Below are 72,089 nucleotides of genomic sequence, written 5' to 3' on the forward strand. Positions count from 1 at the left end.
CCTTAGAGTACAAAACGTGGATTTTTAAAAAAATATTTGTTCAAGGACCCTCAGAGCACAAATCGTGGATTTTTAAAGAATATTTTTTCAAGTACCCTTTAGAGTACAAAACGTAGATTTTTAAAGAATATATTTTCAAGGACCCTTAGAGCACAAAACGTGGATTTTTTAGGAATGTTTTTTCAAGGACCCTTAGAGCACAAAACGTGGATTTTAAAGAATATTTTTCAAGGGCCATGAGGGCACAAACGAGTATTTTTAAAAAATATTTTTTCAAGGTGCCTTAGAGCATAAAACGCGGATTTTTAAAGAATATTTTTTCAAAGGCCCTGAGAGCAGAAAACGTGGGTTTTGAAATAACTTTTTTTCAAGCAATCATGTTGTTGTTGTAACAGTGTTTATTATTATGTTTGTATGTTCGTTCTTCTGTTCAATTTGGTTCTGGGTCTATCTCCAGTTCCAGGAAAGTGGCTGCTTCGATGGCTGGGCTGTTGAAAAGGTGTTTTGTGTCGTGCGGGCCCATGTCACATACTGGGCAGATGTCTTGCACGGCGCGGTCGATTTCCGCCCAATAACTACTAGTTTGTCGTGGCAGCTGACGCTCCTCAGCTGCAATAGATGGGGGATGTATTTCGAGGACTTGGCAACTGCATAAGTGTGAATACTATTTACACCTGCTTGATATGCTTGTTGATCTAGGGGATCTCCCCTTTATCGTTGGACCTCTCCCTCTAGAGCATGGATATCCTTCCTGATCTGCCTGAATGTGTCGGGCCTACCCACAAGATGGTAACATCCAAGCAGGTACTGCAACGAAAGCATCTCATTGTGCTACTTTACTGGAAGAATCTTTGCCGCCTCATGTAGATGGTCCACTGAAGATTTGAGGAGGCACCCTGTTGCTGTTCTCAGGGCGGCATTCTGGCAAGTTTGAATCTTTTTCCAATTCGTACCACAAATTCTCGGGGACCAGACTGGCGCCGCATAGCTTACCATAGACCGACCTAACAATGTTACTTTATCTGCACCTCAAGTGCAGCCGGCTAGGGACTTGAGGACCTTGTTCCTACTTTTCAGTTTGTCGCAGATAGCTGTGGCGTGCGCGCACGACGTGAAAGTAGTGTCGAATGTGACCCCTAAAATTTTGGGGCAGTTTGTGGTGGGAATTCTGCTACCGTCAACAATGACATTCAATTCTCTGTCCATGTGGTGAACAGAGTGGCTGTTGATTTTGTGGCGGAAATCTGCATATTCCTCGAAAGGAAAAAGGTGGTAAGATCGGTTAAATAGTTGTTCAGTATCTCACAGATGTCATCAGGATAGGTACCCGTCGCCAGGATCGAACCGCATACGTTACGATCTCGATGCCGTCTGGAGGGGGCGGAATACAGCAGAGGTAGAGGTTAAACAGTTCCGGAGATATCACCCCACCTTGGGGAACTACCTGTTTCACTCTACGGGGTTTGGACTTCTTGTTCCTGAATTCCACGTACGACTGACGTCCACACATATAATTGACTATCCAACGTTTCAAGCTTGGCCGGAGGGTTGTCTGCTCAATGTCCTCAAACAGCGTGGAGTGCCTGACTGTATCAAAGGCTTTTGATAAGTCAAACGCCACCGTCACTGTTCTATCGCACGGCCGTCTCTGGTTGAGTCCTTGACAAATATGTGTGGTAATGGCGTGCAGCGCAGTTGTCGTGCTGTGCTGCTTACGGAATCCATGCTGATGATCGGCAACTTGATAGCTATTTCTGATACTGGGGAGGACTAAGGCCTCAAAGGTCTTTGCTACGGGCGACAAAAGTGAAATCGGCCTGTACCATTCACTTTTGCTGGCATCCTTGCCGGGCTTCCGTAGTGGGACCACCCTGCCCATTTTCCAGACTTCGGAAACAATGAGGAGGGTGGATAGCGACAAGTTGAGAACTTTAGTGAGATACTCCACTCCCGGCTCATCCAGCTGCTTCAGAATTACCATGGAGATTCCATCAGGGCCCAACGCTTTGGATGATTTAGCGTTCCTGATGGCATTCGCAACATCATCCATTGTAAACTGTGGTGGTTCCTCCTTGGCAGGAAGAGATCTGATGCGACGTAATACTCTTCTCTTCGCCCTGTCACTCTCGGGGTGCTCGACAAAGTGTCGATTGAAATAACTTGCGCACCTCTTCGGGTCCGTCAACGTAACGTCGCCAAACGGGATTGAGGTCCTATCTTCCCTTCTTCGAGCGTTCGAGACTGACTTAACCGTTGCCCACAATTCACCTATACCGGCGCCAATGTTGCAACTCTTCAGATGATTTAACCACTTGTTCCGCTTATGCTCGCCGACCAGCCGGTTAACTTCCAGTGTCAGCACCCTGACTCTGGGGTCATTGGGGTTGGTTCGGCGAAGCTCATCAAGCTCATTTGCTAATCCCGTCGCCTCTGCTGGGAAGTTTGGTCTTACTTCGGGTATTCGACCAGCAGGGATATGGCGAGCGGCTGCAGCAGTGATGATGTCTCGGAACGTCCTTTCCGCTACCCGAACATCAGAAGGATTTGGCAGTTCTCTGAAGCGGTGGTTGGTGAACTCTCTGAAACCAGGCCAATCAGCTTTCTTATGATTGACGAATGTGCAGCGTTCAGAGGTAATGAAATCGGGTGGTCTGCTAATGGAGACAATTATGGAGAGATGGTCTGATCCAAGGGAAATGACGGGTTGCCAGGCAACGTCATTTGTCAGACCAGGTGACACGATGGCTATGTCTGACGAGCTGTGACACTCTCCTCTAATTCTGGCAGGGGCGTCCTCATTGACCGTGCAAAATGTAGAGCTGTCAATCTGCCTCTCTGGTCGTTTCCGAGGGCCGAATGCCACATCTCATGATGTGCATTAAAGTCCCCCAGGACCAGACAATTATGACCTTCCAAAAGCGGGCTAATGTTAGGCACGTAATCTGACATACAGCTATTTCTCGGCGGGATGTATACGTTCAGCAATTCTATCTCGGCAGTTCCATACCTGACTGCTACCCCCATACATTCCATGTACGGGTCATTAGAGACAGACTCAAGCGAGATAAGTCTGTATTGGACAGACTGGTGCAATAGGAAAGCTAATCCCCCACCTCCACTTCTGGTGCGATCCTTCCTTAGCACGTTGTAACCATCGCAACGTTGTAAGCTACAGTTGTTGATGAGCTTAGTTTCTTGCACCGCAGTGACCTTGATATTCCTCCGACTCATGAAATCTACTATTTCCTCGATCTTACCTCGAAGTCCATTGCAATTAAATTGCAAAAAGGATGTATTTTCCGGGATTGGGACAACAAGGGCTGGTGTTAAATGCTGCATGTGCGGTTGCTGTCGAAGGGACTGCGGGGGAGATTCGTAATCTGACGACGAGGGAGTTTCGTATTCCGATGACGACTCACTGGGGACTGTATTCACGCAGCATGCAGCAACATAGTCCCTGTCGTAGTCCCTCACGTGGACAAGTCCAGAGCAACCCCTTAAATGCACCCACTCCTGACATCTATTACATCTCACCGAAGGTTGGATGTGGGTGAAGATGCGGATGTGACAAACTGAGCACAAATAAATTGGTCCTGGTTTTCCTCTGTCCCGGCATGGACCAAAAGAATTTGGAGCAGGCATTCCGGGATATGCTGCTCCCAACACAGAAAAACGAAACAAATACAAACATATGTACACTGAGGTGGCAGTCGCTGGCCGGAACAATGATGTTGTGTAGTTCCGGGTCAATCCGGTACAAAGAACCCGCTGCCGTGAAATTGTGGGAAGCAATCATAAACCACAAAACGTGGATTTTTAAAGAATATTATTTCAAGGACCTTTGGAGCACAAAACTTTGGTTTTTAAAGAACTTTTTTTTCAAGCAATTATAGACCACAAAACGTGGATAAAGAATATTTTTCAAGGACCCATAAATCAGAAAACCTTGATTTTTAAAGAATATTTTTTCAAGGACCCATAGACCACAAAACTGGATTTCTAAAGACTATTTCTTCAAGGACCCATTGTCCACAAAACTTGGATTTTTAAAGAATATTCTTTCAATGACCCTTAGAGCACAAAACTTGTATTTTTAAAATTTTTTTTAAGGACCCTTAGAGCACAAAACTTGGATTTTTAAAGAATATTTTTTCAAGGACACTCAGAGCACAAAACTTGAATTTTTAAAGAATATTTTTTCAAACGCCCTTAGAGCACAAAACTTGGAAACGTTGAGTTTTTAGTAGTCTTTGTGGTCGTTGTTGTTCTATCCTCCATATTTCATAAATGGATTCACTATTGATTGAAGAAGGAAGGATTTACCAATCTGTGAATATGTGTGGAATCCGTTAAAGGCCTATGGACGCAATATGAGTCCAAAAATTTAATATTTACCGCTTTTCTTAAGAAAATAAATAAACCTACCAATAAAATAAACAAAATACACCAACAAATATCAGTAACGGACATGTTGTGGCTTATTTTCCTTGCACAATCCAAATGCCAACAACAGCAAAAGAAAAAAAAAATACAAAAACAAGTTGTTTGCTTAATATTTTTGTTACACATCCTTTTTAATATTTTCTGTGTGTTCGAGCGATTTTTCTTCCTTTTGGCTTTATTTTTGTCTATTTGTGCTAACGTGGCCAATTCATTGTGTGGTGATAGCAACTAATACAAACAAGCAACTGACAGCAGATTCTCCTTCCGCCGGTCAATGTTTTTTTTCTTGCTTTCCTACTTCTTGTGGTTTTTTTGGTAGTGTTGTGTTGTTGTATGGCATATCTTTCGCTCTTGTAGGTCTTCAAAGATTTCTGGTTTCCTTTTCCTTCAAAAACCATAATTGAATTTATCAAAAGCGGAAATGCCTGCTGTGTGTGAATTGAGCTTGTCAAGCTTTTGACTCAGGATACTACATCCAAACTTATATGGAAGGATAAGAGTACGTCAGGGTGAGTGTGTGTGTGTGTGTTTGTGAAGACACTCATACGTGTCTATGCCATATTGGTTTGTATAACTTAACATGTCAGAGGCTAAACTGTTATGTGGCATAAAACTGCTGCATCAATATTAAGAACAAGAAATATTCCCCTCATACCCCTCAAATACTAGGAAACCTTGGTTTAATATATAACTGGTACCTCTTGATAGCTTAAACACAGGAAACAATATTCGTTGTTTAAATGTAACTTTCAGTGACAAAAAAGAGCTTCGTCTCTTCAATAATAACCGAAATCAAACAAAAGTTTTTTTTTTTGAAAGGTAATAAGAGGAGCAATTGAAGACTTTGGAGTGGGAGGTGGCGGATTCATGTCATTTGCAGCATTTTCAAAATGACATTTGTTTTCACAATTGTAAACCATAAAACATGTGGATTACTTTGAACAACCATTCACCACCATCAACAAAGGATTTAAAGTTTTCTTTTTCGAATAGAATGTGTGGTAACAATAACGAATTGAACGGGGGAAACTTATTAAAGAAAACTTTTTAGGGAATACGAGCAATAAAACCACGGAAATAAACTTAGACGAACCAGAAATAAAAGTAACCAAAAGCAAATAATGCTAGTGTTGAAAAAAGCGTAAAATATCTAAGATTTATAAGCTATAGATAATGTTACAAGCGGGGGCGGAATGAGAATTGAAAAAATACTAACAAGTCATTGAATTGGGAAGGATTGAAATTCGCACCACAAACCGTGGATTTTTAAAGCCAAGGATTTCAGACCACAAAACGTGGATTTTTAAAAAATATTTTTAAGGAATAACAGATAACAAATCTTGGATTTTTAAAGGATATATTTTCAAGTATCTTTCACCACAAACCGTGGATTTTTAAAGAATATTTTTTCAACAATCGTCTGACCAGAAAACGTGGATTTTTAAAGAATATTTTTTCAACAATCTTCACACCACAAAACGTGGATTTTTAAAGAATATTTTCTCAAGGATCTTCAGACCACAAAACCTGGATTTTTAAAGAATATTTTCTCAAGGATCTTCAGACCACAAAACGTGGATTTTTAAAGAATATTTTCTCAAGGATCTTCAGACCACAAAACCTGGATTTTTAAAGAATATTTTCTCAAGGATCTTCAGACCACAAAACGTGGATTTTTAAAGAATATTTTCTCAAGGATCTTCAGACCGCAAAACGTGGATTTTTAAAGAATATTTTCTCAAGGATATTCAGACCACAAAACGTGGATTTTTAAAGAATATTTTCTCAAGGATCTTCACAGCACAAAACGTGGATTTTTAAAGAATATTTTCTCAAGGATATTCAGACCACAAAACGTGGATTTTTAAAGAATATTTTCTCAAGGATCTTCAGACCGCAAAACGTGGATTTTTAAAGAATATTTTCTCAAGGATATTCAGACCACAAAACGTGGATTTTTAAAGAATATTTTCTCAAGGATCTTCAGACCGCAAAACGTGGATTTTTAAAGAATATTTTCTCAAGGATCTTCAGACCACAAAACGTGGATTTTTAAAGAATATTTTCTCAAGGATCTTCAGACCACAAAACGTGGATTTTTAAAGAATATTTTCTCAAGGATCTTCAGACCACAAAACGTGGATTTTTAAAGAATATTTTCTCAAGGATCTTCAGACCGCAAAACGTGGATTTTTAAAGAATATTTTCTCAAGGATCTTCAGACCACAAAACGTGGATTTTTAAAGAATATTTTTTCAACAATCTTCAGACCACAAAACATGGATTTTTAAAGAATATTTACTCAAGGATCTTCAAACCACAAAACGTGGATTTTTAAAGAATATTTTTTCAACAATCTTCAGACCACAAAACATGGATTTTTAAAGAATATTTACTCAAGGATCTTCAAACCACAAAACGTGGATTTTTAAAGAATATTTTCTCAAGGATCTTCAAACCACAAAACGTGGATTTTTAAAGAATATTTTCTCAAGGATCTTCAAACCACAAAACGTGGATTTTTAAAGAATATTTTCTCAAGGATCTTCAGACCACAAAACGTGGATTTTTAAAGAATATTTTTTCAAGGATCTTCACACCACAAAACGTGGATTTTAAATGAATATTTTTCAAGGATCTTCACACCACGAAACGTGGATTTTAAAAGAATATTTTTTCAAGGATCTTCACACCACAAAACGTGGATTTTAAAAGAATATTTTTTCAAGGATCTTCACACCACAAAACGTGGATTTTAAAAGAATATTTTTTCAAGGATCTTCACACCACAAAACGTGGATTTTAAAAGAATATTTTTTCAAGGATCTTCACACCACAAAACGTGGATTTTAAAAGAATATTTTTTCAAGGATCTTCACACCACGAAACGTGGATTTTAAAAGAATATTTTTTTCAAGGATCTTCACACCACAAAACGTGGATTTTAAATGAATATTTTTCAAGGATCTTCACACCACGAAACGTGGATTTTAAAAGAATATTTTTTCAAGGATCTTCACACCACAAAACGTGGATTTTAAAAGAATATTTTTTCAAGGATCTTCACACCACAAAACGTGGATTTTAAAAGAATATTTTTTCAAGGATCTTCACACCACAAAACGTGGATTTTAAAAGAATATTTTTTCAAGGATCTTCACACCACAAAACGTGGATTTTAAAAGAATATTTTTTCAAGGATCTTCACACCACAAAACGTGGATTTTAAAAGAATATTTTTTCAAGGATCTTCAGACCACAAAACGTGGATTTTTAAAGAATATTTTCTCAAGGATCTTCAGACCACAAAACGTGGATTTTTAAAGAATATTTTCTCAAGGATCTTCAGACCACAAAACGTGGATTTTTAAAGAATATTTTCTCAAGGATCTTCAGACCACAAAACGTGGATTTTTAAAGAATATTTTTTCAACAATCTTTACCCCACAAAACGTGGATTTTTAAAGAATATTTTTTCAACAATCTTTACCCCACAAAACGTGGATTTTTAAAGAATATTTTTTCAACAATCTTTACCCCACAAAACGTGGATTTTTTAAAGAATATTTTTCAAGGACCTATACAACACAAAACGTGGATTTTTTAAAGAATATTTTTTCATGGACCTATACAACACAAAATGTGGATTTTTAAAGAATATTTTTTCATGGACCTATACAACACAAAACGTGGATTTTTAAAGAATATTTTCTCAAGGACCCATTAACCACAAAACGTGGACTTTTAAAGAATATTTGCTCAAGGACCCATTAACCACAAAACGTGGACTTTTAAAGAATATTTTTCAAGGACCAATTGACAAAACTTGGATTTTTAAAGAATATTTTTTTCAAGGACCCATTGACCACAAAACGTGGATTTTTAAAGAATATTAAAACAACCAGTGGAATAGTTAGACCCACTGCTTATAATACCTACCCCACAAATGTCTAAACGCCGGGATCATCCACAGCATATTTTATCAATTACGAATATTTATTAAGTCTTAAATTTGTGGAATCCATTCAGGTCCACATGTTTTTATTTATTAAAATTGTAACAATTCTTAAAGTCATTAGAATCTTCTTGTTTCCCCGCTGCCATTTATTCCTACCACGGTGCATTCTCACATTTTTCCAAATACTCTTTTAATAGCTCATCAAATTTATCATCCATATGTTTGTAGTATTCCTCCTTATCTTCACTGGGATGATGTTTTTTACGATGTTTTGGTATTTTAGTGACCGCATCAAATGTTTTCTCACAACTGGGACAGGTGTACAAATCTATTTTGCGATGTTTTGCGGCAATGTGTTCGATGATTTCACGTTCAGATTGCAAAATGCGATCACATTCGCTGCAATGAAAGAAGACATAATTTGTATTCGATGATGATGATGAGGTAGATGACTTCGCCTGCAATTTTTTTGGGGGTCCTGGACAAAGATGGCGGTTTTTTGAATATAATTGACAGCATACCGTACAATTATATACCGGTTTAACATTTTTGTGTACTATCCAGTAATGATTAAAGTACGATATAATATTGCCCGAAGTATAATCACACAACGAACATGGAATCTTATTGTCAATTATTGAAGGTAATGGCTGGCCGTTAGAATGCTTTTCTAAATAATGTTTACATTTATCGTCATACTTTATTATCTTTTGGCCGCATAATAGACAATGAAATAGTACACTGGTATATCTTCTTTCGTATGGTCTTACGAGCGAATCGTTTGTCTTTCTTTTGCGATACAATTGATTTTCGCCAGAAGAATGTGGATCTATGGTATAAATTTGTGTTTCTTTTTCTCTGGATGGTTGGGTAGTTGGTGTTGCCCCACTGCTTGTTGACGTACCCGCTGCTGCTGCTGTTTGGGGCTGTTGTGGAAGGTGTCCCAAAGTCTTTGGCTGACTTCCCTCGTTGTCATTTGAAGATTGGACAATTGTGGTTGTAAATTGAGACTCCTCTATGTGTATCATTAAACCGTCCACCTCGACTACACTCGGCAAATTATCGTCTGGGATATCCATTGCAGAACTTGATGATTGAGCGATTTCATTGACAGTTGTTGACATAGTTTCTCTTGAACTATCTTTTAATTGTGTAATATTTTCCTTTGTTGTGATATTCATTTGATCCTGAACTGTTGCTCCACACCTGGATATATCTTCCACCGATTGTTGGTCATCCCTCATCGAATCTTTTTCAGGCTTTGGTGGCGTAACTATATCCATCAGTTTTAGTTGGGCCAATTGTATGTCAGTCTCAAAGCTGTGAAATTCTGAGATTTTCTGCCAACATTGGGAACACATGTTGCTTAAGAATTTAGCCTCGTATATGTTAATGATCTGCAAAGAGAAGAATAGAGAGGTATGTGATTAGGCGGAATTTTGATATTTTACAAGGTTAAGCAAAGGAGAGAGTAACATTTTCATAGAATAGTGAGTGGACTTCTTATGGTAGCCAAGTAGTCTTCTCATAGAAAACCCATGTGGTCTTCTCAGAGAAGACCTTTTACCCTCTTCAACTGGATCTAAATAAATGCTATTAAAAATAAATTTAAATCAAAAGACCTTTGAAATTAATATTTAAATTAACGACGCAATATCATACTCTAGGGCCAGCTGGTATAACTACAGAATGTTCACCGCCCTCTAGCGGAAAAAATATGAAACAAGAACAATGTTTATATTGAAGTTGGCCGCATGAGGCTGTTCATCCATTATCGACAGTGCCGACACTCAGGACAGTTGTCTGCCTCCGAAAGAAATGATGTTTCTATAGACCCTCTCTGAACAAAGGTTGGTTCTACAGAACATTTCTGAATGTATAGATCCTTACTGAAAGAAAGTGTGCATCTATAGACCCTTTCTGAAAGAGAGTGCTTCTATAGACCCTTATTGAAAGGAAGGGTGCTTCTACAGGCCCTTACTGAAAGAAAGGGTGCTTCTACAGGCCCTTATTGAAAGAAAGGGTGTTTCTTTAGACACTTATTAAAAGAAAGGGTGCTTCTTGAGAAACTTACTGAAAGAAAGGGTGCTCCTATAGTCCCTTTCTGAATGAAAGAGTGCTCCTATAGTCCCTTTCTGAATGAAAGGGTGCTTCTACAGACCCTTACTGAAAGAAAGGGTGCTTCTGTAGACCTTTACTGAAAGAAAGGGTGCTTCTATAGACCCTTACTAAAAGAAAGGGTGCTCCTACAGGCCCTTATTGAAAGAAAGGGTGCTTCTACAGGCCCTTATTGAAAGAAAGGGTGCTTCTTTAGACACTTATTGAAAGAAAAGGGTGCTCCTATAGTCCCTTTCTGAATAAAAGGGTGCTTCTACAGACCCTTACTGAAAGAAAGGGTGTTTCTACAGACCTTAACTGAAAGAAAGGGTGCTTCTATGGACACTTATTGAAAGAAAGGGTGATTCTAAAGACCCTTACTGAAAGAAAGGGTGCTTCTACAGACCCTTACTGAAAGAAAGGGTGCCTCTATAGACCCTTACTGAAAAAAAGCGTGCTTCTATAGACCCTTACTGAAAGAAAGGGTGCTTCTATAGACACTTATTGAAAGAAAGGGTACTTCTACAGACCCTTACTGAAAGAAAGGGTGCTTCTATAGACACTTATTGAAAGAAAGGGTACTTCTACAGACCCTTACTGAAAGAAAGGGTGCTTCTACAGACCCTTACTGAAAGAAAGGGTGCTTCAATAGACTCTTACTGAAAGAAAGGGTGCTTCTATAGACCCTTACTAAAAGAAAGGGTTCTTCTACAGACCTTTACTAAAAGAAAGGGTGCTTCTTTAGACACTTATTGAAAGAAAGGGTGCTTCTACAGACCCTTACTGGAAGAAAGGGTGCTTCTACAGACCTTTACTAAAAGAAAGGGTGCTTCTTTAGACCCTTACTGACAGAAAGGGTGCTTCTACAGACCCTTACTGAAAGAAAGGGTGCTTCTACAGGCCCTTACTAAAAGAAAGGGTGCTTCTTTAGACACTTATTGAAAGAAAGAGTGCTCCTATAGCACCATTCTAAAAGAAATGGTGCTTCTTTAAACACTTTCTGAAAGAAAGGGTGCTTCTTTAGACACTTTCTGAAAGAAAGGGTGCTTCTACAGACCCTTACTGAAAAAAAGGGTGTTTCTACAGACACTTACTGAAAGAAAGGGTGCTTGTACAGACCCTTACTGAAAGACAAGGTGGTTCTACAGACCCTTACTGAAAGACAAGGTGGTTCTACAGACCCTTACTGAAAGAAAGGTTGCTTCTATACACACTTACTGAAAGAAAGGGTGCTTCTACAGACCCTTACTGAATGAAAGGGTGCTTCTACAGACCCTTACTGAATGAAAGGGTGCTTCTACAGACCCTTACTGAATGAAAGGGTGCTTTTACAGACCCTCACTGAAGGAAAGGGAGCTTCTAGAGGCACTTACTGAAAGAAAGGGTGCTTCTACAGACCCTTACTGAATGAAAGGGTGCTTTTACAGACCCTCATTGAAGGAAAGGGAGCTTCTAGAGAAACTTACTGAATGAAAGGGTACTTCAATAGACTCTTACTGAAAAAAGGGTGCTTCTGCAGCCCTTTCTGAAAGAAAGGGTGCTTCTACAGACCCTTACTGAAAGAAAGGGTGCTTCTACAGACCCCTACTGAAAGAAAGGGTGCTTCTACAGACCCTTACTGAAAGAAAGGGTGCTTCTACAGACCCTTACTGAAAGAAAGGGTGCTTCTATAGACCCTTATTGAAAGAAAGGGTGCTTTTTCAGACACTTATTGAAAGAAAGGGTGCTTCAATAGACCCTTAATGAAAGAAAGGGTGCTTCTTTACACCCTTAATGAAAGAAAGGGTGCTTCTATAAACCCTTAATGAAAGAAAGGGTGCTTCTTTACACCCTTAATGAAAGAAAGGGTGCTTCTATAAACCCTTAATGAAAGAAAGGGTGCTTCTACAGACCCTTACTGAAAGAAAGGGTGCTTCTACAGACCCTTACTAAAAGAAAGGATGGTTCTACAGACCCTTACTGAAAGAAAGGGTGCTTCTACAGACCCTTACTGAAAGAAAGGGTGCTTCTACAGACCCTTACTGAAAGAAAGGGTGCTTCTACAGACCCTTACTGAGAGAAATGGTGCTTCTATAAACCCTTACTGAAAGAAAGGTTGCTTCTATAAACCCTTACTGAAAGAAAGGGTGCTTCTATAGACACTTATTGAAAGAAAGGGTGCTTCTACAGACCCATACTGAAAGAAAGGGTGCTTCTACATACCCTTACAGAAAGAAAGGGTGATTCTACATACCCTTACAGAAAGAAAGGGTGATTCTACATACCCTTACAGAAAGAAAGGGTGATCCTACAGACTCTTACTAAAAGAAAGGTGTCATGCGTAAGAACGGTCCCTATTGCTGTTTTCAAGGTTTGCAGTGGGGTACCTTTAAACTGTATTTGAAAGGAGACTCATTGATAGCTGGGCGACTCAACGAGTAGCTAAGCCATTGATGTGGCAAGGAGGCAATGCCACGGTCGACCTCTTCCCGCACCAGTAAAGCAATGCTGCATGGATATCAGAACTAAAAAAAACCAAAAGAGAAAACTTTGAATGATGTTGGATTGGATGTCTTGGCACGCTCAATTTTTATATCAACAAGGGCTGGTTCCGAATCGTCAGTTGCTTTGTATTCGTGCATGAAACTGGGGATTCTTAGTAATTATGTAATTAGCAATTTTATGAAATTGCAGTAGTGGGGAACTCGATCTAATAACCTCTAGTTTCATGCACGAATACAAAGCAACTGACGATTCGGAAGTCACCCCAAGTGTTACAACCTCCCTGTCGTTGAAAATCAGGAACATGGACTTGGACATATCGTCGCAACGTACTCAAAATATGTGCAGAGACGACAGCACGGGACTCAATACGATTAACGACAGCACGAGCACAGTAGAGAGCTGCTCGAAAAAAAATTGTGGAACAATTTTCCCCAAGCAGCAGGGTGGAACGCAAACAAGTTGACAGCGTGGACGACTTAACTTCGACCAAATGAGGAAGAAGCAATGGACGCAACCTCCCCCAGTCGTGCTAAGTTGCCACATATGATCGAAAAGGCTGCAGTCCCTGTTCAGAAGGAGATACATTTACAAAACGGAAGAGCTTGTCGAAGAGTGTAGCGCAGCCATCGATAAAATAGATGACTCCCAAAACCATTACCGAGAGGGAATTTAAGCCAATCCGTACGAAACTAATGTTTCTGAGGAAGTTCGAGAGAAAATATACTCACTTAGCGATAAGAAATCTTCCCGTTAGCGAAATTCCTACGTCGAGTGAGAGAGGGAACCCTGCCGAATCTCCTATGGAGATTAACACAGAAGGTTCATCCTCCCCTCCTTCAACAAATTTGGTTAAATCACAGTCCAAAAAGACTGTGAAGAAAACTAAACGAAACGAAAACTATACTTAAAAAACCGCCACCCACCTTTCGTTTTGAGTAGGATTCTATTTCCATTGTAAACATAAAATTCGAGGTCAGACCTCAAGTTTAAAAAAAATGTGTACCATTTCAAATCTAAATATCAAATTTATTAAATAAATCTTATAAAACACGACTTATGACATTAAAAGGGGTGGGTGTTTAGTCTCTATGTGAGATACAGGCACAAAACAAATACATATGTACTAGGCCGGGGCGATTTGTATGGAAGGAAAAAAGTGATAGTGGGCGCCTGGAGTTTCTGATTCTTGGGATTGTACTGAGCAAAAAAGTCCACTAGACCATATGTCAACGGTGAAAATCGAGCCCCCGGATTTTGACTTGCAATTTTTTTCAAGGATATTTTGGCCAAACCATATCTCAGAAACTTGACCTGTCCTGATAATTTCCTTTTGCGTTCTTAGTACACTCACCAAGGGCTTTCATCTCCAAAAGGAAATTTCCAACCACTGACTTTGAGTCAAATTTTGTAGCACAGTGTAATTTATCGATATTTTCCGAAAAATGTGCACATTCTCGGGGCCATAACTGCCTGAAGGAGCGTTCCAATGCTTTTGCTGTGTACTAGAGAGTTCTTAATTATTGTCTTGGCTCAATTTTTTGTCTTTGTGTTGGATCGAAAATCTCAGTGGTTTGACTGTTACATATACGCCAAAATATCCAAAAAACCTTGAAAAAAAACTTCAAGTCTAAATCCGGGGGCTCGATTTTCACCGTAGACATATGGTCTAGTGGACTTTTTTGCTCAGTACAATCCCAAGAATCAGAAAATCCAGGCGCCCGTGCTGGTGTTCAAATCGCCCCACTCTAATATGTACACTTCCAATACAACATTTAGTTTAATTCATAAAAAAAAAATTCAAATATTCCACAAGGATATCTTTGGTGTGTTTTGTTTTCACATGCAGGTGTTTCTTCTTGGCCTATTTATAGGTAAATATGGCAACATTTCATTTATTTTTGTTCTTGAGCGTGTCTGGTACGAGTATATTGGAACAAATTGGATTTTATATGGTGGATCTTGATTTTTCAAGGAATTTGAAGTTCGTTCTTGTGGTTTTTGTATAACTCGATCCTGTTGTCTGGGTCTTTTTGGCTTTTCATTCCTTTTCGAGGAATTTGGAGCTTTTTGTGGAGATTTTTGTACAACTTGAGGATGTTGTCGCCTGGATCTTTTAGATTTTGGCTCCCCAGAACAAGTCTCCATATCATTCCTCTTCGAGGAATTTGAAGTTCGTTCTTGTAGCTTTTGTACAATTCGAGAATGCTGCCTCCTGGGTCGTTTAGTTTTTGGCTCCCCAGAAGAAGTCTCCTTCTCATTAGGGACTATTATGTTAACTTCTTGTTCAGTCATTGAATTTCTTGATCTTCCTTGATTTGACTTTTCTTGATTTGTTTCAAATCCATTCATATGCCTAACGTTGGTTTCGCATTCTATGCAATTTGTAGACGAAAGAGTTGCCTTTTCAATAACATCCAATGTGGATGAAGGGTTATTCTTGGTGGGATCATCGTCATCCACTTTTATACATTTTGCGGCAATTGCACAGTTTTCAGATTTTTCTTCTTTTGGTAAATTTAACTCCAAGAGTTTTAATTGTGCCAATTGTATGGATAGTTGAAAGCTATGAATTTCGAAAAGTTTACTGCAGCATTTTAGACATATGTTCTTCAAAACATTTGCTTCATACATATTGACTATCTGAAAGAGACGGAGAGAGAGAACGATATTGTTAGAGAATATTAACCAACAAATACATATTTACATTCTGAAATTGGAGCTTCGCAGACTTCAAATGAGACCTACATTTTGTACTCTGTTACGAACGATTCAGAAGCTTTTCGTTTCCATATGAGGAAGACAACTTTAACATTTTTGAGAAGACCACTTGGTTGTCCTTGAAAGATGTTACTTTCTGAAAGAAAAGGTGCTTCGGTATAAATTTTTCTGAAAAAAATGCTGCTTCCATAGAGCCTTTCTGAAAGAGAGGGTGCTTTTATAGACTCTTTCCGGTAGAAATGGTGATTCTATAGAGCCTTTTCGGAGGAAAGGGGGCTTCCATAGAGCCTTTCCGGAAGAAAAGGTGCTTCTTTAGTACTTTTCCGGAAGAGAGGATGCTGCTTTGCTGCCTTTCCTGTAGAAAGGCTGCTTTTTTAGAGCCTTTCCGGAAGAAATGGTGCTTCTATAGAGCCTTTCCGGTAGAATGGGTGTTTCTATAGACCCTTTCCGGAAGAAAGGGTACTTCTTTAGAATCTTTCCGAAAGAGCCTTTCCAGAAGAAAGAGAATTTCTTTAGAGCATTTCCGGAAGAAAGGTTGCTAATTTGGAGCCTTTCCGGAGGAAAGGGTGCTTCTTTAGAGCCTTTCCGGAAGAAAGTTTGTTTATTAAGAACCTTTCCGGAAGAAAGGGTGCTTCTTTAGAGTATTTCCGGAAGAAAGGGTGCTTCTTTAGAGCCTTTCCGGAAGAAAGTGTGTTTATTTAGAGCCTTTCCGGAAGGAAAGAAAGAAAGAAAGAAAGATAGAAAGAAAGGGTGCTTTTATAGAGCCTTTCCGGTAGAAAGGGTGCTTTTATAGAGCCTTACCGGTAGAAAGGGTGCTTCTTTAGAGCATTTCCGGTAGAAAGAGTGCTTCTTTAGAGCCTTTCCGGTAGAAAGAGTGCTTCTTTAGAGCCTTTCCGGAAGAAAGTGTATTTCTTTAGAGCGTTTCCGGAAGAAGTGGTGCTTATTTAGAGCCTTTCTGGAATAAAGGGTGCATCTTTACAGCCTTTTCGGTAGAAAGGGTGCTTCTTTAGAGCATTTCCGGAAGAAAGGTTGCTTCTTTAGAGCATTTCCGGAAGTAAGGGTGCTCCTTTAGACCCTTTCCGGAAGAAATGTTTCTTTTTTAGAGCATTTCCGGTAGAAAGGGTGCTTCTTTAGAGACTTTCCGGAAAAAAGGGTATTCCTTTAGAGCGTTTGCGGAAGAAAGGGTGCTTCTTTAGAGCCTTTCCGGAAGAAAGAGTGCTTCTTTAGGGCGTTTCCGGAAAAAAGGGTGCTCCTTTAGAGCCTTTTCGCAGGAAAGGGTGCTTCTGTAGAGCCTTTTCAGTAGAATGGATGCTTCTTTAGAGCATCTCCTTTAGAGCCTTTCCGGAAGAAATGCTGCTTATTCAGAGCCTTTCCGGAAAAAAGGTGATTCTATAGAGCCTTTTCGGTAGAATGAATGCTTCTTTAGAGCATTTCCGGAAGAAAGGGTGCTCCTTTAGAGCCTTTCCAGAAGAAATAGTTCTTTTTAGAGCATTTCCGGTAGAAAGGGTGCTTCTTTAGAGACTTTCCGGAAGAATGGGTATTTCTTTAGAGCGTTTCCGGAAGAAAGGGTGCTTCTTTAGAGTCTTTCCGGTAGAAAGGGTGGTTCTTTAGATCCTTTCCGGTAGAAAGGGTGCTTCTTTAGAGCATTTCCGGAAGAAAGGGTGCTTCTTTAGAGCCTTTCCGGAAGAAAGGGTGCATCTTTAGAGCCTTTTCGGTAAAAAGGGTGCTTCTTTAGAGCATTTCCGGAAGAAAGGGTGCTTCTTTAGAGTCTTTCCGGAAGAAAGGGTGCTTCTTTAGAGCATTTCCGGAAGAAAGGGTGCTTCTTTAAAGCCTTTCCGGAAGAAAGGGTGCTTCTATAGACCATTTCTAAAAAATGTGCTTCTATACACCATTTCTGTAAGAAAGGGTGCTTCTATACACCATTTCTGTAAGAAAGGGTGCTTATATACACCATTTCTGTAAGAAAGGGTGCTTCTATACACCATTTCTGTAAGAAAGGGTGCTTCTATACACCATTTCTGTAAGAAAGGGTGCTTCTATAGACCCTTTTGAAAAAAATGTCTTCTTTTAGGTCTTTCGTGAGAAGAATTTCCTCTGTATTCTAGACTTCCTTGAGACTTTTTTTTGGCTTCCCATGGTTTTTGTATCGAGAGTAATACAGGGAGACAGACCCGTTTTGAGAACTACTTTTTTCAAATGTGTCGAAATTTGTTTCTACAAAAATAATAACCAATATATCAAAAGTCATTTATAGTTTAATAAGGTAATTCAAGTAATCAACATAAACTTAAAAACTATTTCTTAAAAAAACATTTTGTTTAATAATACAAACATAATTGGTTCGGTTTTTACTTTTTTAATTTTAGCGCTTAGCACTACTTTTTTAATTACTTTCCACTTTTCTTCAAATATTCTTTTAGTAATTCTTGAAATCTATCATCCATATGCATGTAATATTTCGATTTCTCCACGCTCGGATGATGCTTCTTACGATGCTTTGGTATTTTCGTGACAGCATCAAATGTTTCCTCACAGCAAGGGCACGAATACAAATCGACTTTGCGATGTTCCACTGCCAAATGTTCAATAACTTGACGTTCATTACCAAAGCGTCGCCTACAATCCGTACAATGATATATTGGATTTTTATGCCGCATTGGGCAGAGATGTTGAGCTGTACCATATTTTCTGCCGCACTTATCGCAATTGTATACAGGTTTTAGATTTTTGTGTTCCAACCAATGATGATGATAATATTCGGAAACGAGTCTTGAAACATGAACACACATACTGCATGGGTATCTAGAGGAACCTGCGTTGTTTTTTACAACATTTAATGGCTTGTCGAGAGGATGCTTTGCGGGCAAATGTTTCAACAGTTCATCGGCAGTTTTATTCTTTTGGCCGCATATTCTACAAGAAAAATCACGGGGTAATTTATTTCGGATTTTTTTCATTGGCATTGTGCCGCTGGTTGTGGGCTCTGCATCATCTGAATCTAGTTCTATGGTCTCAATTGTTGTTTCGTTTCCGTTAGATGTTGATTCTTGCTGTTGTGGCACATCTAATGTTCCTACAGAAAATATAGCTTTATTCTGGTCTGTATCCATGACTGTGGTGGTGTTGTTATTTAAAATTCGAGGCCTTGTTTCCTCATTGTCATCTGTTTCCATTGGAGAATTTGATGTTTGTCCTGCATGAGGTGAAACTTCTTTGTTGTTCTGAATAGCTCCATTGGAGGCAGCATTGTCGATTCCATTCGACTTAAGACCACCGCCTGTGGATGTTCTATCAATTTCGAATGTTTCTTTAGTTATATTTAAGATCGTTTGTGCCACTTGTACGGATGTCTCGAAGGCGTGAAAATCTGAAATCTTTTGCCAGCATTCACAACATACGTTACATAAATGTTTTGCTTCGTACATATTGACAATCTGTAAGGAAGTTGAGATAGTGTTAGAAAGAATATTGCCTGGATGAATTGCATTAATGTATTACTTATTAAAACCGGAATAAGGAATTGTGTTCCTTGGGCGGAATTACGACAGAAAATTTCTATGAGAGAATCACATGGTCCTTTATGAGAATGTCATTAGACCCTTTCTGAAGGACCTTTTCTGGAAGAAATGAAAGGAAGGGTGTTTCTATAGACCCTTTCTGAAAGAAAGCGAGCTTCTACAGACCCTTTCTCAAAGAAAGAGTGCTTCTCCAGACCCCTTCTCGAAGAATGGTTGCTTCTAAAGACCCTCTCTCAAGGAAAGGCTGCTTCTACAGACCCATTCTCAAAGAAATGGTGCTTCTAAATACTCTTTCTCAAAGAATGGGTGCTTCTAAATACTCTTTCTCAAAGAATGGGTGCTTCTAAAGACCCCTTCTTAAAGAAAGGGTGCTTTTACAGCTTCTAAATACTCTTTCTCAAAGAATGGGTGCTTCTACAGACCCTTCCGAAAGAAATGGTGCTTCTAAATACCCCTTCTCAAAGAATGGGTGCTTCTGAAGACCCCTTCTGAAAGAAAGGTTGCGTCTATAGACCACTCCTCAAAGAAATAGTGCTTCTACACACCTCTTCTCCAAGACAGGGTACTTCTACAGACCCTTTCTCAAAGACAGGGTGTTTCTACAGACCCCTTCCAAATGAAAGGTTGCTTCTAAAGACCCCTTCTCAAAGAAAGGTTGCTTCTAAAGACCCCCTCTCAAGGAAAGGCTGCTTCTACAGACCCCTTCTCAAAGAAAGGGGTGCTTCTAAATACTCTTTCTCAAAGAATGGGTGCTTCTAAAGACCCCTTCTTAAAGAATGGTTGCTTCTAAAGACCCCTTCTTAAAGAATGAGTGCTTCTAAAGACCACTTCTTAAAGAATGGGTGCTTCTAAAGACCCCTTCTTAAAGAATGGGTGCTTCTAAAGACCCCTTCTTAATGAAAGGGTGCTTTTACAGCTTCTAAATACTCTTTCTCAAAAAATGGGTGGAAAGGACGCTTCTAAATACCCCTTCTCAAAGAAAGGGTGCTTCTACAGACCCCTCCTCAAAGAAAGGTTGCGTCTATAGACCACTCCTCAAAGAAAGAGTGATTCTACACACCTCTTCTACAAGACAGGGTACTTCTACAGACCCCTTCTCAATGAAAGGTTGCTTCTAAAGATCCCTTCTCAAAGAAATGGTGCTTCTATAGACTCCTTCTCAAAGAAAGGGTGCTTCTACAGATGTCTTCTCAAAGAAATGGTCCTTCTACAAACCCCTTCTCAAAAAAAGGGTGGTTGTACAGAACCATTCTCAAAGAAATGGTGCTTCTACAGACCCCTTCTCAAAGAAAGGGTGCTTCTACAGACCCCTTCTAAAAGAAATGGGGCTTCTACAGAAAAGGGTGATTCTATAGACTCTTTCTAAAAGAAATTCTGCTTCTATAGACTCTTTCTCAAAGAAATGGTGCTTTTACAGACCCCTTCTCAAAGAAAGGTTGCTTCTATAGATTCTTTCTGAAAGAAAGTATGCTTCTATAGACTCTTTCCGAAAGAAAGTGTGCTTCTATAGACTCTTTCTGAAATAAAGGGTGCTTCTATAGAGCCTTTCTAAAAGAAAGGGTGTTTCAATAGAGCCTTTCTAAAAGAAAGGGCGATTTTATAGAGCCTTTGTAAAAGAAAGTGTGCTTCTATAGAGCCTTTCTAAAAGAAAGGGTGCTTCTATAGACCTTTCTAAAAGAAAAAATGCTTTTAGAGACCCTTTCTAAAAGAAAGGGTGCTTCAATAGACCCTTTGTGAAAGATATCGTGCTTCTATAGACCATTTGTGCCAAAAACTCTAAAAAAAAACTCCCTTGAGAAAAATTATTAAAAAAATCCATGCCCTTAAAAAAAGTTCTTTAAAAAATCCACGCCCTTGAAAAAAATATTAAAAAAATCACGCCCTTAAAAAATTTATTAAAAAATCCACGCCCTTGAAAAATTCTTTAAAAATCTTCTTCCACGTCTTTGAAAAAATTCTTTTAAAAACATCCACGCCCTTGAAAAAATGCATTAAAATAATCCATGACATTCAAAAAATTCACGCCCTTGAAAAAATTCTTAAATTCCTTCCAAGCCCTTGAAAAAAATTCATCAAACAATTCCACGCTCTTGAACAAAATCTTAAAAAACCCACGCCCTTGGAAAAATTCAATAAAAAATTAACGCCCTTGAAAAAAATTCTTTAAAAAATGCACGCCCTTGGAAAAATTCTTTAAAAAATCCACCCCCTTGGAAAAATTTTTAAAAAATCCACGCCCTTGAAAAAAAATTTTTAAAAAATTCACACCCTTGAAAGAAATTTTTAAAAAATTCCACGCCTTTGAAAAAGTTCTTTAAAAAAATCCACGCCCTTGAAAAAATGCTTTAAAACAATCCATGACCTGCAAAAAATTCTTAAAAAAATTCACGCACTTGAAAAAAATTACCTAAAAAGTTCACGCCCTTGAAAAAAAAATTCTTTAAAAAATCACGCCCTTGAAAACAAATTCTTTCAAACAAAATTAAATACAGAAGATTCTTAAAATAGGTTTTAACAAACAACAACAGATTAAGACACAAGTTTCTAAGGAGCAGTGGAACACACAACGTGAATTTTTGTTTGACAGATTTTTTCAAGGACCACCAGGCCACAAATCTTAGTTATTATAAGGGATATTTCATCATGAACCAGCAAGCCTAGAATTTCTTGATTTTTTATTAATCCGTTTTTTTATCGAGGTCAAACAGTCAATATACTGCGCATCGGTTTGAATTAAATTTTTGTTTATCATGTATTTACCATTAATATTGAACTTATGAACTAGGAGCTGCATCATGCATTGTCATATCACTATCATTAGAATTATCTTTTTGCTGTAGCATTGCACTTGTATTATGAACTGAGGTATTATTTTGTTGTACAATTCGACTTGTTTGATCATTTGATGTTTCTGCTGCTGTTCCCCGAAATCTTCTGCGATCTCTTATTCTAATCAGATTACCAACATATTCTCGGTAGGTACTTTTACGCTTTGCCAAATATTCTTGTAACAACATATTGAATCGATCATCCATGTTTTTATAATATTCCATTTTTGGTTCGTTGGGATGAAGTTTCTTACGATGTTTTGGTATTTTGGTAACGGCATTAAATGTCTCTGGGCAACAAGGACAATTGTATAAATTAATCTGGCGATGTTCGAAAGCTAAATGTTCAACAATTTCACGTTCTGTATCATAGCTATTTGCACAATCATGACAGTCAAATTCCTTCACAGTAGAAGATGGCGTTTGTTTAACATTTAAGGCTGCAGGACAGGAGTGTTTTAGGCTGGAGTACTGTCTATCACATGCATTGCAGTAATATAGGCGTCCATGTTTAAACCAATAATGATGATAGTACGCCAATTCACTTGCCGCCATGTTGTCACACAAATGGCATGGATACTTTGTACGTCCGTTGGTATGTTTAACGTTCTCTACTGGTTTGCCGGTAGAATGCTTTTTAGAATAATGATTTAGTTGCTCCTTGTATGATGTATTCTTGTGACCACATAACTTACAATGGTATTGTATATGTTCCGGGTGAACTTTGGCAACGTGTAACTTTAAGCTGCCTGCTCCGCCATAGCGTTTATGACACATATTACATCTAAATGTATTGGGATTCTTGTGCAATAAGGCATGTTCCCTTGCCATGCGCAGTGAGATTAGACGAGAACAACATACGATATAAATGGCCTTATCAGGATGATGAACTTCAAAGTGTTTTTCTAATGTTTCTATGTTTGGGCATGCTGTTTGGCATATTCCGCATTTAATTTTGGGCAGCCATTTCTCGACAAACTGCATTACAGTTTCGTTTGACTTGGTTTTCCAATTTTGAGGATTAGCAATTGCTGGTGAAACGTCAATTTGTTGAGATCCTTTAAATCTTTTTGCTCTTTTTGAATGCTTTCCAACGTTGTAGGTAAAATCCGGCTCCTCATTGTCAGAATCTATAGTTATCACCTCAATTGGCTGTTCTGAAGGTTTAGTAGATGATGCGGATGTTGTTGTATGGGTTGTGGTGGTATTTGTTACCGCCATTGGTTCTTTGTGTTGTATATTGATATCAGCAGATGATCCAATATTCTCTTTGCTAATATCGGTTGTTGTTGTTAACATTCTCTCAATTCTTTTAGACGTGTCTCTTTCCGAATTGTTACCATCGGTTCTTTGAAGTAAAGTTTCATGCGCCTGAAAACTGTTTGGTATTTGTTTCATAGATTCATGGTTAATATTTACGGCTTCGTTTTCCAACTTTGGTGTCACCAGATCAAGCAGTTTCAGTTGCGCCAATTGTACGGCAGCCTCAAAGCTGTGAAATTCTGAAATCGTTCGCCAGCATTGTGAACATATGCTGCTTAGGTATCGGGCTTCAAACATATTGGCAATCTAAAAGAAAAGTGGCATTGTTATTTATTGTTATTGTAGCCATTCCAGCTTATGCAGGGAGGATTGAATAATTTGTAGCACACATTAATGAATTACCATAAAAAGCATAATGCTTTTTATTTGTATTTGAAATTCATATTTGAAAGTAAAAATAGCAAGTGAATATGAATTTGCCGACAGCTGTATACCCTCTCTTCCCCTCCTATCCTCCCTATAAAGGGGGAAAACGAGTAGCAAGAGTAGTGGAAGCAGCGATGCGCACCGATTCCTAATTCTAATTTATATTTTGGTTATAAATTAGTATTAGTAATCGGAAGCATTTGGTAATAATACAAATTTCGGAACGAACCATAACCAAAAACTCAAAATTGCGTCTGTTGTTCGGTAACTTCACAATTTTTATGAAAGGAAAAAATGTATACATATGTCGCCTTTGCCGACGGAGGTATATCCTCAGCCTGGGTGAATTGAGATTTTCAATTATGGTAGATCAAACCAAAAACCTTTTCCCAAAAATTATGTAATTAAGGGCTTTGCCTTAAAAATTCATTATTTAAGGGAGATGCCTTCAAAAAATTCATTAAAAAATCTACGGCCTTAAAAAAATTCTATTAAAAAACTCTTGGAAAAATTCATTAAAAATTGTATTATTTAAAGGATATGCCTTGAAAAAATGCGTTAAAAAATCTACGCCCTTGAAAAAACTCATTGAAAACCCAGTCTTGGAAAAATGCATTAAAAATCTACGCCCTTGAAAAAATTCTTTAAAAAAATCCACGCCCTTGAAAAAATTCTTTAAAAAATCCACGCCCTTGGAAAAATTATTTAAAAAATCCACGCCCTTGGAAAAATTATTTAAAAAATCCACGCGCTTGAAAAAAATCTTTAAAAAAATCCAAGCCTTTGAAAAAATTCTATAAAAAAATCTACGCCCTTGAAAAAATTCTTTAAAAAAATCCACACCCTTGAAAAATTTTTTTTTTTAAAAATCCACACCCTAGAAAAAATTTTTTAAAAAAATCTACGCCCTTGAAAAATTCTTTAAAAAAATCCAAGCCTTTGAAAAAATTCTATAAAAAAATCTAGTCCTTGAAAAATTCTTAAAAAAAAAATGCAAGCCTTTGAAAAAAAATCCACGCCCTTGAAAAAATGCCTTAAAAACTCCACGCCCTTGATAAAATTCTTTAAAAACTCTACGCCCTTGAAAATATTCTTTAAAAAGTCCACGCCCTTGAAAACATTCTTTAAAAAGACCACGCTCTTGAAAAAATTCTTTAAAAAAATCAACGCCCTGAAAAAATTCTATGAAAAATCCAAGCCCTTGAAAAATTCTCGAACTTAAGAAAATTCTTTAAAAACGTGAAAAAATTCTTTAAAAAATCCACGAGCTTGAAAAAATATTTAAAAAAATCCTAGTTCTTGAAAAAAAAAATCTTTAAAAAATGAGTTAAAAAATCTACGCCCTTGCAAAAACTCATTAAAAACTCAGTCTTGGAAAAATGTATTAAATATGTACGCCCTTGAAAAAATTCCTTTAAAAAACCCACTCTTGGAAAAATGTATTAAAAATCTACGCCCTTGAAAAAATTCCTTTAAAAACCAACTCTTGAAAAAATTCTTTAAAAAACCCACGCCCTTGGAAAAATTATTTAAAAAATCCACGCGCTTGAAAAAAATCTTTAAAAAATCCAAGCCTTTGAAATTTTTTTAAAAAAATCCACGCCCTTGAAAAAATTCTTTAAAAAAATCCACACCCTTGAAAAATTCTTTAAAAAATCCACACCCTTGAAAAATTCTTTAAAAAATCCACACCCTTGAAAAAATTATTTGAAAATCCACGCCCTTGAAAATTCTTTAAAAAATCTACGACCTTGCAAAAAATCTTTAAAAAGTCCAGGCCTTTGAAAATTTCTTTAAAAAAATCACGCCCTTGGAAAAAATCTTTAAAAAGTCCACGCCTTTGAAAAAATTCTTTAAAATGTCCACGCCTTTGAAAAAATTCTTTAAAATGTCCACGCCCTTGAAAAATTTCTTTAAAATGTCCACGCCCTTGAAAAAATTCTTTAAAAAATCCACGCCCTTAAAAAATATATTAAAAGGGCCACGCTCTTAAAAAAAAATTATTTAAAAAAATCAACGCCCTTAAAAAAATTCTTTAGAATAATCAAGGCACTTGAAAAAAATCTTTAAAAAATCCAAGCCCTTGAAAAGAATCGTTAAAAAATTACACACCCTGCAATTTATTTTTTTAAACAAATCCAAGCCCTTGAAAAAATTCTTTAAAGAAAATCCAAACACTTGAAAAAATTCTTTAAAACAATCCACGCCCTTGAAAAAATTCTTTAAAAAATCCACACCCTTGAAAAATTCTTTAAAAAATACACGCACTTGAAAAAATGCTTTAAAAAATCCAAGCCTTTGAAAAAATTCTTCAAAAACTCCACGCCCTTGAAAAAAAATCTTTAAAAAAATCCAAGCCTTTGAAAAAATTCTTTAAAAAATCCACGCCCTTAAAAAATCTTAAAAAAGGTCCACGCTCTTGAAAAAAAAATCCTTAAAAAAATCAACGCCCTTAAAAAAATTCTTTAAAAAAATCACCGCCCTTAAAAAAATTCTTTAAAAATCCACGCCCTTAAAAAATTCTTTAAAAACGTGAAAAAATTCTTTAAAAAATCAACGCCCTTGAAAAAATATTTCAAAAAATCCTAGTTCTTGGAAAAAAATCTTTAAAAAAATCCACTCCCTGGAAAAATTCTTTACAAATCCACGCACTTAAAAAATCTTTAGAAACGTGAAAAAATTCGTTAAAAAATATTCGACCTTGAAAAATTCTTTAAAAAAATCAAAACTCTTAAAAAAATCTACACCCTTAAAAAAATTCTTTAAAAAATCCACGTCTTTGAAAAAATTCTTTAAAAACTCCACGCCCTTGAAAAAATTCTTAAAAACTCCACGCCCTTGAAAAAAACTTTTCAAAAATTCCACGAATTTTAAAAAATTCTTTAAAAAATACACGCCCTTAAAAAAATCTTTATAAAAGTCCACGCTCTTGAAAAAATTCTTTAAAAAAATCAACGCCCTTAAAAAATATTTAAAAAAATTCTAGCCCTTGAAAAATTCTTCAAAAAATCCACGCCCTTGAAAATTCTTTAAAAAATCCACGCTCGTAAAAATATCTCTAAAAATCCACTCCCTGGAAAAATTCTTTAAAAATCAACGCCCTTAAAAAAATTATTTAAAAACGTGTAAATTTCTTCAAAAAATCCACGCCCTTGAAAATTCTTTAAAAAATTCACGCTCTTAAAAAAATCTCTAAAAATCCACTCCCTGGAAAAATTCTTTAAAAATCCACGCCCTTAAGAAATTCTTTAAAAACGTGTAAAATTCTTTAAAATATCCACGCCCTTGAAAAAAAATATTTAAAAAATCCTAGTTCTTGAAAAAAATAAACTTTAAACCTGGAAAATTTCTTTAAAAATCCACACCCTTATAAAAGTTCTTCAAAAACGTGAAAAAAAAATCTTTAAAAAATCCACGCTCTTGAAAAAAATCCTTAAAAATCCACGCCCTTGAAAAATTGTTTAAAAAAATCCTTGCCCTTAAAAAAAATTCTTTAAAAAAGCCCTTGAAAAAAAAAAATCATCAAAAAATCCAAGCCTTTAAAAAAATTCCTTAAAAAAATCCACGCTTTTGAAAAAATTCTTTAAAAAAATGCACGCCCTTGAATAACTCTCGAACGGATCAAAATGCCTCAGATTGAGAATTTGTTAACAGTTTTGTTTTTAAGAACGCCAGGCCAAAAATCTTGATAACAATGAATATTTTATCAGGAACCAACAGAGCACAGTCCATGATTTTTTTAAAGATTTTTAGCAGAGTAAAAATAGTGAATATTAAAAAAAGTAAATAAAATGTTGTCAAAAGGTCCAGGATATCGAAAATCGTTGATTTTAAACAAAAAACGGCTGATCACAAATCTGGAAATATAGTTTTTTCAAGGACCAGACCGATATTGGTTGATATTGTGAGATTTTCTTATACATTTTTTTACACAATTTTCATCAAACAAAATTATTTATTTATTGAATTTATCATATATTGAATATATAATAAATATGGAAAACAATTATAGCATTAGCAGCAAAGGCCATCAGCTATAATACTTTAACTAAGTTACATGTTTCTTTATAATAGGTGGGTATTAAATAGCTAATTTGTAATAAGATATGAATTTGTATACTGCTTCGACATTCTCCGTGGTAGGTGTTTTTAAAATATCCAGTCCTTTGCCATGAAGTATGTTGATATGCAAACAAAATTAAACACAGGAGATTCTCAAAATATGATTTAACGAACATCAACAGATCAAGACACAAGTTTCTAAGGAGCAGTGGAGTACACAAAGTGAATATTTGTTTACCAAATTTTCCAAGGGCCCAAATCTTAGTCATTATAAGAAATATTTTGTCAGGAACCAGCAAACGCAGAATTTCCTGAATTCTTTATGAATCCGTTTTTTTTTTTTTTTTTTTTTTTTTGAGGTCAAAAAGACAATATACGGCGTATTGGTTTGAATTATATTGAACTTATGAACTAAGAGCAGCATCATGCATTGTCGTATCACTATCATTGGAATTATCTGTTTGTTGTAATATTGGGCTTCTGCTATGATCTGATGTGTTATTTTGTTGTACAATACGACTTGTATTATCGTCTGATGTTTCCGATGTTTTGCGCAATCTTTTGCGATCTCTTATTCTAATCACATTACCAACATATTCGCGGTAAGTATTTTTACGCTTTTCCAAATATTCCTGTAATAACTCATTGAATCGATCATCCATGTGTTTATAATATTCCACCTTTGGTACTTTGGAATGATGCTTCTTACGATGTTTTGGTATTATGGTAACCGCATTAAATGTCTGTGGACAACAAGGACAGGTATATAAATTAACCTCTCGATGTACGAAAGCCAAATGTTCAATTATTTCACGTTCTGTATCGTAGCCATGTGCACAATCAAGACAATCGAATTCCTTCGTTTTAGGAGGAGATGGCAGCGTTTGTTCTTGTTTAGCATTTAAAGAACCTGGACACTTATGTCTTACACTGGAGTACTGTTGTTGGCATGCATTACAGTAATATCGGCGTCCATGTTTGAACCAATAATGATGATAGTACGCCGATACACTTGCCGCCATATTGTCACACAAATGGCAAGGATACTTTGTACGTCCGTTGGTATCTTTAACTGGCTCTAATGGTTGGCCGGTAGAATGTTTTTTAGAATAATGATTTATTTGATTCTTGTAAGATGTATTCTTGTGGCCACACAACTTGCAATTGTATTGTATATACTCCGGATGAGATGTGGAAACGTGTTTCCTTAGGCCGGAATATCCGCCGTAGCGTTTATAGCACAAATTGCATCTAAATGTATTGGGATTCTTGTGCAATAAGGCATGTTCCCTGGCCATGTGCAGTGAGATTAGGAGAGAACAGCATACGATATAAATGGCCTTATCAGGATGATGAGCTTCAAAGTGTTTTTCTAATGTTTCTATGTTTGGACATACGGATTGGCATATTGCGCATTTAATTTTGGGTAACCATTTTTCGATAAACTGGTTTCGAGTTTCGTTCGACTCGGTTTTCCACATTACAGGATTAGCAATTGCGGGTGAAACGTCAATTTGTGGAACTCTTGCATATCTTTTATATGTTCTTGGCCTCTTTCCAATTAGGTGCGCAAACTCCTGCTCTTCATTGTCAGAATCTAAATTTATCATTTCAATTGGAACTTCTGGAGTTCTAGAAGATGATGGTGATGTTGTTGCATCCGATATTGTGGAATTGTTTCGTGACATTGGCTCTTCTTGCTGCATATTGATATCAGCAGATGGTGCAATGTTCTCTTTATTAATATCTGCTGTTGTTAACATTCGTTCAGTTGAAAAGGAAATATCTTTTCCTTTAGCCGTGTCTCTTGCTGAATTGTTATCATCGGGTATTGGGACTAAAGTTTCATGCTCCAGAAAACTGTTTGGTATTTGTTTCATAGATTCATGGTTGATATTTACTGCTTCATTTTCCAATTTTGGTGTCACCAGGTCAAGCAGTTTCAGTTGAGCCAATTGTATGGCAGCCTCAAAGCTGTGAAATTCTGAAATCATGCGCCAGCATTGTGTACATATGCTGCTTAGGTGTCGGGCTTCAAACATATTGGCAATCTAAAAGAAAGGGGGCAGTGTTATTTATTGTAATTGTAGCCATTTCAGCTATACAAGGATATTGTAGCACAGATTTTTTTTTAATTTAATTAATATAGCACTATGGTCATTAGATCACTTAGTTATACACAAAACAACATTAATTTTTTTGAAGCAACCATAGGCCACAAATCGTGCAATCGTGCAATCCCACGGTAGCGGGTTCTTACGTACCGGATTGACCCGAAACCAAAAGTGTTTCGGCCAGCGGCTGCCAACCCAGCATTATATGCTGCTACAACAACAACAACAAATCGTAGCCACGGCAGCCGGTTCTTTCGTAACGGATTGACCCGGAACAACACAAAATCATCGTTCCGGCCAGCGGCTGCCATCTCAGTGTACATATGTTTGTATTTGTTTCGTTTTTCTGTGTTAGGAGCAGCATATCCCGGAATGCCTGCTCCGAATTCTTTTGGTCCGTGCCGGGACGGAGGAAAACCCAGGACCAATATATCTGTGCTCAGTTTGTCACAACCACATCTTCACCCACATCCTACCTTCGGTGAGATGCAATAGATGTCAGGAGTGGGTGCATCTAAGGGGTTGCTCTGGACTTGTCCACGTGAGGGACTACGACAGGGACTATGTTGATGCATGCTGCGTCGTCGTCGGATTACGAAATTCCCTCGTCGTCTGACTACGAAACTCCCCCGCAGTCCCCTCGACAACAAACGCACACGCAGCCTTTAACACCAGCCGTTGTTGTCCCTATCCCAGAAATGCATCCTTTTTGCAATTTAATTGCAATGGACTCCGAGGTAAGATCGAGAAAATAGTAGTTTTCAACTGTAACTTAGAACATTGTGATGGTTACAATGTGCTAAGGAAAGATCGCACCAGAAGTGGAGGTGGGGGATTAGCTTTCCTATTGCACCAGTCTGTCCAATACAGACCTATCTCGCTTGAGCCTTTCTCTAATGACCCGTACATGGAATGTATGGGGGAAAGCAGTCAGGTGTGGAACTGCCGAGATTGAGTTGCTGAACGTATACATCCCGCCGAGAAATAGCTGTATCTCAGATTACGTGCCTAACATTAGCCCGCTTTTCGAAGGTCATAATCGTCTGGTCCTGGAGGAATTTAATGCGCATCATGAGATGTGACATTCGGCCCTCGGAAACGACCAGAGAGGTACAGCGCTAGCTGAGCAGATTGACAGCGCTACGTTTTGTACAGTCAATGAGGAGAGTGTCAAAGCTCGCCAGACATAACCATCGTGTACCTGGTCTGACAAATGACGTTACCTGGCAACCCGCCATTTCCCTTGGATCAGACCATCTCCCCATAATTGTCTCCAATAGCAGACCATCCGATTTTATTACCTCTGAACGCAGCACATTCGTCAATCATAAGAAAGCTGATTGGTCGGGTTTCAGAAAGTTCACCAATCACCGCTTCAGAAAACTGCCCAATCCTTCTGATGTTCGGGTAGCGGAAAGGACGTTCCGAGACATCATCACTGCTGCAGCCGCTCGCCATATCCCTGCTGGTCGAATACCCGAAGTAAGACTAAACTTCCCAGCAAATGAGCTGATGTGTTTCATCGAACCAACCCCAATTACCCCAGAGTCAGGGAGCTGACACTGGAAGTTAACAGGCTGGTCGGCGAGCATAAGCGGAACAAGTGGTTAAATCATTTGAAGAGTTGCAAAATTGGAGCCGGTATAGGTGAATTGTGGGCAACGGTTAAGTCACTCTCGGACCCTGGAAGAAGGGAAGATAGGACCTCAGTCACGTTTGGAGACATTACGTTGACTGACCCGAATAGGTGCGCAAGTTATTTCAATCGACAGTTTGTCGAGCACCCGGAGAGTGACAGGGCGAAGAGAAGAGTATTACGTCGCATCAGATCTCTTCCTGCCGTGGAGGAACCACCACAGTTTACAATGGATGAAGTTGCCAATGACATCAGGAACGCTAAATCATCCAAAGCGTTGGGCCCTGATGGAATCTACATGGTAATGTTGAAGCAGCTGGATGAGCCGGGAGTGGAGTATCTCACTAAAGTTCTCAACTTGTCGCTATCCACCCTCATTGTTCCCGAAGTCTGGAAAATGGGCAGGGTGGTCCCACTACGGAAGCCCGGCAAGGATGCCAGCAAAAGTGAATCGTACAGGCCGATTTCGCTTTTGCCGCCCGTAGGCCCTTGAGGCCTAAGTCCTCCCCAGTATCAGAAATAGCTATAAAGTTGCCGATCATCAGCATGGATTCCGTAAGCAGGACAGCACGACAACTGCGCTGCACGCCATTACCACACATATTTGTCAAGGACTCAACCAGAGACGGCCGTGCGATAGAACAGTGATGGTGGCGCTTGACTTATCAAAAGCCTTTGATACAGTCAGGCACTCCACGCTGTTTGGGGACATTGAGCAGGCAACCCTCCGACCAAGCTTGAAACGTTGGATAGTCAGTTATATGTGTGGACGCCAGTCGTACGTCCTGATAACATCTGTGAGAGACTGAACAACTATTTAACCGATCTTACCACCTTTTTCCATTAGAGGAATATTCAGATTTCCGCCACAAAATCAACAGCCACTCTGTTCCACATGGACTGCGCAGTTTGGAAGAGAATTGAATGTCGTGGTAGCATAATTCCGACCACAAACTGCGCCAAAATTTTAGGGGTCACATTCGACACTACTTTCACATCTTGCGCGCACACCACAGCTATCTGCGACAAACTGAAAAGTAGAAACAAGGTCCTCAAGTCCCTAGCCGGCAGCACATGGGGTGCAGATAAAGAAACCTTGTTGACCACATATAACGCGATAGGTCCGTCTGTGGTAAGCTATGCAGCGCCAGTCTAGTCCCCGAGATGATGTGATACGAATTGGAAAAGGATTCAAACTTGCCAGAATGCCGCCCTGAGAACAGCAACAGGGTGCCTCCTCAAATCTTCAGTGGACCATCTACATGAGGAGGCACAGATTCTTCCAGTAAAGCAACACAATGAGATGCTTTCGTTGCAGTACTTGCTTGGATGTTACCGTGTGAGCCATCCCAATCACCATCTTGTGGGTAGGACCGACACATACAGGCAGATCAGGAAGGATATCCATGCTCTAGAGGTCCAACGATACAGGAGAAAACCCCTAGATCAACAAGCGTATCAAGCAGGTTTAACTAGTATTCACACAGATGCAGTTGCCAGGGCCTTAAGCAATTATAGAATGAATAAAGTCCTCGAAATACATCCACCTATCTATTGCAGCTGATGAGCGTCAGCTGCCACGACAAACTAGAGTAGTTTTGGCTCAACTACGCTCGGGATATTGCAGTCGCCTAAATTCTTATTGGGCGGAAATCGACCGCGCCGTGCAAGACATGGGCCCGCACGACACAAAACACCTTTTCAACTGCCCAGCCAAACCTACTCATCTACCTCCAGTGGATCTGTGGTTTCATCCCATCGAAGCAGTCACTTTCCTAGAACTGCAGATAGACCCAGAGCCAAATTGAACAGTTACAACAACAACATCGTGGATTTTAAAGGAAAGGGGTTTTAAAGAATATTTTTTCAAGCAACCATAGGCGGCAAAGCATGGATTTTTAAAGAATATTTTTTCCAGCAACCATAGACCACAAAACGCGGATTTTTAAAGAATATTTTTTTTCGCAACCATAGGCCACAGAACTTGGATTTTTAAAGAATATTTTTTCCAGCAACCATAGACCACAAAACGTGGATTTTTAAAGAATATTTTTTTTTCGCAACCATAGGCCACAAAACTAGGATTTTTAGAGAATATTTTTTTCAAGCTACCATAGGCCTGAAAACGTGGGTTTTTAAAGAATATTTTTTCAAAGCTGTCCGTTAAAAAAATTCAAAATTTATACGCTTGAGTTTCTTTTTCTTTCTAGGGAAGACCGTATCCCAAAGAATAAAATTTCTTCTAAAAATGCCTTCGGTAAAAATAGCCGATAGGCGCTCAAATTTTTAACTTTTGTACGGAAGGTATCGGAAGTAGTGTTACTAAATGTTCGATTATAATATCCAACAGCTGCTAGGCGATTTAAACCACCTTCCAATATATTTAACTTCAGACATTTTAGAGAATTTCCTTTCGCCTTCTTTTGATGACCTTATCGAAGACTTAGATCTATCGAAATACCTAAAATTACTTCATTTGTATGTAATTGATGCCACAACATTCATTACATCTGCCAAAATTGTACGCCCAATTATAAAAGGCTCTTTTATTTTTCTACGAAAAATGCAAAAATCAACTTACCTGTGGATGAAAATATTTACAGGTAATTTCATGTCTTATATTGGCCTGACCATTTTCATCGTAAAGTGGTTTACCTTCTTCAAAGGTATTCACACAAAGACGACAGACTTTAGTGTAGTCCATGGTGCTGCTGGTGGCACTAAAAATAAATGAAATAAACAGAAAAAAATTAGTTTCACTTATAGGTAGCAACAAACTAAAAGTTTTATTACAGTCTCAATATCTATCCCTTTTACTGTTTCCTTGTGATCTCCTCAATAATACATTACACATTCTATCTGTGTAAGCAGTTATCGAAGTGTCTGTCTTCTTGCTAAAACACAGACTGACTGAATGACTGGGTATGGCGGTAAGCAGCATGTGTTGATTTTATGTGAAGTTTTTTCCATTTTGTTGATGTGTGCAAGTGTTTGATCAAATGTGTGTGCCTGCGTGTATTTGTAGTTCATGAAAATCGCATTACTTCCGTTAATGTTTTGGCAAGTTTCTACTGCAAAAGTATGCGCATAAATCAGACGACAAACTCAACTCAAACTTAACTGATGCGAACATAAGCCTTCATATGGTTACATTAGCCCAAGTTCGACAAAAAAAAAAAAACTCCCAACACATCAAGGCTTACATTCATTCATTCATCCATACATTATCGAAGAGCATCAAGTAACCGTTATTGGTAGAACAAACTTCGATAGTTTTATAGTTGTGGGTTTTAAAGTGGAAAAAGTGACGGCAAGATAGGAATGCAAAAGGATAGGAAGTCAAGTTTTAACAGCTGTGTTCAACACAATGTTGCACTTCTCTCCATTGTCTTGCCATGTTATATTTGAACACACAATTTTACTTATCTTTTTTCCGAATTGACTTGTGTGGGTTTCTTGTTTTTTTTTTCATTTATGTAGAGCCTATATTTGGGCTTTTCTTTCACAATTCTGTTCACTGCTTAACAAAAGAAGTAAGGTGTTGATATTCCTGCAACGTCCACAAATGCAGTATTGAATGTTATTCTTCTACTACTTCGGATTGGTGTTTTTTGCTGCATTGCTTTTTTGGCCAACAATGCACATGACGTTCCTTGCAAGAAGTTACAACACAATTGTCATGTTTGTCAGGCATTTGCAGTTGTAGCAGCAGAAGCAGCATGTGGAAAACAGTTTGGTTTAAAGCACACTTAAGCTATTGGTTATCATATTTTTATTCTTTGGAAAATAAGAAGGCAAGGATCATGCCATTATTTCAGCGGATAGAATACCATCGGTGGTTTACCAAAACGCATTCCTTGCCACATTTCAGGTTCATTAGGAGAGATCCGCATGATACAAAGTGACATGTCTAAAGGTACATACGCCAATAGGTGGATCAAGGAACTTATGAAGCAAGGCTTAAGATAGATGTTTAAGCGCTCTCCCGATTTAATTGAAAATTTTACCACAGGTAGATCTCATTGGCCTGAATACAACAAACAGTATATGTTTTATCTATGCGAAGTACATACTTCCCGTGATATAGGCCTTTCAAGTTCCCTTAAAGGCACAAGGAGCACTTCCGGAAGAAATCCTTTAATGATCCTCCAACAAGCCTTAAACTGCACTGCGAACATTTGTGTGAGGAAAGTACCCGAAGAAGTTTACCAATATAGCTTATTGGATACTGATGGATATTCAAGCGTTCTCCCGATTTAATTGAAAATTTTACCACAGGTAGATCTCATTGACCTGAATACAACAATATATGTTTTATCTATGGGAAGTACATACTTCCCGCGATATAGGCCTTTCAATTTCGATAAAGGGCACAAGGAGCACTTCCGGAAGAAATCCTTTTATGATCCTCCAACAAGCCTTAAACTGCACCTAAGCGAAAATTTGTGTGAGGGAAGTACCCGAAGAAGTTTACCAATATAGTTTCTTGGATACCGATGTACATTTACAAGACGTTTTTAAGATATGCAAAATTTCAGTCGTATAGGTTACTTAGTTCTTAAGTTTTCGTGCTCAGCAGTTATTTGAGTTGATGACTACAGCTGTTTTTAGGGCATTTTGTATTGAATTGCCGCAGAAAAAATTGTACCGTCGTAATTGGAGCTGCAAACTCCATTCTTCGAGGGAAGTACCCGAAGGAGTGATTTACCATAGTCTATATTAGAACCTGATCTATGCCTGGTAGAAATATTACGATGTGCAAAGTATGGAAAAAATTCGTTATACTCGAGAAAAATTTTAACTTTACTGGGGGAGGTACCCGATAGATTGGGACGATACGCCCAATTTTCGAACTTAAAGTTTGGTAAAAATTTAAGCTTGGTGAAAAACTTATAATATACAAAATTTTGAACCAATCGGGTACTCCGTTCGAAGGTTGTCGTACGCTCCAACAAGCCGGACAGCTCTTAAAGGAGTCTCTTTGGGAGAGATCTTTTGTTATATACAAAGTATACCCCTAAAAAATTTTCCATGCAAATAAGATCTTCTAGAGTCGTCTACTGTGAATAAAATACTTTCTAAAGGGACCTGCTACAAATAATATACCCATTAAAGAGGCATTCTATACATTGCGTACATTGTAAAGGGGTATAGGAGACCCAGGAGACCCATAGCCTTCTTCTTTACATAAAATATATCATATAGGGTTGTTCTACACAATAAAAACACCCTAAAAAAGTGTTCTATGCAAAACAGACCTCCTAGAGGTGTCCTTTGTGAATAAGAGTCCTAAAGGGATCTTTTATAAATAATGTACTTCCTACATAGCAGACATCCTAAAGACATCTTCTATATAGAAGCCCTCCTTCTACACATTGGAAACCTCTTAAAGGGGTCTCCTAAAGAGATATTCTATACATAGGAGACATCCGCAGGGGGTTCTTTATACATGTAAGTTATACCAAAGAGGTTTCCTATACATAGCAAACCTCATAAAGGGGTATTCTGTACTTAGGAAGTCCTCCCAAAAGGGTCTTCTGATACATTAGGATAAGAAAATTTTGGACGAATTAATTATTCGCATCATAAGTTATAGTGCTAACTATAGCTCCGTTCCTTTACGTTCAAGGATCCTCAAGTTTTACTACTTTTTACTCGAAAAGCGTTTCTTTACTTCAGACACAACACAATTTTTATGGGAGCAGTTTACAACTTTTACTACTTTTGCCGGTTTTACCATTTTCAGAAGTAAAGGAACAGATCATATTTTAGCAAAAAAAAATTTAACTGTTGTAGAGAAAATTACCAATATGCATCTTCGAACTTGATCTAAGTTTGGACAAAATATTACGGTATCCAAATAAAGGAACAAATCTATTGATCTATTAGAGACAGTCTGATTTACAGACTGACGGACTGGGCTAAATCGACTCCAAATTATCTAAAACGGATTTCGTCCAAACATACTTAGGGTCTATGGGCCTGTGTTTCTCTACGACAATTCAAATTCGCTCGAATACCACAAAACTTTTGTCTTTTTTGGAAAATATTTGCTTTGATTGTGTTTTCATTCAGACAATAATTTTCACAATAACAGGAGTTTGGTAGTACACAATTCGAAAGAATTTGAATTCGAATAGTCTTATGCCATGTTCAGACTAGCGGTAATTCGCTCTCTATTCGTTGTTCGACCCCAAATTACGATACAATTACTTCATTTCCCATACAAAATTTTGAGAACGAACAACGATTTTTGTACATTGTTCAATTTAAATTACTCTCAGAACGACGATAAAATGTGTACCATCTCTAACAAATGAGAGAATTTATCGAAATAAATTAATTATGACAGGAAAAATAAAAAATTAAAAATGTATTAAAAATCCAAAACTTTTTAGAAAAACTGCAAAATAAGAATGAAAAGTAAACAGTTTAACGACTAGTATACATTCAAATCATAGAAAATTTTGTCTTCTCTTCCATTGCAGTTGCATTTCTTGTCCATCGTTTCAAATTCGCGTACAAATTTAGAAACAAAAAATGGTAAACATGAATGAAAAAAAGAATTTAATATTAAATAGATATCTGAAAGAAGGATAAATATTTTTTTCAGTTCATATAAAATAATTTTACCCGTATTTTGGTTGAAACTTTCTTTAAAATCAGAAAACAAAAACTATGAAAATATGAATCATGTTGCTATGAATTGTGTACCATGTCGTATGAACGGGTTAATTCGTGCACGTAATTATGAGAACGAACGACGTGATTCAAATGCTGGTATGAACATGACATTAGAGAAAAATGCCTTAAAACCATCGTACCATCGTATCAAAGAGACACATGTTCATCATATCAAAGGGGAACTTCTTTTCTTTACCGATCCATCGCAGACAATTGTGAAAATAAAAAATTACCAGAGATAGTGATTTTCATACCGATTTCAACGAAGTATTATTCTTGTTGTGGAATCTATACTCTAAGAAATATAGGACTCCAAAGTTGCACAAACGCCCTCACAAAATGTTCTTCCAAATTATGATTTTTCGGAACAAGTTGACTTGACGCACTATGCTCAAAAGAATATTTTTTTTAAATTGTATTTTTTTAAGTAACCGGCCTTCGGCCGGAGATTTAAAACTTTCTCCTAAGGACAGGTGCAAATCTAGGGCACGGGAACATTTTTTTTTTTTTAAATTTAAAATTTTTTTCTTATCAGCTGGCCTTTAACAAAGGAATTTTTGGAACTTCAAAGGCCCATATCTCGGGAAGTATGGACTTTCGCAACAAATGTCAAATGTCTAGATCTACCTGAGATAAAAATTTCATTTCGATCCGAGCATAGTTGGACAGCTCGTCTTATGCCTTTTTCTCTAAATAGGCGGCCTTGGGCGGATGATTTGATTTAAGGATTTCTTATATGAATTTTCTCCTCTAAGTGGCCTTTGCGGAACTTTGGGTGGCCGCCTATATCACGGGTCTGTTACTTTTCTTTTAAAAATGGTAAAAGTGGCAAAAGTAGAAAGAGTTGTGAACCGCTCTCATAAGAATTGTATGGTATATGAAGTAAGGGAACGTTTTTTCGAATAATAAAGTGGTAAAACTTGAAGGATTGGAGCATATGATTCACAAAAATTAACTTCAAAACATTTATCCAAACCCGAGTAGTGGAGTGGCTTTACTAAAACACATTTTCAAAACACACGCGCAACACGCACCATCCGTCATCACCCCAGCATCTTCTATCAAAATAACAACCTGTTGATGGTGTGGTTATTAACTATAAATTATGCTTATAATTTTTGTTATACATACCTGTTCCTTCAACGCTTTAGACAAAATTGTGTAAATGCAGGATTTTTTAATTACTATACACAAATAAAAATTAAAAACTAGCGCCACTTCTTTTGCACCAAACAAAAAATCTCTATTCTTACACATTCACTGAACATACCCAATGGGCATGAATGCTTTGAAAAGCAATGAACAGCTGTTTGTGAAACAAACACACAGTCACACACAGTGCCACAATAACCCGAAACACTACTCAATTGTAAACAATTGGGCTGTTCCCGTACTTTATAAAGTGGTAAAAATCGTAAAAGTTGCAAAAGTCGTAAACGATTTTCATATAAATTTTGTGTACGGGAACGTAAAATGTGTAAAAGTGGGAAAAATTGTAAAAACTTTTTAGTTCTGGAACAGAGCTAATATTTTAATATTTTACAGAAATGTGATGCTATAGTATGAGTATTATAAACTTTTGTTCACAAACACAACACTAAATAAATTAATTTTATTAATATCTTTTATTATTATGTTATTTCTACATTTCGCGACGAAACATTTTACGAAAAACGCCGACAAAATGAAACAAACGAATAAATGAATTCATTGTTTACTTTTTTCCATTTTTCATTTTTTATTCTCTTCTCCCACCGATACCAAACTGGGAACACAATGAAAATTGAACACACAAGTTGAGAACACATGAAATGCTCTCACGACACAATTATTCAGGTAGCCGTATCAGAGCAGAATTTTGTAATATAAGAAAGTATAAAACAAATGAATAATATTGAATATTAATATTGCGTAATTGCAGATATTAGTGCTAAATTTCTGTGCAAGATCAAGCATGATTTATAGTGTTTTAGTGCTTCATAAACTCAAAAAACTTTCGTGTTGAATTATGCGAAACTCATAGTAAATGAGCTGTAACTCGTCGAGTTTTAGAGATATCAATATGAAACTTTGACACAAGATAAGCTAGAAGTCGTAGAAAAAATAGATATGCAGGGTAATCATGAATAAAAATTCCGTGCGGATATTTTCCCTTTCCCCAATTTTACAATTGTTTATTTCCATATTTATGTGCCAAAAGGGAATATTTTTGTCGATTCGACGAGAATATTGCATAATTAAGTGATTCTAGTAGTTTTCAACATTTTAAAATAAAGATTTTAAAAGAATTTCACTTTTCAAAATTATTTTCCGTGCGGAAAATCCGCGGGAAATATTCATGATAGCCCTGATTACTAACTCAGAAAACGCATTTTTTGAGTTGTGCCACTCTTTGAGTAAATGAGCGATATGATTTTATTTTTGTATGCGAAATCATGGTAAATTTTGGCAGATTTCGTACGAAATCATGAATCGATGCCGAATCTAAACAAATGCTTGGTTTACATTTACGAAATCCACTCGATTTCAACTGTCAATTCCTTTGCGTATACGTCAAATGAAAACTCATCAGAAATCCATTGGATTTGATTTGACGTTTAAGCAATGGAGTTGACAGTTGAAATCGAGTGGATTTCGTAAATGTAAACTTAGCATAAGCATAAGGTACATATCTAAAATAAATTATGAAAATATTAACAACAGAAAATTATTTTAATATTGCCGAAAGAAGAATGAAACACGCCAGAAATTAAGTTTTCGACATTATTTTACCTTTGCTTTTGCTTCAAAACAAATTTGAAAAACACACAAGAGTTTGGAAGTGTTTCTTTCGCACACATTCTTCTTTCGACAAACAGAAACAGGCTGTGAATAATTCTATTAATTAAGTTCTTTTGCAGCCTGTTTCGCTATGTCGAACGAAAATAAAAACGAAAGAAAATCAACTAAACACGCGTATGATTTTTAAATTTTGTATTTGTTTTAATGCAAACACAAAGTCAATATTGCCATGAAAACCAAAGTTTAGGTGTTTTTCGTTCGCAATCATTTTCTTTCGACATAGTGAAACAGGCCCTTACTCTTTAGGAGCTCATTTATACCATTGAAAAAGTTGAATTAACTTTAATTTTTGTACTTATACCCCCATCATTACAATACTATGTTTACATATACGAAATCCACCCGACTTCAACTGTCAATTCCATTGCTCAAACGTCAAATGAAATCGAATCGATTTCAGATGAGTTTTCATTTGACGTATACGCAAAGGAATTGACAGTTGAAATCGAGTGGATTTCGTAAATGTAAACATAGTTTAATAAAAGTTGTGTTCCAGAAACTGCAAAATAGTACTACTTGCACAATTTTGTCCATTTGTGATGGAAATGCGTTCCCGTACTTAGAAAACTAGTAAAACTTGGGCTAATCTATAAACAAAAAATAATAATACCCTCTTCTCCTATTTGCTGATATGTCTTATGCCAGACTATGAAAATTTTCATTAGAAAATTCTTTGTTATTCATATGAACATTTTGATATTTTCATTGGTTTGAAAGTTACAAATTTAAACACAAAGAATAATTTCAGATTACAGAACCTTGTGTACAGAGTTTCACACCTCTTCCCTAAAAACTCATTTTCATGTTAATGAAAATTTTCATAGTCTGGCATAGGGCTATAACTTTAACTTTTGCTAACTTTAACATTAAAAATACGGGAACACAATGAAAAATACCAAAGCGAATTTTTCTCACTTTGCTTACAAATTTTGATATTAAAACTTCGTTGTTGCAGCAATTTTATTGTACTACGTGAAAAGTGTCGCAACTATTGGTACATTTTCATGCAAAAACGGGGTTGTATATCATGAGTACTGTGATTTCGATGTTGTTTTCCCTGAAATGATATGATTTCATTTTTGTATGCGAAATCATGGTAAATTTTGGCAGATTTCGTACGAAATCACGAAACGATGCCGAATCTAAACTGAGCATAAGGTACATAACTAAAATAAATTATGAAAATATTAGCAACAAAAACATATTTTAAGTCCCAATTTACATTAGGCGAGTTTAGTTGCGGCAATTGTCAGTTTGATGGAGAGAGAGGTGAGGCATATGGTAACCCTTTGCCTCTCAGCCCCCTCTCTCACCAACAAACTGACAATTGCCGCAAGTAAACTCGCCTAATGTAAATTGGGACTAATATTGAATAGTTCTATTAATTAACAGCCTGTTTCTGTATGTCGAAAGAGAATGTGTGCGAAAGAAACACGTCCAAACTCTTGTGTGTTTTTCAAATTTGTTTTTTGTTTTGAAGCAAAAGCAAAGGTAAAACTATTTTGGAAACTGGGGGCCAGTTTCACTATGTCGAAAGAAAATGATTGCGAACGAAAAACACCTAAACTTTGGTTTTCATGGCAATATTGACTTTGTGTTTGCATTAAAACAAATACAAAATTTAAAAATCATACGCGTGTTTAGTTGATTTTCTTTCGTTTTTATTTTCGTTCGACATAGCGAAACAGGCTGCAAAAGAACTTAATTAATAGAATTATTCACAGCCTGTTTCTGTTTGTCGAAAGAAGAATGTGTGCATTAAAACAAATACAAAATTTACAATTTTTTTTCTTTCGTTTTCGTTTTCGTTCGACACAGGATGTAAAGTTCGGGCGTGTTGCATTCGTACACATTCTTCTTTCAAAAAAAGTAACTAGTTGTAAGTTCTTTTGCAGAATGTTTTGCTATGTCGAACGAAAATGAAAACGAAAGAAAGACAACTAAAGGCCTGTTTCACTATGTCGAAAGAAAATGATTGCGAACGAAAAACACAGAAACTTTCGTTTTCATGGCAATATTGACTTTGTGTTTGTTTTAAAACAAATACAAAATTTAAAAATCATACACGAGTTTAGTTGTTTTTCTTTTGTTTTCCTTCTCGTTCGACATAGTGAAACAGGCTGTAAATTTTATAAATTTTTAAATTTAGTATCTGTTTATGTGTTTTTCGTTCGCAATCATTTTCTTTCGACATAGTGAAACAGGCCCTTACTCTTTAGGAGCTCATTTATACGATTGCAAAAGTTGAATTAACTTTAATTATAACCTCAGCATTAACGAGGGTATATACACTTTCATACGGGCAAAGTGTGCCTTATCGAAATAATGGTTTTAGACCATTATGTATGTATGTTTGGACGAAATGTGTTTTAGAAAATTTGGAGTCGATTGAGCAATGTCCGTTCGTCCGTCTGTCAGGAGCGCACGATAACTCTCGATCGGAATAACCGATTCGGTTAAAATTTTGACTTTCGTAATATTTTGCCCAAACTTAGTTTAGATTCGAAGATGGGCTCTATCGGTCCACTCCTTCCGGTACCTCCTACACGAAAGTTCGGAAAATTTGTGCGCACGATAACTCTTGAAGGGAGTAACCGATTTGGTCCATACTTTGCACATCCTGAAGACTTAGATAAGGCTTTAATATGGACTTAATCGGTCCACTCCTTCGGGCACCTCCCACACAAAATTTCGGAAAAATTCAGTTTAGGGTCATCTCTCGAATCGCTTTGATTTTTGTTTTAGCGACATGTATTCACTGCCCCCCATACGACGGTACAAGTTTCATTAGGGGCAAGTCCATACTTCTTGAGAAGATAGCATGAAAGTTGCCAAAAACACCTATGACACCGTGTGAGGTGGTTGGAGAGTAAGATAACTTTCGAACGGATCTGCGTTTCGGTCGAAAATGTGGCCTTCGTAATATTTTGTCCAAACATAGTTTAAGTTCGAAGATAAGCCATATCGGTCCACTCCTCCAGGTACCTGACCGAATTGGTCCACATCCTAATATATCTACCAGATATAGATCAGGTTCAAATATGGACTATATTTGTGTTCTCCTTCCGGTAACTCCCACACAAAATTTCGCATAAGTTCACTTTAAGAGCTGATATCGAATCAGTTTTCAGGGGCAAGTCCATACTTCTTGAGCAAACAGCCCGAAGGGTGTAAAAACCATGTGTAGAGGCTGGAGATCCACTTCCATAATGGTCAATGTCGATCCATTCCTTTTAGTATTTCCTCCGCAAATTTTGATCTTCAATCCTAATCAACAATTTTGTCGGTTCAAACGCCCAAAATTTTTAAAAACCCCTAAATACATACGTTTTTTGGGGAAAAATTGTTTCAATATAAACAGGCTGAGATATATATCTGTCGGCAAAGCCGACTGATACTTTTTTACTTGTTTTTGTACTTATACCACCATTATTACAAGTCTTCTTTTGTTAATTTTTTGATTTTACGAACAGATTTATAGATTTATAGCGTTCCCATTAACTTAAACTAAAAAGTGATAACTATATTACACGGAGGAAGTTTTAAATTTTAATGCGAAAAATACATTTTTAATGCCTCCAAATTGGTTTATTTTGCGTTTTAAAATCCGTCCTATAGTAAAAGAAAACATATAATAATGCCCAATAGAGAAATATTGTAAGAATGGGATTTTTTGTCACAAACACGTACGATTTTTTACAATGTTGTTTTTTTTTTCTTAAGAATAATTTTTTGTATTTAACAACCGTAACCATGGTTCAATTATTACCTATTACCTAAAGGTGACACACTGTATTACAGCAACCATTATAATAAAGCCTAAGTTTGGTTAGGGATTTGTTGTTGGTCGGAGGTAAAAGGGTCTGGTATCCGGCTTCATTCCAGTGGTTGAAAGACTTGCTACAATTCGTACAGAAGCTAAATTTTTCAGCATCAGTTTTATTTGTGCTCATGCACCCACAGAAGACAAGGACGAATATACCAAATACATATACATATATTATATGACCGCTTAGAAGAAAGGAATGTGGCTGGTAGACTTCGCAGCGGCCAAAGCATGGTAGTTTACAGTACTAGATTTAAGTACCTCGACATTCATCGTTCTGAGGAACAAACATGGATCACCCTCTTGTTGAAAATACGTATCCACATAAAGTACGAACAGACACAAAACGGAAGTTGGACATCGGCAAGCTGCAATCACAACACACATCTACAGCATTTCCACTCATCTGGCCAAATTGCTCAACGAAAGTATCCCTCGACAATGTTGAAGTTATTTCTGTTTTCAAATATATATGAATGTCTTTTTTTTATTTATCAATGCCCTTTGATTTTAAATAAATTTGTTTGTCAACTTTGTCAAAACTGTTTTGACATAATAGGAGGACCTCAAGAAAAAATTGTAATCAGATGTTTGCTCTGTCCTACCTTGTAATGATTGTACCATGACCGTAACAGTAAACAAAATTATTATTGTGAAAAAAAGGATTGAAACAGGTACTAAGTATTTAGGTAAAATTTCTCTATAAATTTAAATAATAAACATAACAAAAGAGTTTACAGGTAATAGAAGTAATACCTAAGCGAAAATTTCAAACTCAGTTGATTTTTTTCGATGGGATATGTACAGGTAATAAACTAATACATAATTTTGCAACATAATGCTTGGTTTATATTTGCGAAATCCAATCGATTTCAACTGTCAATTCCTCTGGGTATACGTCAAATGAAACTCATCGGAAATCCATTGGATTTCATTTGACGTTTAAGCAATGGAATTAATAGTTGAAATCGAGTTGATTTCGTAATTGTCAACTTATTTAAGAAATAAGTTCCATTTCAAGCGATATTTGGCAACAGCAAATGAGATGCTTTGACTAGGCGTTTACACCAGACAATTTGTCTTCAAATATAACTCTGATTTACTAACACATACATACATTTGTCGTGTGTCTCTCAGCTGTCCATCTCTACGCGGCTGAATGTGTGCTGAAACACGATTTTCATATGCTTCGACTTTTGACTTAAAGCCGGTAGAACATGCAACTTAATGAATTAAGCCAGAAATCCTCTTATTTGACGAGGCCTTAAGTCTGTCGAACAATCCAACAAATTTTTCAAATGGCGCCTGGCAATACGCGGTGTTGCTTAGGGCAGGTAGTTTTCGTGCAGCCCTAGTACATAAATTATTTTTGCATATGATGGTTACATATTCTGAAAATAGACACCACTAGCTTTCATTTGTAACAGGTTTTTTCTTGTAATTTCATGATGAAGGCGAAGCAGCATTAAATCACTTTGTCTTTTATTCATCTACCAGCAATGACACAAAACTTTACTCAAACGTTGGATGTGTTTTCAGCTTAATTCCTTTAATTTGCTGCGCCATTGTTTTGTCTAAATATTTAGCATACTTTTAGGCAATCACAGGATTATGATGTTAATGGACAAAAATTGTCACTTGGAATTTTTCGGGGTGTTTTCACATTAAATCTATCAATCTTTCAATAGAAATTCAATTTAACTTTAAACCAATGACAAGTTAATGGCATCAAGATGCCAAGTTATCGTCGTTTTGTTTTTGGCAGCTAGGAATTTGATAAAGAATTTAAATAATAATCAAATTATTTGTGAAATGTGGTTAGTAGTGACTTGAGGTTTATCAATATTGTAAATTAAATTACAATTTTGATGTTTAACAAATGTCCGTTATCCTGTTATCCTGCACACAAGTCCACCACCTACCATGACATGTGTAAACATCCGCCACAATTTGTGTTTTGTGGGAGGAAATTTGTTTGTATTTGAGTTATGGCCCATAAATATGCAACATATTTGCCACTAACCCGGAAAATGTCAGTTATTGAAGGAAGCAGAAAAAGAAGAAAGCAACAATAAGTTAACCACATAAATATTTATAAAAATATAAATAAATTGCTGTTGTTGTTGTAGTTTTTATCGATGACTAAGTTGTCGTTCAACGTTATTTACAATCAATCATAAAAACCAAATACTCCAGCCGAAGGACGATATTTACATTGTTGCTCTATGTGTGTTGAGTGGCCTAACAAGCTCCTGTCAGTTACTAGTAGGTTGTAGCTGCCGCTGTTACTTGTCTTGCTGCCATGCTAAAGTTGTCAAGTATGGCATGGTGTACGGAGCCGGGCAGGATATGCTCATAAAATCATAGTTTCTAGGAGAGAAAAAAAGGAAAGAAGGAAAACATGGAAACTATGTTGAAGAAAAATACAAACCCATCAAGTTATGATGACTATCGACATTCCACCATCAATAACGATTGGGGATGATGATGGGAAATGTTGACGATGCTGTTGCTTGTTGCCATTATGGGGCTAGAAGTAGTTGTTATGACCTTTTTCTTGAGCAAAACTTGCAACACATGCAAACACTTGTTTTTATTTAAACTTTGCCATTTGGGATGTTTTGTTTTCCTTTCTGAAGTTCTTTCTTGAAATGTTTTTCTTTCCTGCAAGGCCAGAACCATGCGTTCAATACATTACTTTTTATGTTGCAACAACATTTGCCACTGTTACTGCTGCTATAGTTGACGTTGTTGTTGTTTTTGAAAATCATTGTAAATGTCATCAAGTGAATGTAATAAAATTTTGTGGCAAGCCTTATTGCGGTTAAATGTTTATGTCACAAATACTGCGCCAACTATTACTCAAAGAACAACGCCTTCATCGACATGGACTTTGACGCGTGTCGATGGTCGTATAGTCGACATTGTTTGCTGGGATCATATAGAACATTTTGCGCCACTATTACCTTTTTGTCAGCAACATTGTCACAGGTTTTTATTGGATTTTAAAGCTAAGAAGAACTGCTCCTTAAATGCATTCACTGTAAACATTTGATAAAGCAATAAAAAAGAAGAAAATAATGGTAGCAAAGCTTGACGGAGAGGTAAATATTTCAACCACATTAAAGCCACTAAATTGATTAATTTGTTATTAATTTTAAAAAATGTATTTTTAAGTAGCTATGCCCGCCATACTTTTATATTGCATACATTTTCATGCATTTTCAATTAATTGAAATGTGTGTGTGGAGAGAGAAACGTTAACTGGGAGTCCATGGGTGCTGTCTTGGGCATCGATGTTTTAAATCAGGTATCGGCACAAATACAAACGCATTGTTTGCGGCCTCATACGATTCTCTCTCGCTCTCCCCACAAACAGCGAGTGCGTTAATGCATTGCTAAAATTAAAAATTATTGAAACAGGCGACAGCAGATCCTTCTTCATTGACTTCTGAACGAAGACTGAATGGTGGTTGTTCTGTTGTTACTCTCATTAAGGGCACATGTGCCCCTTTTTGCCGGATGCTGTTTTAAATCATACATTTACAAATATTAAAGCATACATTTAGGCATCTTTTTGCTAATAATTTTTTATTTTGTTGTCATTACTATAATAAACTAGTTCGACTAACTTTACTTTTTCCTCCATAGTTGACAGCATCAAAGAGGATTTATTTAATTTACCGTTGTGTCATTTTTTCTCCTTCTATTTGTTATTCTCCAACATTTCCTTTTTGCTATATAAGAGAAACAACCGACTATAGGGAGAATGCTTACGCCAACTTCATTCACAAACACAAAGTCATTTTTAATTACGAAACTAATTTGAAAACAATAGCGACAAAATAATTTCACAGACACTGACAATGACGGAGGAAAAATATATGATGGCGGCAACAGAACTCCCTCTACCAATAGAAGAAGAGAAAAAAAAATAACAAAACAAACAAAAATCACTTTAAATACTAACAACAACCACGATAAGCTTCATCAAATGTTAGTAAGCAAAACATAAGGCATACAACAACAGGAGCAGCCTGCCTGACTGCCAGTCAGCGGGAAACTTTTGACTGCATGTGAACAAACATGGCAAAAGTTTCGCTTCGAATAAAACAAAAGAACATTCATTCAGTGTTGAAGAATTAACATATCAAGAAACATAAACAGGCTCACTCAGCACACCCACACCCTCCCATTCACTCACCCGCTTAAACAGACGGCACTTGCACTTAGACAAAAGCCCCAACTAAGCCAAGAATCTTTGGTATTTGCAAGAGGACTTCCAAAAACGTTGATGTTGTTCTACTTGGCACTACTAATTGAAGGGGAAAACTCATAACAGCTTTCTTGGATGCTCCAATGCGCTGCTCGGCGCTGTGCCACTCTAATGCATTGTCAGTGAAGCGTAGTTGTGCACTAAAAGATTTAATTCTTAAAACTCAACAGTCAAGAACATTAACATTAGATGCTCCAAAATTATAATAGCTTGAGTTATGTATGGGATATTGGGATGGAATGATAGTGGATTGTGATTGTCATGGGAGATAACTAATACCTAATATCCATGAGGTCTTTTGTAGAATAAATACCCAAAAAAGGTTTTCCATATATAGGAGACCCCCAAAACGTCTTCCATAGAAGACTTCCAAAAGGGCTACCGTACATAGAAGACTTCCGAAAAGCCTTCTATAGATGAAACATCTCCTAAATGTAGCCTATGAAGGAAGGACGTCTGAAACGTGCTCTATAGAAAACTTGCAAATGGTCTTCCATAAATGGAAAACCGCCGAAAAGTCTTATATAGACAGAGAACCTTCAAAATGTCTTCTATAGACTGAAGACTATCAAAAGATCTTCTATAGAAAGAGGACCTCCAAAAGGCCAAAAGACCTTCAAAATGTTATCTACAGAAGACTTTTAAAATGTCGTCCAAAGATAGAAAACCTCCGAAAGGTCTTATATAGACAGAAGACCTTCAAAAGTTCTTGTAAAGAAAGAAGTCCTCGAAAAGTTCTTCCATAGAAGACTTCCAAAATGTCTTCCGTAGATAAAATACCTACGAAAGGCTTTCTATAGAAATAGGACTTCCAAAAGGTCTTTAGATCAGAGAACTTTTAAAGGTCTTCTATAGACCAAAGGCCTCCTAAACCTCTTTTTAGCTCTTTCCTCTTTTAGATCCTAGACCTCCTAGAGGTCTTCTATAGATCGAAGATCTTCTTAAGGTCTTTTATATATCGAAAACCTTCTTACGGTCTTTTATATATCGAAGACCTTTTTATATCGAAGGTTTTCTATACATCGAAACCCTTCTAAAGGTCTTCAATACATCGAAAACCTCCTAGAGGTCCTCTATAAATATAAGGCCTGTTAAATTTCTTCTTAAAATGGTAGACCTCCCGAGTTGCACCCACTGCCGATATATATTGCATCTTACTGCAGTTTTGGCGTGGTCTACGTGGATTTGACAAACAGACCACATCCAAATTGGTCGTAGGTTGTTCTCGGTGCCGGCGCGGAACAAAAAATTCGGAGCAGGTGTTATGGGATATGCTGCTATAACCACATAAAAACTATACAAATACAAACATATGTGCCCTGATGTAGTGAGTTTCCGATAAATCCGGTGTTGAAGAACCTGCAGTCATGGGATTTCGTCTTCTTGGTTGACTTCTTGCTACGAAAATCATCCTTATTATTGGTCATATATCAAAAATTATAGGGCTTTTGTATCCCTTCTATTTAACCTTAATCTTAATAATTTCATACTTAACCTTATACCCCGGTTACACTTAACCGGATTAAATAAACCCACTGGGTTTCAAATGTCAATTCCATAGCGCAAACGTCAAATAAATCCTCATGAAGTGGGTTAACCCGGCAAAAAACTCTAATGTAACCGTGCTATTAGTCTCAATGAGGCCTTACTTCGTAGTGATCGCCCAACTAAAACGATATCATCTAACGCTGGGGTTTAAGTGAACACGTGCTCATCGGTGTTTCGGGTTTGCAGTCAGGGTATCATTGGAGACAGCTGCTTAACCACGACAAAATTGCACCTGTTTCAAAAACACAAATTCGGCCACAGAATTTGTGACACACGAAATTCAGAAGCAGGGCAGGGAAGTGCTCGTTCTCCTTAGGTAAAGTGGGTTTTTAGGTCTGAATCGAGAAAGTTCTCCCATGAGCAACTGGGAAGACATCCCTCTAACGGACGATGAGATGGACACTACGGTCATCTCATATCATCTCAATTAAACAGACAAATCCCCAGTAGATATAACACTGTCGAAATTCCGGGAGATAAGGTTGAAGCATCTCTTCGTCAAGCGCTTCGAGAATAAGTACTGTCACGTTGAGAAACGTTCGCTAACTATGGAACGGATTTCGCTGTCTGGCCCGGAGGTGGTCACCAGTCCAAAAAACTGCGATAACTACAGCAGAGCCAGTCAAGTCCAAAAAACCGGTGGTCTCCAAATCATTTGAGAGCACTAATGGTGTATACGACAGGGTCAGCCAAATCCCCAGTAGATATATCACAGGTGAAATTCCGGGAGATAAGGTTGAAGCGTCTCTTCGTCAAGCGCTTCGAGAATAAGTACCCTCACGTTGAGAAACGTTCGCTAACTATGGAACGGATTTCGCTGCCTAGCACGGAGGTGGTCACCAGTCCAAAAAACTGCGATAACTAAAGCAGGGCCAGTCAAGTCCAAAAAACAGGAGGTCTCCAAATCATTTGCGAACACTAATGGTGCATAGCACAGGGCCAGCCATCTTGATTCCATTGGTCCCAAAGACACGATTAGACTTTACCAAGGTGGCTCGCGATCCAAAATCGGAGAAGCCGAAGGGGCAGATGCAGACAAGCAGCCACACAAGACCTCACCTAGTGTGAAAGATCTGCCTGCGGTTGCCGCTAAAGCTGTTGAGGAGGGTTGAGGAAGGGTTCTGGTGTTTCGAATTTGCAGACATCTGTTAAAGAGATACCCACAAGCTCGGTGGCAACAAAAAAATCCAACTCCCAGATCGGGAAAAATGGAACAAGTTCGAGGAGGAAGGATGTTGTGGCCGGAAGTTAGGTGGCTGATACGACTGACGGTCCATGAACTTCAAAGCTGGCTAGTAGCCGAAGACAACAGGCGTGTGTGAAGCGACGACGGTGTTAAATGGATGGTGGAACCTCCGTCGACTGACGGTCGACCTCAAAGCAGACTAGTGGCTAAAAGACAACCACTTCACAACAGGCGTGTGTGAGATAAGAGGTTATTAGATAGATAGTAGATAGTCATAAGAGGATGTTGGAATGTCCTTCGAGCAGTCAGCCGTCTTTGCACACGAAGGTCGCCGAACGCAAGACAGTTAAGAGAGTTCAACCTGGGAAGGTTTGCAAAGCAGGCCCGGGGCAAATACCCCCAAAATCTTCTGCTGAGAAGACACATGAGCCACCCTCACCTGGAAGGATGATCGCCCCGAATGACCCTCTTCCAGCAATCATTGATAAGTCTGATCCTGAAGGCAGGATCAGTAAGAATCATTGGTTGCTGATGGAAAGTCGTCGAAGGAAGATAACAACTTCTGACGAGGTGGACGACAGGAAGGGTGTCAATGTCATTATTTGCCAGAATAAGATGTCAAAAGACTATAAATGGCTCGGACGCACCTTGGGAGCTGCAAGCTGGCCACGATCTCTTCTGCTCTCCAGAGTTGCAGCCACAAATTACGGCCACTGCCTGATTGGGATTTGGCAGAGGCGTTGAAGGTGATCCGGAAGCAGAACAGACGCAGCAAAACCGACAACTGGAAATTGGAGGGGTATGCCGTTATAAAGTTCACGATGTATAGTGAGAGCGCGAAGGGAGAGCTGTACTTCAGGTTAGGGTGGCTTCGGTCCCGCATCCCGGAGTATCATTATTTGTTGATGGAAAGTCGTCTAAGGAAGATAATCATTTCTGACGAGGGGGACGACAGAAAGGGTGTTAAAGTCATTAATTGCCAAGATAAGGAGTCGAAAGACAATAAAGTGTTCTGACGCACCTTGGGGGGCTGCAAACTGGCCACGATCTCTGCTGCTCTCCAGAGTTACAGCCACAAATTAGGGCTACTGCCTGATTCGGATGTGGCATGGTCTTTGGTGGTGGTGAAAATAAACCTGCATTACTCCAAAGTTGTGGCTGCCGAACTTCTTCTCTTCCTTACCAGAACTAAAGTAGACGTCGGTACTTAAACAAAAATAACGTTTCTGGACTAAGCGATTGTATAAATTGTGAAGAACTGAACTGAACGACAATGGCAGTGTTTTTTCAGGTAGAAGTCTTTCCAGTGCATTCGTGGAGAAAGGCTTAGAACTAATAGTGGGAATGACAGACTTTGCAAATAGAATAGTCACAGTATACGTGGATAGCCAGGGTCCTTCACTATTAAAACTGAGATTGCATGAAACATTTGTAGTATAACCGTTAAGTTTTGTTGGGTACTAGGGCACGTCCATGTTGAGAGAAATGAGACTGTAGATGAACTAACAAGGCTAAGTTCCCAGTCCTCTGACCTTCAGGTGGAAGACTGTGTCAAGCCACCGCTTCCTAAACAAATTCAGTAAGCTCTACGCAGAGAAATCCGTTAAGATTTGTCAGAACGGACCTGTTTGTTAGATATCGCAACCAATCGGGCCGATAATCTCAGGGCGTACAACTGCTTCTCTTCTACCACTTCGTAAATCAGGGATCAGATTTGTTGTAGGGGTTATTATTGGCCATTTCAGCATTATATCTATGACAAGTAAGTGGGAAGATATCAACACTGAAGACTGCATGCTATGTGAAAATGTAGATATTTACCTTTTTCTGACGGTCCCATTGACTGACAATGAAAAGACGCAGGATGTTTTGTGACCAGAGGTTGTATCTCTTTCTCTTACTTCTCTTCCATAGATTCCACATTCCTATTAACGTATTCAAGAAGCCTTAAGTGGCTATGGGGAAGGTCATCTTAGACTCTCTGTTCTATATACTCTCCTCCTGCCTTTTCCCTATCCTTTCCCACTCTTTCCTTCTTCATCATTTCAGGATGAGCAAACTGAACCGTTGGTCCCCAACTGAAGTGGCTACCAAAAGGCACCAACACTGTGCATCCTATGACCAAACCTAACATAACTTCTTGGTTTCAATAATTTTTCGGCTGAAACTAATTTACTTGTGTGCATATGTATGTGTGCTGTAAAGCGGAACATATTCATAAATCCTCTAAAGGTGTACTAAGTAGCATATAGAATCAAAAGCTGCGGTAGAAGAATAGGAAATATGAAACGGGAAGTAATATTAGAAATAAAGAAAACAATAGGGTCCAGATTAGAGAGTTAGGGATAACGCTGCAATTTTTCAAAATATAATTAGCCATTGATGTAATCCATACAAATGTGGACCTGAGAGTGTCTAATGAGTGTTTCTTCTTGTACCACATGACGATATATTTTCAAAAGTTCTGCCATAGATATGCAGCAGAAGCCAGGAAGAAAAAATTCGGTTGCGTTTAGGGCACTAATTGGGGCGGAACTCTGTGTCCATTACTGTCTTGGAACAGCTGAGTATGTTGAGAAAGCCGTGAGAGATGTAACCATAACTACAGTCACCTGTCCTGGGAAGAATGCCGCACCGTTAAGGTGGACCGAATAGTTAGCTAAGGCTGAGTTTGAAATCAAAAGTTACTTCAGGCAAAAAAAAAAAAAAAACACGGCCACGTGTAACATATTTACGCTTAGGATATAGGGGAATTGAGAGAAAGTTATAGAAGGTTCGGTATATTGGTCCGAAATTTGGAGGTCTGCTTGTGGGTTTTCGAACCAAAGCACTCATAACCTAGTGTTCGGTTATGTGTGCATTGGTACTAAATGGAAGACTAGATTGGATATAAATTTTAAATAAGTTTCACAACTTCTACATTTTGAAATCTCATTTAAAAATATCTCCGAATGTATGCTTTAAGATTTCTACCTTTTATTAGCCAAAAAATATGCAACAAAACTATAATAAGAAAAACCAACAACATCGCCACTTAACTAACATTACTTTATTTTGTGGTCAAATTACATGCTCAACTAACATCCTCTAACAGGTAAGGAGCCAATCGCTGGAAATAAAACGCTTCACATATTCAACTATTCAGAAAAAAAGACAAGAAGGCATGCAGTCAGTCAGTCAGGCAGCAACTTCAATATGTTCCAAATAACCTTTTTATGCAGCAGAAATAAAAACGAATGAACAGAAAGATATTCCGAAGAATGGGAGAGGAATAAAATCTGATAACACCCACCTATGGAACAAGACATGGTTTATCCCTAAAGGAGAAAGGGGGATCTATCAATTCATCTATTCCAATTCATCGATGTTTTTTGTGGATTTAACTGAACCACGATTTCTTTCATGGGTTTTGTTTTTGGTTTAATTTTTTTTTATTTCGTTATTGAACAACATTTACAAGTTTCATGGGAAGGTTGTAAATCAATGTTGAACTTTTATTACAATCGTCAACAGCATACTAACACCAGTATTAGAATGCAAACTACAACTACCACTACAACAACAGAAACAAAAAGAACGATGACGACAACTAAAAACATTGATGGCACTGCAGTAAAGCAAGAAAAACCTATATGACGCACTGAAATCTTAGCACTAACACGACGCACCCAACAACAACTACAATAAAAACAATAAAACATTGAGTCAAGTATCAGCCGAGGCATTGAAGCGGTGAACATTATATTTTTGCCACCTATATTCATTTCCACCCTCTGCCACCACCCGCAGTTATGCTACTGTGTCAAGTATGTGAATTGCTTTTGCCATCACTAAAAAGGCCACGGGAGTAAGATCGCGTATCGCGCGTGTGTATATCATGCTGACAATGGAAGTGCAAAATAGCAGCAGCACCAGTACCAGAATCACCATCATCGTCAGCTTCAGCACCACCAAGGGTTCAAGTAGGAGCAACATTTTAAAACAGTTGGTGGTCTTATTGTCAATACATTGCCATTCAAATACATGTATGCGCGAATCGAGACAATTGAGTTGTGTGGGTGAAATGCAAAAGAGATTATTTTTTTTTGAACAGCATACTTTTAGGAGAGACTCATCCCGATGTTGTCTATTAATAGAAGACAAGGTAAAGGATCAATAGAAGATCCCCTAGACGTTTTTCATAGATAGAAGAAAATTGATAGACGTTCTGAAAGAACGAGTGCTTATAGACCCTTTCTGAAAGAATGGGAGCTTCTATAGACACTTTTTACAGAAAGGGTGCTTCTGTAGACCCACTCTAAAAAAGGGTACTTCTATAGAACCTTTCTAATAAGAAAGGTGTTTCTTCGAACCCTTTATGAAAAAGTGTGTTTTTCAAACTCTTTCTGAAAGATAGGGCGTTTCTTCAAACCCTTTCTTAAATAAAGGGTGTTTCTTCAATCCCTTTTTGAAAGAAAGGGGGCTTCTTCAAAGGGTGATTCTATAGACCCCTCCTAAAAGAAAGAAAGCTTCTATAGACCCTTCTTGAATGAAGGGGTGCTTCTATAGACCCTTCCTGAAAGAAGGGGTGCTTTTATAAACCCTGTCTGAAAGAAGGGGTGCTTCTATAGACCGTTCCTGAAAAAGGGGTACTTCTATAGACCCTTCCTGAAAAAAGGGGTGCTTTTATAAACCCTGTCTGAAAGAAGGGGTGCTTCTATAGACCGTTCCTGAAAAAAGGGGTACTTCTATAGACCCTTCCTGAAAAAAAGGGTACTTCTATAGACTATTTCTAAAAGAAAGGGTACTTCTATAGACTATTTCTAAAAAAGGGTGCTTCTATAGACCCTTTCTAAAAGAATGGGTGCTTCTATAGACCCTTTCTAAAAGAAAGGGTGCTTCTATAGACCCTTTCTAAAAGAAAGAGTGCTTCTATAGACCCTTTCTGAAAGAAAGGGTGCTACTATAGACCCTTTCTAAAAGAAAGGGTGCTTCTAGAGACCCTTTCTAAAAGAAAGGGTGCTTCTATAGACCATTCCTGAAAGAAAGGGTGCCTCTACAGACCATTCCTGAAAGAAAGGGTGCCTCTATAGACCATTCCTGAAAGAAAGGGTGCCTCTATAGACCATTCCTGAAAGAAAGGGTGACTCTACAGACCATTCCTGAAAGAAAGGGTGCCTCTATAGACCATTCCTGAAAGAAAGGGTGCCTCTATAGACCATTCCTGAAAGAAAGGGCGCCTCTATAGACCATTCCTGAAAGAAAGGGTGCTTCTATAGACCCTTTCTAAAATACCCTTTCTATAGACCCTTTCTAAAAGAAAGGGTGCTTCTATAGACCCTTTCTAAAAGACCCTTTCTATAGACCCTTTCTAAAAGAAAGGGTGCTTCTATAGACCCTTTCTAAAAGACCCTTTCTATAGACCCTTTCTAAAAGAAAGGGTGCTTCTATAGACACTTTCTTTGAAGAAGCCCCCTTTCTTTCAAAAAGGGATTGAAGAAACACCCTTTCTTAAATAAAGGGTGTTTCTTCAATCCCTTTTTGAAAGAAAGGGGGCTTCTTCAAAGGGTGATTCTATAGACCCCTCCTAAAAGAAAGAAAGCTTCTATAGACCCTTCTTGAATGAAGGGGTGCTTCTATAGACCCTTCCTGAAAGAAGGGGTGCTTTTATAAACCCTGTCTGAAAGAAGGGGTGCTTCTATAGACCGTTCCTGAAAAAGGGGTACTTCTATAGACCCTTCCTGAAAAAAGGGGTGCTTTTATAAACCCTGTCTGAAAGAAGGGGTGCTTCTATAGACCGTTCCTGAAAAAAGGGGTACTTCTATAGACCCTTCCTGAAAAAAAGGGTACTTCTATAGACTATTTCTAAAAGAAAGGGTACTTCTATAGACTATTTCTAAAAAAGGGTGCTTCTATAGACCCTTTCTAAAAGAATGGGTGCTTCTATAGACCCTTTCTAAAAGAAAGGGTGCTTCTATAGACCCTTTCTAAAAGAAAGAGTGCTTCTATAGACCCTTTCTGAAAGAAAGGGTGCTACTATAGACCCTTTCTAAAAGAAAGGGTGCTTCTAGAGACCCTTTCTAAAAGAAAGGGTGCTTCTATAGACCATTCCTGAAAGAAAGGGTGCCTCTACAGACCATTCCTGAAAGAAAGGGTGCCTCTATAGACCATTCCTGAAAGAAAGGGTGCCTCTATAGACCATTCCTGAAAGAAAGGGTGACTCTACAGACCATTCCTGAAAGAAAGGGTGCCTCTATAGACCATTCCTGAAAGAAAGGGTGCCTCTATAGACCATTCCTGAAAGAAAGGGCGCCTCTATAGACCATTCCTGAAAGAAAGGGTGCTTCTATAGACCCTTTCTAAAATACCCTTTCTATAGACCCTTTCTAAAAGAAAGGGTGCTTCTATAGACCCTTTCTAAAAGACCCTTTCTATAGACCCTTTCTAAAAGAAAGGGTGCTTCTATAGACCCTTTCTAAAAGACCCTTTCTATAGACCCTTTCTAAAAGAAAGGGTGCTTCTATAGACACTTTCTAAAAGAATGGGTGCTTCTATAGACCCTTTCTAAAAGAAAGGGTGCTTCTATAGACCCTTTCTAAAAGAAAGGGTGCTTCTATAGACCCTTTCTGAAAGAAAGGGTGCTTCTATAGAGCATTCCTGAAAGAAAGGGTGCCTCTACAGACCATTCCTGAAAGAAAGGGTGCCTCTATAGACCATTCCTGAAAGAAAGGGTGCCTCTATAGACCATTCCTGAAAGAAAGGGTGACTCTACAGACCATTCCTGAAAGAAAGGGTGCCTCTATAGACCATTCCTGAAAGAAAGGGTGCCTCTATAGACCATTCCTGAAAGAAAGGGCGCCTCTATAGACCATTCCTGAAAGAAAGGGTGCTTCTATAGACCCTTTCTAAATACCCTTTCTATAGACCCTTTCTAAAAGAAAGGGTGCTTCTATAGACCCTTTCTAAAAGACCCTTTATATAGACCCTTTCTAAAAGAAAGGGTGCTTCTATATACCCTTTCTAAAAGAAAGGGTGCTTCTATAGACCCTTTATAAAAGAAAGGGTGCTTATATAAATCCTTCCTGAAAGAAGGGTTGCTTCTATAAACCCTTCCTGAAAGAAGGGGTGCCTCTATAGACCATTCCTGAAAGAAAGGGTGCCTCTATAAACCCTTCCTAAAAGAAAGGGTGCCTCTATAGACCCTTCCTGAAAGAAAGGGTGCTTCTATAGACACTTCCTGAAAGAAAGGATGGCTCTATAGACCCTCCCTGACAGAAAGGGTGCTTCTATAGACCCTTCCTGAAAGAAAAGGTGCTTCTATTGGCCCTTTCCGAAAGACGGGGTGCTTCTATTGACCCTTTCCGAAAGACGGGGTGCTGTTATAGACTCTTTCTAAGAGAAAGTGTGCTTCTATTGACCCTTTCTGATGGAAGGAGTGCTTCTATTGACCCTTTCTGAAAGAGGGGGTGCTTCTGTAGACACTTTCTGAAAGAGGGGGTGCTACTATAGACACTTTCTGAAAGAAAGCGCGCTTCTATAGACCCTTTCTGAAAGAAAGGGTGTTTCTATAGACACTTTATAAAGGAAAGGTGCTTCTATAGATCGATAATGAAGGAAGGGGAGCTTCTATAGCCCCTTTCTGAAAGAAAGGGCGCTTCTGTAGACCCTTTCCGATAGACAGGAGTGCTTCTATAGACCCTTTCTAAAAGAAAGGGTGCATCCATAGACCCTTTCCGAAAAACAGGTTGCTTCTATGGACACTTTCTAAGAGAAAGTGTGCTCTTTAGACCCTTTCTGAAAGACAGGGTGCTTCTATTGACCCTTTCTGAAAGAAAGTGTGCTTCTATAGGCCCTTTCTGAAAGAAAGGGTGCTTCTATAGATCCCTTCTGAAAGAAATGGTGCTTCTATAGATCCCTTCTACAAGAAAGGGTGCTTCTATAGATCCCTTCTGAAAGAAAGGGTGCTTCTATAGACCCTTTCTGAAAGAAAGGGTGCTTCTATAGACCCTTTCTAAAAGAAAGGGTGCTTCTATAGACCCTTTCTAAAAGAAAGGGTGCTTCTATAGACCATTCCTGAAAGAAAGGGTGCCTCTACAGACCATTCCTGAAAGAAAGGGTGCCTCTATAGACCATTCCTGAAAGAAAGGGTGCCTCTATAGACCATTCCTGAAAGAAAGGGCGCCTCTATAGACCATTCCTGAAAGAAAGGGTGCCTTTACAGGCCATTCCTGAAAGAAAGGGTGCCTCTATAGACCATTCCTGAAAGAAAGGGTGTCTCTGCAGACCATTCCTGAAAGAAAGGGTGCCTCTATAGACCATTCCTGAAAGAAAGGGTGCCTCTATAGACCATTCCTGAAAGAAAGGGCGCCTCTATAGACCATTCCTGAAAGAAAGGGTGCTTCTATAGACCCTTTCTAAAATACCCTTTCTATAGACGCTTTCTAAAAGAAAGGGTGATTCTATAGACCCCTTCTAAAAGACCCTTTCTATAGACCCTTTCTAAAAGAAAGGGTGCTTCTATAGACCCTTTCTAAAAGAATGGGTGCTTATATAAACCCTTCCTGAAAGAAGGGTTGCTTCTATAAACCCTTCCTGAAAGAAGGGGTGCCTCTATAGACCATTCCTGAAAGAAAGGGTGCCTCTATAAACCCTTCCTAAAAGAAAGGGTGCCTCTATAGACCCTTCCTGAAAGAAAGGGTGCTTCTATCGACACTTCCTGAAAGAAAGGATGGCTCTATAGACCCTCCCTGAAAGAAAGGGTGCTTCTATAGACCCTTCCTGAAAGAAAAGGTGCTTCTATTGGCCCTTTCCGAAAGACGGGGTGCTTCTATTGACCCTTTCCGAAAGACGGGGTGCTGTTATAGACTCTTTCTAAGAGAAAGTGTGCTTCTATTGACCCTTTCTGATGGAAGGAGTGCTTCTATTGACCCTTCCTGAAAGAAAGGGTGCTTCTATATACCCTTCCTGAAAGAAAGGGTGCTTCTATATACCCTTCCTGAAAGAAAGCGTGCTTCTATATACCCTTCCTGAAAGAAAGGGTGCTTCTATATACCCTTCCTGAAAGAAAGGGTGCTTCTATATACCCTTCCTGAAAGAAAGCGTGCTTCTATATACCCTTCCTGAAAGAAAGGGTGCTTCTATATACCCTTCCTGAAAGAAAGGGTGCTTCTATATACCCTTCCTGAAAGAAAGCGTGCTTCTATATACCCTTCCTGAAAGGAAGGGTGCTTCTATATACCCTTCCTGAAAGAAAGGGTGCCTCTATATACCCTTCCTGAAAGAAAGGGTGCTTATATAAACCCTTCCTGAAAGAAGGGTTGCTTCTATAAACCCTTCCTGAAAGAAGGGGTGCCTCTATAGACCCTTCCTGAAAGAAGGGGTGCCTCTATAGACCCTTCCTGAAAGAAAGGGTGCCTCTATAGACCCTTCCTGAAAGAAAGGGTGCTTCTATAGACCCTTTCTAAAAGAATGGGTGCTTCTATAGACCCTTTCTAAAAGAAAGGGTGCTTCTATAGACCCTTTCTAAAAGAAAGGGTGCTTCTATAGACCCTTCCTTAAAGGAAAGGCGCTTCTATCGACCTTTTCTGATCCTTCCTGAAAGAAAGGGTGCTTTTATAGACCCTTCTTGAAAGAAGGGTTGCTTCTATAGGCCCTTCCTGAAAGAAGGGTTGCTTCTATAGGCCCCTCCTGAAAGAAGGGTTGCTTCTATAGGCCCTTCCTGAAAGAAGGGCGTGCTTCTTCCTGAAATATAGGGTGCTTCTATAGACCCTTTCTGAAAGAAAGGGTGCTTCTTTCTGAAAGATAGGGTGCTTCTTCCTGAAATATAGGGTGCTTCTATAGACCCTTTCTGAAAGAAAGGGTGCTTCTTTCTGAAAGATAGGGTGCTTCTTCCTGAAAGATAGGGTGCTTCTATAGACCCTTCCTGAAAGTAGGGTTGCTTCTATAGGCCCTTCCTGAAAGAAGGGCGTGCTTCTATAGACCCTTCCTGAAAGAAGGGCGTGCTTCTATAGAGCCTACCTGAAATAAAGGGTGCCTCTAAAGACCCTTCCTGAAAGTAGGGATGCTTCTATAGGCCCTTCCTGAAAGAAGGGCGTGTTTCTATAGACCCTTCCTGAAAGAAGGGCGTGCTTCTATAGGGCCTACCTAAAATAAAGTGTGCCTCTAAAGACCCTTCCTGAAAGAAAGGGTGCTTCTATAGGCACTTTCTTAAATAAAGGGTGCCTTTAAAGACCCTTCCTGAAATGAAAGGTTGTGTCTATAGACCCTTCCTGAAAGAAAGGTTGTGTCTATAGACCCTTCCTGAAAGAAAGGTTGTTTCTATAGACCCTTCCTGAAAGAAAGGGTCCTTCTATAGACCCTTTCTGTAAGAAAGGGTGTTTTTTATAGACCCTTTCTGAAAGAAAGGGTGCTTCTTTATACGCTTTCTGAAAGAAATGATGCTTCTAAAGACCCTTTCTAAAAGAAAGGGTGTTTCTTCAGACCCTGAAAGGGTCTATGCGCCATTATAGCTCATATGTTCCTTTGCATTTTACCATAAAAACCACTTCAGTATTGAAGTTATCAATCCCTCTTCCTCTTCCCGTACTCTATGAAACAGTACTCTAACATACGCCAATTGTATGAACTTTTGTTTTATTCGCGTATCCATTACCGTGTATTCATATTGAAGGTGGGGGAATGTATTGAGGTCGCTTGGTCGGGAGGGCATAAAGTATTTACCGCATATCAGCATGTTTGTCTTACCATGAATCACTCGTTACTTTTGTTTAAGTAGCAATGAAATAGTATGTGGTTTACAAATACTTTTTTTCTGTGTCTTCTTCTTTTTGCCACTTCTTTTTTATGGTTACAATATTGAGAAGTTCTTTTTCATTTTTTCCAGGATTTGAGTTATTTTCAGTGTTTTGGATTTAGTTTTTTCTTTTATTATTTTCGAAAAAGAAAAACTTTTCTCTTTTTAAGATTTATACATTGTAATGGGGAGAACGTTTTACAAAAAATATCACTGCATAGCATTGATATTGACAATAATAAGGATTTGGCGAAAAAGTGGTTGTGGCGGAATCGAGTAAAACACTGGGTGTCATGGATAAAGTTTTGTTTCTTCTTAAGCTCTGCCATTATGGATGTTAACAAAGGGGTGTTGAAAATGATTTTCTTTGTTTTGTTGATTTAAATGGAATTGCTTAAAAGGGGTCATAAAAATATGCATATATTTGGCAGTTTGTTGTGACTTACAGTATTTTAAATGTGGGCGTTAATGGGCATGAAAATGCCGGGAATTATATTTATTTATAAATAAGCCACAATATAGGCAATTGTTTTAAATAAAGCCACAAGTCGGTATGTTATAAAATGTACAATATTTTTGGAGAGTGAGAGAGATAGAGAAATAGAGAAGACATACATAAGACCTCCTAATCAAACCTTAGGTCTTCTATAGTGACAAGATAAAGATCGCCTAAATTTATTCCATATATATAAAATACCTCTTTTAATTCTTCTATAGACAGATTGAAGTTTGAAAACCTCCTTAAGGTTTTCTATAAATAGAAGACCTTTTAAAAGTATTCTATAGATAGATGGCATTTTAAAGTCTTCTATAGACAGAAGTCCTCCAAAAAATCTTCTATTGATAGAAGTCCTCCTAAAGGTTTTATGTAGATAAAGGGTCTCCTAACGATCTTCTGTAGTTAGAAGACCTATTAAAAGTCTTTTATATTTAGAAGCCGTTCTAAAGGTCTTTTATATTTAGAACACTTCTTGAAAGTTTTCAACAGTTAGATGACCCTCTTCAGTGATAGAAGATATATAGAAGACCTCCTGAAGGCCTTTTAGATTTTCTATAGATGGACCTGCTAAAGGTCTTATACAGATTGAAGACCACCTAAAAGTCTTTTTTAGACAGAATACCTCCTTAAGTTCTTCTGTAGATGGAGGAGGTCTTCCAAAGGACTTCTATAGAAAAAATCTCCTTAAGTTCTTGTATAGATGAAGAACCACCTAAAGGTCTTCTTTATATAGATGACTTTCAAAAGGACCTCCTAAAGGTCTTCTATAGACAGAAGACCTTCTAAAGTTCTCCTGTTGATGGAAGACTTCCAGAAGATATCCTAAAGGTCTTCTATAGACTGAATAAAAAAAAGTGACTAAGTCATCTAAAGAGTTGCAACATTGGAGCTGGAGTAAGTGAATTGTGGGCAACGGTTAAGTCACTCTCGAACACTGCGAAGAAGGAAGATAGGACCGCAGTCACGTTTGGCGACGTTACGCTGACTGATCCGAAGTGGGAACCTCTTCTCTCACCTCTTATTATCATTTACAGTTTGTCGAGCATCCAGGAGTGACAGGGTGAAGAGTAGAGTGTTACCCCGTCAATTCACAATGGATGACATGGCGATTGGCATCAGGAACGCAAAATCATCTAAAGCGTTGGGTCCTAGAGAACTATTCATGGTAATGCTGAAAGAGGAGGATGAGCCGATAGTTGGGTATCTCACCAAAGTTTTCAACATAGTTCTCTCTCTCTCTCTCTCTCTCGCCAGCCACCGGCATCGTGTACGTAGTCTGGGAAATTGCCAGGATGGCTACGCTACTGATGCCAGGCCAGAATGCCAGCAAAGGTGAATCGTACAGAGGTCAGCATTGAGCTGAGTGTGATGGTCGATGATAACAGAATTCCGACAACTAATTACCCCAAGATTCTAGGAATCAGATTCTACAGCATGTTCACGTAGTCTGCCATGCCACTCATATCTGCGCCAAGTTGAGATGTAGAAACAAGGCCCTCAAGTATATGGGGTGCAGATAAAGAAACCTTGTTGACCACATATAAAGCGATAGTCGATCTGTGGCAAGCTATGCGGCGCCAGTTTGGTTCGCGAATATAAGTGCGACGCAATGGAAAAATATTCAAACCTGTCAGAATGTAGCTGTGAGAACTGCAACAGACTGCCTTCTCATGTTTTCAGTGGACCATCTACATGAGGAATGCTCCGGGTACAGTACTTACTCGCGTGTGCACGATGAGAACCACCCTAATCACCATATGGTGGTTAGGACCCCGCCAACCAAGATCCAGCAGGGATCTTCATGATGTAGAAAGAGAGGTCCAACGTTGCAAGAGAGAACCCCTAGATCAGCAAACCAGGGACGTATGCAGTGGTGAAAATGTTTCATACAATTTTTGAACATTTTGCTTTCAAAAAGTCTAGTGGCCCCCCGAAATGAATTTCTGTGAACGTTTGTGCGGCAAACATATCAAGCAGGATTAAATAGCATTCACACAAATTCCGTCACAGATGCCACAAACAACTATAGTGTGAGTGCGGTCCTCGGAGTACAACCCCCATCTATTGCAGCTGAGGAGCGTCACCTGCCACGACAAACCACAGTTTTAGCTCAATAACGCTAGGGATTATGCAGCCGTCTAACTTCCTGTAGGGCAAGGATTGATGACACCGTGCAAAACATCGTCCCAGCATACGGAACAGGGCCGCATGACACACTGCACCTTTTCAACTGCCGTAGTACGTAGGGATGGAATATACCAAGGAACGGTCCTGACCGGCTTTAACATGGCAAAGCCCAGGATTTATCTTGGTCCCTCTTTCATCTCAAGTGGACACTGACCTCCCCGTGGTGTCACCTGGGAAATTGCCTTTAACATCCGTTAAAGGTAGTGAGCTAACATGTGCCGCGCGTTCTCCCATAAGAACATTAAAAACTTGGGTTTGGGCGTCGGTTAGTAACCCTCCCCTAGAAAAAACAGCCTACTATGAAAAAACGAAAGAAAAGAAAAACAAACCCCTCTAAAGTTGACGAACCCCGCAAACGTTTTAAGGACCATGATCTGTGAATCTGCACCTGGAATGTTTGCACTCTTTATAGAGAAGGTGCAGTTTACGCATTGGCAGGTGTACTTGAAAAGTACAAGGCCGACATTACCGCCATACAGGAAATACGATCGATTGGGAAAGGCGTCACAACAACACCTAAAGGTGACGCACTGTATTATAGCTGCCATGACACAAAGCATGAGTTTGGTTGCGGATTTGTAGTTGGTCGGAGGTATAAACATCTGGTCTCCAGCTTCACCCCAGTGAATGAAAGACTTGCTGCAATTCGATTAAAAGCTAAATTCTTCAACATCAGCTTTATTTGCGCTCATGCTCCCACTGAAGACAAGGACGAACATACCAAATATATATTTTACGAGCGAAGAAACATATGACCGTTGCCCTGCCCATGACATTAAAATTATACTAGGCAATTTTAATGCCAAAATTGGAAAGGAGAATATCTTTGGCCCAACAGTCGGGAAATTCTGTCTGCACAGTGAATCATCTGACAATGGTATGAGGCTAATAGACTTTGCAGCTGCAAGAAACATGGTAGTTAGCAGTACCAGATTTAAGCATCTCGATATTCATAAGGGCACCTGGCTGTCGCCAGATCAAAGAACAAGAAATCAAATTGATCACGTTGTGATAGATGGAAGACATGAATCAAGCGTGTTGGATGTGCGATCGTTCCGAGGTGCAAAAATAGACTCGGACCACTACCTTGTTGCAGCAAAGGTACGTACCAGATTAAACGTAGCAAACAAAGTGCGAACAGACACAACACGGAAGTTGGACATCGGTAAGCTGCAATCACAACAGATAGCCACAGCATATTCCACTCAACTGGCCCAACTGCTTAATCAAAGCACTCCTTGTCCCGATAACATATCAGGACAATGGCAAAACATTGCCCACTCCATGCAAACAGCCGCAAAATCAGTACTTGGATACCAGAGACCTCCACCAAGGAATCCATGGTATGACCAGGAGTGTCGTGCTGCTACCGAAGAGAAAAATGTGGCATATAGGGCTACTTTACAATCAGTAGCAATGTGTAGCGCACTAGAGAGGTATCGGGAGAAAAGGAGAGAGGAGAAACGTCTTTTCCGCAAGAAAAAGAGAGAGATGGAAAAACGGGAGTGTTAACAAATCGAGATATACAGGAGACAGAATGAAGTCCGAAAATTATACCAAAGAGTGAAACATCAAACTGATGGCTTTGGAACTGGCACATCTTCCTGTAGAGACCAGCAAGGTAATCTGGTAACTGATATAGATAGTGTGCTAAGGATATGGAAAGAGCATTTTTCCCAAACTGTTGGTATCCAATAGTAGCGAAGTCGACGAAGATACCACAGATCCAATCCCAGAAGATGGTATTGAATGTATACCACCCGGCCAGGATGAGGTAAAGACAGCAATAAACCGGCTGAAGAATAATAAGGCAGCAGGAGCTGATGACCTACCAGCCGAGCTGTTTAAAACCGGAGGCTACACGCTGATAAGGTATATGCATCAACTTGTTAGCTCCATCTGGCAGGAAGAACGCGAACCCGACGATTGGAACCTGAGCATCCTGTGTCCCGTCCATAAGAAAAGAGGTAAGACTTTATGCTCCAATTATAGGGGCATAAGTCTTCTCCCTTTCGCCTACAAGATAGTGTCAGGGATATTGAATGAACGACTAAAGTCATACCAATGCGGCTGTAGACCTGGCAAGTCCACCATTGACCAGCTATTTACCCTGTGGCAAATCCTGGAGAAGACCCAAGGGATGCAGATCGACACCTACCACCTTTTTGTCGATTATAAAGCAGCCTTCGACAGCCCGCTACGTTCAAAGGTACTCCAAGCAATGTCTGAATTTGGTATCCACGCAAAGTTCATTCGGCTTTTTAAAATTACTCTTACAGACACAAGATCTTCAGTTAAAATAGTAAAGAACCTCTCCGAAGAGTTTTGTACCAAAAGAGGTTTCAGGCAAGGAGACAGCCTTTCGTGTGATCTTTTCAACATCCTGCTAGAAAAGGTTATAAGAGAGGCAAACGTCAAAAGAAGTGGCACAATCTACACCAATAGTCACATTTTACTTGCTTATGCTGATGATATAGACATCATGGGACGATCTGTAAAAGAAGTAACCGATACCTTTATGAAGGTTGGAGAATCTGCTAAAGTGGGTCTGGCGGTAAACGGCGAGATGACCAAGCTGATGGTGTCGACGCGCAATGCGTCCATTGAGATCGGACCAACTGTTGAAGTTGGTTCCTATAATTTTGAGGTAGTAAACGCTTTGTATACCTCGGCACCTCCGTAAACACAACAAACGACATCTGTTGTGAAATAAAAAGAAGAATTGTATTGGCCAACAGATGCTACTTTGGCTTAAGTAAGCACTTTAAAAACAAAGCCACAACTCGTCAAACAAAAATAACGCTTTACAAAACACTAATATTACCCGTGCTGATGTATGGTTCCGAAGCCTGGGTACTTGCGCAAGCAGATAAGGCAGTGCTTGGCGCATTTGAGAGAAAAATTCGTCGAAAGATCTGAATCCACCAAAAAGGCGTATAAATTCGAGCCACATGGCCGTGCACGCCAAAGAATAGATGATCAAGTGGATGAAGAGATGACAAGGCGCGGTATTCCAAAAAGCGAAACACTAAACAGAGAGAATTGGAGATCTTTTCTTAGTTCGGTCTATGGAACAAATGTTCTGTAATGGGCCAGCTAAGTAAGTAAGTATGAAATAATTTTATATATTAGATAAATATGTAATAATGCGATAATAAAATTAGTGAAAACACACCTTCATGTAATTTTGGTTACGACGTGTGCCGCTATACCTTGTTTTCAATAAAGTATTTGCTTACAGAGATTTCAAAAAGTTGTTCTGAAAAATTAAAACTTTAAAAGCTTTTTTTGCGGAAGCATTTTTTATTGAATCACTTTATAATTAAGATTTTATGTAATCTTAAGTAAAAACTCATCAAAATATCATACAGGGATACGAGGTTGTAAAAAAGTCATAACCCTAATGTTCACATGCTACCTACCCATTGGTTATTTCTGAGTTTTTACACGTTTCATAAAAATATTTATATTTCATATTTTTTTAATTTATTTTCAAATTACTTATATTGGTCGAGTATTTGTTGTTTTTCTCTTTTTGAAGGAAATGCAACATATTTCACTTCAACTGCCTAAATTCATATTCGACAATTTATTTTACTTTTTTTAAGTCAAAGAGTATTTTTGTTTCTCTCATTTTTTCTTGGTTTTGAAAATCGTATTTATCTTCATCACTTGTAAGCAACAGTGTAAGAGTATAGTTGTTGGAAAATGTGGGCAAGTAAACTTCAATTTATAAATAAAGTTCATTTTGTTTAGTAGTTCGACAATCTCTTTCCTGCTAGGCAAAGGGCAAAATAACCTACCAGCAGTCATGCTCTGTTATCTATGGTCATTGGTCAGCAATGTAGGAAGTATTATTTTTCTATGGTGATTTATTATTACAAAAAAGTAGCTGCAAAGTAAATGAAAACTATGTCAGTTTTTCACATAAACAGCAAAATGGAGCACAGGAGGAATGATGAAGTTTCGGAAGTAACCGGCAATCAGTCATAGTGCACTTTCAATATGTTTTGCCAAACTAAGTGAAAAATATTAAGATGTCCAGCAACAACAAGCAACAACATAAGCGAACATACTACCTCACATGATGCACCTTCTTTTATTAAAATAAAAGCCTGAATGTATACACCGATGTGGGAAATGCATATCAATGTTCTTGCATTCACACACACATATGTTTAGTAAATATTAATTTGAAAAATGTACAGAAAAGCTTAACATTTAATTAAAATAGAGAATAAATTTCAACATATTTAAGCCAATACTTTATTTTGCCAGCAGAATAAATTCTCCCTCTCTCTGTCCCACTTCTCATCTCAATCATCATCAAATGTAAGTACATTTCTACGTGATTTGAAGTAAATGCCAGGCATCAAGAACACATCATCAGAAGATAGAAACTTACTTCTTTTCGAAATAATAATTATTATTATTTGCATTTGGAGTAGATATTTTGTCTATTGCGCCACAATGTATACTATGGAATTTGTAAATTTATATAATCCCCCTAGAAGTATGCAGAGACAGAAAACATATTCATTACGTTTTTAATGAAGAAAGTGATTGTTTACACAAAAATTTGAAATGAAAATGGGAATAAAGAATAAAAACTACTTTTTACAACTTTATACATATAATTAAAAAATAAAAAGTATCAGATAAAGTTTTTCTTTTAGATTTAAAATTTTTATAATATTTTCTTGCTAAAGGCAAAGTAAATATTAGTAGAAGTAAGAGTAAAAATACAAATCTAATATTTGCAAGGATTTTAAAGTGTTTACTAGTTAATATCGCGAACTATATTAGAAATCCCCTTTATTTCAAAACATATTTTCTAAATCAACATGTTGTTGCTTTTCTTGGCATTTCTTTCATTGGAAAAACAAAAACGCTCTTTCACATTTATAAGCAGCTTAAATTATATTCCATCCAAAGTAGACAAACAAAATTTTCTTTGAGATTGTGTACGTCTAATGCCAAAGAAAAACAGAAATATCAACAATAACAAAAGGAAAAAAAGATGCAAATTCTGTTGTAGCTCCGAAACGAAAAGAAATATACAAAATATTGCTCAGACAGAAAACATAACAAATTCATTGGAAATATAAGGGAAATGAGAAAAACAAATTCGAAAGAAAAACGACAGCAGACACTGTTTTTTGTTGAAAGGTGTGAAGTCTCGAGGTCCAAAACGAAATTGAGGAAGAAGTGAAAGCATACACATATTTTAACAGAGAAATAACTTAAAAAATCCAAATTATTCACAAAAATCGGAGAGGAAGGTTGCTCCTATAGAGCCTTTCTGAAAAAAAGGTGCTTCTATGGGGCCTTTCTGAAGAAAGGGACTTCTATACACCCCTTTATATATATATTTGGAAGAAAGTGCGCTCTTCTAGACCCATTCTGAAAGAAAAGTTGCTTCCTTAGACCCATTCTAGAAGAAAGGGTGCTTCCTAATTTATTTTTTAAAAGAAAGGGTGCTTCCTATGACCCTTTCTAAAAGAAAGGGCGCTTCCTTAGACCCATTCTAAAAGAAAGGGTGCTTCCTTAGACCCATTCTAAAAGAAAGGGTGCTTCCTTAGACCCATTCTAAAAGAAAGGGTGCTTCCTTAGACCCATTCCAAAAGAAAGGGTGCTTCCTTAGACCCATTCTAAAAGAAAGGGTGCTTCCTTAGACCCATTCTAAAAGAAAGGGTGCTTCCTAAGATCCTTTCTGAAAGAAAGGGTGCTTCCTATGACCCTTTCTAAAAGAAAGGGTGCTTCCTAAGACCCTTTCTAAAAGAAAGGGTGCTTCCTAAGACCCTTTCTAAAAGAAAGGGTGCTTCCTTACACCCTTTCTAAAAGAAAGGGTGCTTCCTTACACCCTTTCTAAAATAAAGGGTGCTTCCTTAGACACTTTCTGAAAGAAAGAGTGCTTCCTTAGACACTTTCTGAAAGAAAGAGTGCTTTCTTAGACTCTTTCTAAAGGAAGGATTCTTCCTTAGACCCATGCTAAAAGAAAGGGTGCTTCATTAAACCCTTTCTGAAAGAAAGGGTGGTTCCTAAGATCCTTTCTGAAAGAAAGGGTGGTTCCTAAGATCCTTTCTGAAAGAAAGGGTGCTTCCTAAGATCCTTTCTGAAAGAAAGGATGCTTCCTAAGATCCTTTCTGAAAGAAAGGGTGCTTCCTTAGACCCTTTCTAAAGGAAAGGATGCTTCCTTAGACCCTTTCTGGAAGAAAGGGTGCTTCCTTAGACCCTTTCTGGAAGAAAGGGTGCTTCCTTAGACCCTTTCTGGAAGAAAGGGTGCTTCCTTAGACCCTTTCTGGAAGAAAGGGTGCTTCCTTAGACCCTTTCTGGAAGAAAGGGTGCTTCCTTAGACCCTTTCTGGAAGAAAGGGTGCTTCCTTAGACCCTTTCTGGAAGAAAGGGTGCTTCCTTAGACCCTTTCTGGAAGAAAGGGTGCTTCCTTAGACCCTTTCTGGAAGAAAGGGTGCTTCCTTAGACCCTTTCTGGAAGAAAGGGTGCTTCCTTAGACCCTTTCTGGAAGAAAGGGTGCTTCCTTAGACCCTTTCTGGAAGAAAGGGAGCTTCCTTAGACCCTTTCTAAAAGAAAGGATGCTTCTATAGACCCTTTCTAAAAGAAAGGGTGCTTCTATAGACCCTTTCTAAAAGAAAGGGTGCTTCTATAGACCCTTTCTAAAAGAAAGGGTGCTTCTATAGACCCTTTCTAAAAGAAAGGGTGCTTCT

At 38.1% G+C, this 72,089-nt stretch overlaps 1 protein-coding gene across 3 annotated transcripts; it reads right to left on the reverse strand.

The window, feature by feature from the left end:
* Positions 1–8,438: 8,438 nt before the first annotated feature.
* LOC141401564 (transcription factor grauzone-like) lies at positions 8,439–39,977 on the reverse strand. Of its 3 annotated transcripts, XM_073981871.1 has the most exons (4): positions 39,363–39,977; positions 34,129–34,267; positions 23,466–23,615; positions 8,439–9,798 (listed from the first exon to the last, which is right to left on the reverse strand). In XM_073981871.1, exons 2-4 carry the CDS (start codon positions 34,249–34,251, stop codon positions 8,554–8,556), a joined length of 1,518 nt encoding a protein of 505 aa, XP_073837972.1. In that variant the 5' UTR covers positions 34,252–34,267; positions 39,363–39,977; the 3' UTR covers positions 8,439–8,553. The 3 variants fall into 3 exon arrangements, with proteins under 3 accessions (XP_073837972.1, XP_073837970.1, XP_073837969.1); XM_073981869.1 differs by lacking the exon at positions 8,439–9,798 and having other exon boundaries at positions 21,957–23,615; XM_073981868.1 differs by lacking the exons at positions 8,439–9,798; positions 23,466–23,615 and adding an exon at positions 27,834–29,848.
* Positions 39,978–72,089: the final 32,112 nt, after the last annotated feature.

Source organism: Musca autumnalis, unplaced genomic scaffold (assembly GCF_047663935.1).
Source record: "Musca autumnalis isolate F117 unplaced genomic scaffold, ASM4766393v1 scaffold_4, whole genome shotgun sequence".
NCBI classification, from domain to species: domain Eukaryota; kingdom Metazoa; phylum Arthropoda; class Insecta; order Diptera; family Muscidae; genus Musca; species Musca autumnalis.

Coding starts and splice junctions, on each gene's coding strand:
- LOC141401564 (XM_073981868.1), bottom strand. CDS start 34,251: ATGGACTACACTAAAGTCTGTCGTCTTTGTGTGAATACCTTTGAAGAA. Junction 29,849..34,128: donor GTAAATATTTTCATCCACAG/GTAAGTTGATTT, acceptor CCTTTCTTTTAG/ATTGCCAATATGTTTGAAGC.